General features: G+C 41.9%; 1 protein-coding gene, 1 long non-coding RNA gene and 5 gene segments (V, D, J or C); 3 read left to right on the top strand and 4 right to left on the bottom strand.

The window, feature by feature from the left end:
• Positions 1-14,887, bottom strand: part of LOC119264363 — an 84,775-nt gene extending 69,888 nt beyond the window's left edge. The window contains 2 exon segments of the V gene segment in view: positions 14,395-14,692; positions 14,832-14,887. Coding sequence covers positions 14,395-14,692; positions 14,832-14,880 — 347 coding nt within the window.
• A 17,347-nt stretch (positions 14,888-32,234) lies between these two features.
• LOC119264333 lies at positions 32,235-54,084 on the bottom strand. The segment is given in 5 exon segments: positions 32,235-32,510; positions 49,407-49,637; positions 53,399-53,593; positions 53,702-53,787; positions 54,080-54,084. Coding segments are annotated over 4 exon segments (498 nt in total).
• Positions 38,972-40,645, top strand: LOC119264371. The segment is given in 2 exon segments: positions 38,972-39,095; positions 40,190-40,645. A coding segment is annotated over 1 exon segment (282 nt).
• Positions 54,085-54,265: 181 nt separating the features above from the next.
• On the top strand, positions 54,266-55,580 carry LOC119264332. The segment is given in 3 exon segments: positions 54,266-54,271; positions 54,319-54,427; positions 55,129-55,580. Coding segments are annotated over 3 exon segments (438 nt in total).
• A 3,879-nt stretch (positions 55,581-59,459) lies between these two features.
• Positions 59,460-61,168, bottom strand: LOC119264397. The gene is made up of 2 exons (XR_005131007.1): positions 61,080-61,168; positions 59,460-60,126 (listed from the first exon to the last, which is right to left on the bottom strand). It is a non-coding gene; the product is annotated as an uncharacterized LOC119264397 (long non-coding RNA).
• A 304-nt stretch (positions 61,169-61,472) lies between these two features.
• Positions 61,473-61,963, bottom strand: LOC119264375 (the record flags this gene model as incomplete). The annotated part of the segment is given in 2 exon segments: positions 61,473-61,795; positions 61,909-61,963. Coding segments are annotated over 2 exon segments (372 nt in total), but the record flags the coding sequence as incomplete, so codon positions are not given.
• Positions 61,964-69,338: 7,375 nt separating this feature from the next.
• LOC119264364 (stonustoxin subunit beta-like) lies at positions 69,339-70,482 on the top strand. Its single transcript, XM_037542969.1, has 2 exons — positions 69,339-69,556; positions 69,638-70,482. The coding sequence occupies exons 1-2, from the start codon at positions 69,490-69,492 to the stop codon at positions 70,177-70,179; spliced, it is 609 nt and encodes a 202-aa protein (XP_037398866.1). The 5' UTR covers positions 69,339-69,489; the 3' UTR covers positions 70,180-70,482.
• The last annotated feature ends 1,607 nt before the right edge of the window (positions 70,483-72,089 follow it).

The raw sequence follows: 72,089 nt of genomic DNA, 5'->3' as shown, positions 1-72,089 counted from the left end.
AAAGATGATTGTTACCACATGAAGTAATTATTTGAGGTTAAACAGATGAATTACTGTTTACAGTCTACTGACCTCTGAATATGATCTCCTACTAAAAACTGATGAGTCTGAGTTTGTTGAAGGACTTCTTCAGGGACTCCCTCTTTCTCAGGACTGAGAGAAACATCCATTTCATAATCTGTCCAGATCCTTATAATAAACTTTAGAATAAATGAGACTGGAGCTGAACTCTACAGCTAGTTCCAGACCTGTGGAGATCAGGAAATAAACCCCTAAAATCACAAAGCATTTCCAGTCTAATGAACAGAAGAACAAACTCCATCTAAAGTCCTGATTTCCACAGAGTGTGTTATTGTGTGTGTCCATCCTCCCCCTCAGCACCTGCAGTAGAGTCCAGCTGCAGCAGTGCAGTCTCTGTGCAGCTGGACTGAGGGGGGTTTTTGTACACCTACTAAACACTGTGGGAACAGGTTTGTGCTACTGATATAATGATAACTCTGACAGTAATAATCTCCTGCATCTTCAGTCTGGACATTACTGATGGTCAGAGTGAAGTCAGATCCAGAACCACTGCCACTGAAACGAGCTGGAATTCCTGACTGTAACGTTTTAGCATATCTAATCAGGAGTTTAGGAGCTTCTCCAGGTTTCTGCTGATACCAGAACATATAGTAATCCCCATCGCTATCAAGATACACTGCAGGGCTGGTTCTACAGCTGATGGTCACTGAGGCTCCTGGAGAAACAGTTTTCACTGCTGGAGTCTGAGTCACAGTCACCTGACCACTGGATCCTGAGAAAAATGTTAAGAAATCCATGAAATAAATGAAAACATGAATTCACATTTATATGAAAGACAGAATTATGTAAATTAATACATTTTTTTATTCAACATTGTGTTTTTCACACTGATACTCGGTGCGCAGTCAAATATTTTTTATTTACTGTTCCTTAAAAAAAGAAAAATATGTGTTACCTTGAGTCCAGAGGGTGAGCGTCCAGATGAAGATGGAGACCAAAGTCATGGTTGCTGTGGGTGAAGTTTGTGGGGCAGCAGCTCTCAGTCATGAAGTGTTAAACTCACAGGACTATAAACACTAGCAGAGCACTGAAGCATGGGCTGATCATGCAAAGTGGAGCCTCTATGGAAATCATCTTTCTAACAACACTGAGTAAAGATGATCATATTTATCTGATCTTGTCTGATCAGATGTTTCTGCTCAGGGTGGAATCTGATGTTTAAAGTGCTGCTTTTTATAGAGATGTGGGGAAATGAAATCTCTTCTGATTCCCAACAGAGTTTTCTGAAAGAAGACAGAATGATTTGAGCGTTATACGACATTTCACTCCCCCAGATGATCCTTAAGGCATTAAGTGGACAGGAAAAATAAAGGGGTATCAGAGGTTTGTGGAGGTCAGTAGTGGAGACAATTGCTGGCAGCTACTTCAGCTCAGCCAGGCTTGTCTAATTCTAGAGAGATTAGAAGTGAAATATTCCCTTTAATGTCCAGCAGAGGGCGCTCTCTTATTGTGCAGTTCTAACTGTCTCTGCCATTCATTTGAGGGTCTCTGCAGCTACGACTGCCACCCAGTCTGTCTGGATCAGGGCTGGAGGACTTTCTGGTGGAGGAAACACTGAAAACAGTAAGAACCTTTTCATCTATTACTTTTAGAAGAACTTTTATCTAGAACATTTTCTACCGATTTAAAACTGTATATTTAGTGTTTAGGAAGTTCAGTTTGTCTGCTGTGTAAATTCTAAAGGACCAAGCGAGTCCTCAGTTTAGATATTTCACTGCTTATAAAATAATCCTTGTTGGGAATAAAAGGCAGAACGTGTGCAGATCTACAGTGTGTAGTTTATTCCATTATTAGATGATTGGAGAACCCATTAATATTGTATTATAGGTCAGAAATAGTGCGTGTAGAGGCTGAAGAGAGCGGCGTGTTTAGAGCAGGAGGTTTTTGTACAGCCAGTAAACCAGTTTGTATCACTGTGGTGGACTTTTGGTGGAGGAACCAAACTGTCAGTTGGAAGTAAGTCCACTTTTCCTCCTTATTCAAAAGGAATCTTTTATTAAAATGATTATGGATCAACAGTACAGACGTACTTGATGTTCTTCTAAATCAGTTCTGATCCAAATTTGAATGTATTTCATTAGAACTTGGCTGAAGTGTGGCGAGCGTGGAGCTTTAGGCTTTACCACGAGCTCCTGTTTCTGAACTGGATTTCTTTTCTTTAAAACACTAATATTTCCTAAAGGTTTCCTGTGAAGTGTTCAGTAATGACATTTCTTTAAAAAGATCAGATGTAGAGCTGGATTGTAGTGTCAGTGTTGGGCTCCATTACAGCAGTTCTGTCTCCATCTGGAAGCCACAATGTGGAGGTTATTATAAGCAGCGTTTTCTGCTCTGAAGCTTTGAAGCCATAGTACATGGAGACTGCAGCTCCATTTATTTAGGGATTATTTATTGTTTTGGAGGAAATAAAATCATGTTCCATTTCAAATTTCCCATCGCAGAATGTGCAGAATGTCCGAGTTTTACTGAGTGAAATTCAGTAATATTTTCTAATGTAAATGGAAATGAAGTGCAGCTATGAATGTGATTGGAAATATGGGTTTGTGTGTGAAACGGTTGAGTTTAAGGTTGTAATTAGAGTTTGGTTTTTAATGCATCACTGAACTCAGTTGTGCTCTGTTAGAAATAAGGGAAATGAAACTGTGTGTGTGTCCTAGGTGTGGCCGCGCCCACCCTCACGGTCCTGCCCCCCTCCAGCGTGGAGCTGCAGCAGGGGAAGGCCACACTCGTGTGTTTGGCCAACAAGGGCTTCCCCTCAGACTGGAGGCTGAGCTGGAAGGTAGACGGGAGCAGCTGGAGCTCGGGGGTTAGCCAGAGCCCCGGGCTTCTGCAGAAGGACGACGGCCTCTACAGCTGGAGCAGCACCCTGACCCTCCAGGAGGACCAGTGGCTAAAGAAGACAGTGACCTGTGAGGCCACCAAGGACTCCCAGCGTCCTGTTAGCCAAACCCTGAGGAGAGAGCAATGCACTGGGCAGTGAGCGTCCACGCGTGTGTTGGAGCTGCTAGACCTCATCTTGATCTTCAGTGAGCTCAAACATGGCTCTGCTTAATGCTCTGATCTTCATCTCATCACTTCATCATCACAATAAAGAGTTTCAGTATAAATATCTACAGTCTTTCATTGTTTATTGTGTTATTTTTCCTCAACCAGCAACAATAAACATGTACACTTTTCTTTTTTTGTTCATTTCTCTGTTAATTAATAAAGCTTTTGAAACAGTGTTTAGTCTTTTATGTCATGATTTTTGGAAGTTTTCTTGGGGGGAAACTTATTAATAATTTTTTACTGACATGAGAAATATAACAGTCTGTAAATCTGTCCATTAATAAATAAACACACTGACAAACTTCCATTAAATAAATGAATAAATTACCCCCCCGAAATAAACTAATAAATGTATTTTTCCCTGTCTGGTCATCGTACTGTAACTGTAATATCAGTAAGTCTTTATTCATGTTATTCATATTATTCATAAATGTCATGTTTCTGATTCAGAGACTCTAAAATCTCCAGAATCTAACAGCCACTTTCATTGACCTGAACACACTGATACACCGTTTCACAGGAGGCTTGTTGATTGACACTGAAGGTACATCAGAAAACTGAGTCATTAATCTTCATTAAACTGATTAGTTCAGCTGCTCAGTTACACAGACGCTTCCCTGTGTACTGGAGTTAAAGTCGAGACCCGCAAGGTAAAATATTCCTCCAGTAAAAGTAGAAGCTCCTCCCTTTAGACCTCCACTTGAGTAAAAGTACTAAAGTATTTCCCTTCAAATGTACTTAAGTATAAAGTAAAAGTACTAAAAGAGTAATTCTGGCTCTGATGTCCTGTTATCATTTTTATAACCAGACTGGCTTCATGAACTCATTTCAGGTGAAAGTCCTCCAGCGTCTCTCTTGGTAAACCAGTCTTTTAGTAGAACGTCATTAATTAGTGATGCTGACGTCTATTAAAATGATCAGAAGCACAAAACACTGAAGGTAAACAGTTTCCATCAGGGAGAACCGAGTGGCTCTGAAATCACTTTTTACACACAAGCAAAGTTTCAGTTTCAGATTTATTTACAACTTAGTTCCAAGTTTAAGTTGAATAAAAACTGGCTTTAAACTCAGGATCACAGATGAGCTCCTTTACTATGTTGATCTGTAGGCGTCTGTTCATAAACATAAACCAGCCCAAACTCATTTACTATAAAATGAAATGGTGTTTGTAGAAATTCAGAAAAAAGCCGCGTCAGTCTCGACTGCATATGTGGACATATTTCTATATTGAGCTCTATTTACACAAAGTTAGGTTAGTTCATCATTTATGTTGAACAGACTCTCCCAAAGTTTTACGCTGCTGCGCTGACGTTGAACCGCGTGCTGCACTGGGTCGGTATGACCAACAGGTCAAAACCAGCTCTAAACAAAGTGACCGCTGGGCCCTGATTGGTGCTCTGGCTTTGCGCTTCTTTCGTTTTGACATGTGACGTTTTTATAGACACAGAAACCAAAAGGAACGACAGATTTCTCAAAATGTAGGAGGAAAAAGTCGGATATTAGACTCTGAAATGTAGTGGAGTGAAAGGAAAAAGTCGCCCAGAACGGAGAAACTTCAGTACAGATACACCAAAAATACTAAAGTACAGAAACTAATTACAGTTACTCAGATACTCAGTTACTCAGTTACTCAGATACTCAGTTACTGTCCACCACTGTTGAGCTCTAATAGCTCTGTACTTTACTCCTTTTAAACGCTGTATTGGAGAATAATGTGTCTGGACTCTTCTGAGAGTCGCAGGTTCAGGAGAAACTCTTTTAATGCATATTTAATAAACCTGATATAAATATTCTGTTTTGATATAAATTCCACTTCTACACTTCATAATGAAAGCTGTTCTGATTGTCAGTGAACATCAGAGGCTTCATGCTGTTACACTGGGCTTTCACAGGCCAACTCCAACTCCAGCTTTCTGTGAATCTATTCTGTCTATTAATGACGTTTAAAGGACTCAGCTGTTCCGCTTCCCCAGGTTCTGCTGGTTCTCTCTACTCCTCCTGCCCCTCTCCCCTCCTCTATTCCCCTGCATTCTTCCAAGGTAGGAGAGGAGCAGGAGAAAGAGAGGGGAGGACAGGAGCAGTAGCATAAGTTTCTGGACGCAGTCAGAGTGAAGAGCACAGCAGGGCAGGAACCGTACAGTATGTAAATGTAATGTATGGACTTGTTCTGCATGTATATCTAGTACATAATCCACCCAGACACACACAGCTGCAGCTATTTCAGCTCTAGATGGTAACAAGATCCAGATGTGGAGGAAAAAAGTGGTCACCAGTCCTGTTCTTGGAGAGAGACCTTCCTGGAGAGTTCACCTCCACACAGTCATTTAATTCAACATGTCCATTTAATTAGTCAGATCAGGTGAGCTGGATTTGGGCTGGAGCTGAGTTCTGCAGGAAGGTGGATCTCCAGCAGCAGAGCTGGTGAACGTAGATTTGAGGGACTCTGTATAAATAATGAAATCATTGTTACCTGAGTTTGCTAATGTTAGGTAGATTAACTTTAGGAGGATCAGTCAGTAAAGACAGCAGATTACTGCAGGGTGTTTTGGTGCTGACTGTGCTAAATCTAAATGATGTGGTTGGTTCTAGATTATAGCACAGTCAGGTTCACAGAACTAACAGGAGAACAGATGTAGATCTACAGGACTGCTCCCCTCATGCAAGTCAGACATTATAAAGTAGGAGACACTGGTTGGAAAGTGAATGGGAAAGTTCCTAATGCTCAACGTGGAGTCTATGTGTGGAGAAAGTCCTGCCCTTCAGTGAAAAGCTCTGATCCAGAGCGAGCAGGAAAATCCTTCTGCAATATTTGGGCAGATGCTTTTTAGAAGGTTTATCTCAAACGAATTGTCTGGTAAAATGAATGTAATTAAAACAGTAACTGATCTCTTCTCATTCAAAGAGACAGGATGCTGGTCTTTTATGACCGGAAATTTGTCAAGAGTGGACAGATTTTCTTATAAGGACTTTTATCAGTGGACACTAGTGCTGTGAGTTGATCTTGAGGGAGTTTGGCTGAATTAAGCTGAACATCTGGTGAAAGAGGACGACTCAGGCCTGTTCATGCAGATCTGAGTTCCACCCCACTGCTCTCTCTCTCTCTCTCTCTCTCTCTCTCTCTGTCTCTCTCTCTCTCTCTCTCTCTCACTCTCACTCTCTCTCTCTCTGTGTCTCTCTCCCTCTCTCTCTATCTCTCTCTCTGTCCTTCTCTCTCTCTCTCTCTCTCTCTCTCTCTCTCTCTCTCTCTTTCCCTAACTCTGTCTCTCTCTCTCTCTCTGTCTCTCTGTCTCTCTCTCTCTCTCTCTCTCTCTCTCTCTCTCTCTCTCTCACTCTCTCTCTCTCTGTGTCTCTCTCCCTCTCTCTCTATCTCTCTCTCTGTCCTTCTCTCTCTCTCTCTCTCTCTCTCTCTCTCTCTCTCTCTCTTTCCCTAACTCTGTCTCTCTCTCTCTCTCTGTCTCTCTCTCTCTCTCTCTCTCTCTCTCTGTGTCTGTCTCTCTCTCTCTATCTCTCTCTGTCTCTCTCTCTCTCTCTCTGTCTCTCTCTGTCTGACTGTTTACTGCTTAAAACTGCTTGTTTGTGTTCAGCTGGGTGGGATGTGGGGGGGCTGGTTTCACTTCTTCCTTTAGTGCCTCTGCCTCCAGGATGTGAGTCAGCTATCCTGATCTAACTGTCAGTGTATCAGAGTCACAGTGCTGTGTGGTTTAGTATCCTAAGCTGGTGTAAAAGAGACTCAGTTCAGAGTCTAATGTTTCTGATTAACAGACCTATGGAGTCTGAAATGGATCATGATGTGATGGTCCTGTAGAAGACCATGTAGTGAGGTTCTTCTGAGGGAAGTAATGGGAGTATAAACAGTGTAATAAGTGCAGTGGGGAATGAAGCTCCAGCTGATTCTCCTGGGCTCTTTATCACAGTGTACAGATGTTACGTGTTGGGCCTGAAAAGGGGGGGCTTTTCTGGCTGGTGTTATTTTCTTTCTCTTTTCTAGTCTCTCTCCCTGTCGTGCTTGCTCGCTGGTATGTCCCCTCCCTCGTTTGTTCTCTATCTCTACAGGTTGGCTGCAGTGTCAATCATCGTCAGAGGACCCGTCCCGCACTGCGGCCAATCATCATCCAGAATTCAGGACCTGGAGGAGGGACTTGGAATTTAAAAGAAGACCGGCGAAGCTCGAGGAAGTTGGCGTTACCCCTGGAGTCTAAGCTGGTTCCGTGTTTTCCATTGCTGCTCCGCTGTTTTCACAGAACTGTGTTGTGTGTCGGGTTATTGATGTGGCCTATTGCAAGCTTAAGTTCCTGGCACTGAAAGTCTGTTTTTTTTGTATTATAACTCTCTCTCTCTCTCTCTCTCTCTCTCTCTCTCTCTCTCTCTCTCTCTCTATGTCTCTATGTCTCTCTCTCTCTCTCTGTCTCTCTCTCTCTCTGTCTCTCTCTCTCTCTCTCTCTGTCTCTGTCTCTGTCTCTGTCTCTCTCTCTCTGTCTCTCTCTCTCTCTGTCTCTCTCTCTGTCTCTCTCTCTGTCTCTCTCTCTCTCTCTCTCTCTCTCTGTCTCTCTCTCTCTCTCTCTCTCTCTCTCTCTCTCTCTGTCTCTCTCTCTCTCTCTCTCTCTCTCTCTCTCTCTCTCTCTCTCTCTCTCTCGCTGCTGCTGCTGTGTTTTCTTGGGGTTCTGGACAGGGTAGATGGGCGCGCTCATACATATTACGTCACGTAGCGGCCCTATGTATAGACACCCTAGGTAAGGGGCGGGCGCCAACCCGTGTATTTCGGTTTTGTGTTGGGGAGACTAGTGCAGTCAGTGTTTTGTTTTTCACTAGGTAACGAACTAGGGTAGCTTTATTTTTCGTTGGTTTTGATTATTTCTTTCCTTTGGCGCCGTCCGGGTCCAGAAGTCCATTTAGTGTTTATTTTCAACTATAAATATTGTAAATATTGTAAATATTGGTGGCTGTTGGTTTGAGGGGAGGATTTCACTCACTTGTCCCCGGTGCAGTGTGAAATAAACAGCACGTAAGACGCTGAACGTGTTGTGTCTTGGTCCTTCCCGGTTCGTGTTACAAACATCCCATCAAAACCATATGTTACTGGCCCCTTTTCCCCTAGGCTTAACTATGGGGTCGTAACAACAGAGAGTAATGGTGCAGCAGGAACATGGCCAGTGAGAAAACCCACAGCAGCGTTCCTGCACACCTCCCAGCTCCACACTCCAGGATCAGTAGTGGGAGTTTTATTAATCAGTGTGGGAGGGTGGAGCTCCAGGAGGCTGCTGGGAGGGGCTGAGGTGGGCTGTGGCTCCCCCTGCTGGTCAGTCTGCCTGTCAGACTGCATGGTGGGTCACTCTGTCTAACAGCACACCAACTGCTGCTGACCACTGTGTCCATCAGATCCAGTTAGACTCTTGGGAAGTTCTGCACTGTAGGAACACAGAACAACAGTGTAAGTCGTGTAGTGTGAAAGGTGTTGAGAGAGAAAGAGCAGCTTCAAATCAGACTCCAGTGAAAGTGTTGATACTTCAGTCAAATCATGACTGAAGTAGCAGTAAAAGTACAACTGGAGTAAAAAAGTATCAGATCTAAAATCTACTCAAGCTCTGAGTTTCTCTATAGACCTCAGTCCTGAACTGTGAGTTTCAGAGCTGGACCTCCAGTTCAGGTCATTAATGTCAAAACTCCATCATAAATAAATAAATAACAGGAACATTGATCTGCTGTAGATGTTAAATGTTGAGTGGACGGGATTAATTTGGATTAAATCACATGAAAAAGTCTAGGTTGTGAGATTAGCACCTCTAAGGGGTTTGTAATGTAATGTTAGCGCTAAGCTAACGGAGCTGCACAAGAAGATTTTATAACAGCTCTAATTAAATTAAACCCTGATCTTCAAAGCTTATAACAGACATAGTTTACATGTTTTTACTGTCTGTGTTTCAGTTTTACAGAAACATCAGTAAAGATCTGAACTTAATGGCTAAATCTGAATATTATTGAAGAGCCTGAATTTCATGTGACAAAAAAACAGCTGAACTGAACTTGAAAACAAAAATTAAACTACATTTTCATTTGAAGTCCTTAATTTAGATTAATGAAAACATTTAAGGCATTTAATTACACTGCTCAAAAAAATAAAGGGAACACTTAAACAACACAATATAACTCCAAGTAAATCAAACTTCTGTGAAATCAAACTGTCCACTTAGGAAGCAACACTGACAATCAGTTTCACAGCTGTTGTGCAAATGGAACAGACAACAGGTGGAAATTACTGGCGATTAGCAAGACTCACTCAATAAAGGAGTGGTTCTGCAGGTGGGACCACAGACCACTTCTCAGGACCTTTCTGCTTTCTGGCTGATGTTTTGGTCACTTTTGAATGTTGGTGGTCTTTCACACTCGTGGTAGCAGGAGACGGACTCTACAACCCACACAAGTGGCTCAGGTAGTGCAGCTCATCCAGGATGGCACATCAATGCGAGCTGTGGCAAGAAGGTTTGCTGTGTCTGTCAGCGTAGTGTCCAGAGGCTGGAGGCGCCACCAGGAGACAGGCCAGTACACCAGGAGACGAGGAGGAGACCGTAGGAGGACAACAACCCAGCAGCAGGACCGCTACCTCCGCCTTTGTGCAAGGAGGAACAGGAGGAGCTGCCAGAGCCCTGCAGAATGACCTCCAGCAGGCCACAAATGTGCATGTGTCTGCACAAATGTTTAGAAACCAACTCCATGAGGATGGTATGAGATGGGGGGTCCACAGATGGGGGTTGTGCTCACAGCCCAACACCGTGCAGGATGTTTGGCATTTGCCAGAGAACACCAGGATTGGCAAATTCACCGCTGGCGCCCTGTGATCTTCACAGATGAAAGCAGGTTCACACTGAGCACATGTGACAGACGTGACAGAGTCTGGAGATGCCGTGGAGAGCGATCTGCTGCCTGCAACATCCTTCAGCATGACCGGTTTGGCAGTGGGTCAGTAATGGTGTGGGGTGGCATTTCTTTGGAGGGCCGCACAGCCCTCCATGTGCTCGCCAGAGGTAGCCTGACTGCCATTAGGTACCGAGATGAGATCCTCGGACCCCTTGAGAGACCATATGCTGGTGTGGTTGGCCCTGGGCTCCTCCTAATGCAGGACAATGTTAGATCTCATGTGGCTGGAGTGTGTCAGCAGTTCCTGCAAGATGAAGGCATTGAAGCTATGGACCGGCCCGCCCGTTCCCCAGACCTGAACCCGAGCACATCTGGGACATCATGTCTCGCTCCATCCACCAACGCCACGTTGCACCACAGACTGTCCAGGAGTTGGCGGATGCTTTAGTCCAGGTCTGGGAGGAGATCCCTCAGGAGACCATCCGCCACCTCATCAGGAGCTGCCCAGGCGTTGTTGGGAGGTCATACAGGCAAGTGGAGGCCACACACAACACTGAGCCTCATTTTGACTTGTTTTAAGGACATCACATCAAAGTTGGATCAGCCTGTCGTGTGTTTTTCCACTTTAATTTTGTGTGTGACTCCAAATCCAGGCCTCCATTGGTTAATAAGTTTGATTTCCATTGATGATTTTTGTGTGATTTTCTTGTCAGCACATTCAACTTTTTACAGAACAAAGTCTTCAATGAGAATATTTCATTCATTCAGATCTAGGATGAGTTATTTGCGTGTTCCCTTTATTTTTTTGAGCAGTGTATTTTTAGGCTGAAGTGATAATTGTTATTACAGTCTACTCACCTCTGAATATGATCTCCTACTAAAAGCTGAGGAGTCTGAGTTTGTTGAAGGACTTCTTCAGGGACTCCCTCTTTCTCAGGACTGAGAGAAACATCCATTTCATAATCTGTCCAGATCCTTATAATAAACTTTAGAATAAATGAGACTGGAGCTGAACTCTACAGCTAGTTCCAGACCTGTGGAGATCAGGAAATAAACCCCTAAAATCACAAAGCATTTCCAGTCTAATGAACAGAAGAACAAACTCCATCTAAAGTCCTGATTTCCACAGAGTGTGTTATTGTGTGTGTCCATCCTCCCCCTCAGCACCTGCAGTAGAGTCCAGCTGCAGCAGTGCAGTCTCTGTGCAGCTGGACTGAGGGGGGTTTTTGTACAGCTGCTAAACACTGTGGGAACACGTAGCCACTGATATAATGATAACTCTGACAGTAATAATCTCCTGCATCTTCAGTCTGGACATTACTGATGGTCAGAGAGAAGTCAGATCCAGATCCACTGCCACTGAAACGAGCTGGAATTCCTGACTGTCTACTGGTAGCAGCATAGATCAGGAGTTTAGGAGCTTCTCCAGGTTTCTGCTGATACCAGGCTAAACAAGGACTACCTGAACAAGTTCCTACTGCAGGGCTGGTTCTACAGCTGATGGTAACTGATTCTCCTGGAGAAACAGTTTTCACTGTAGGAGTCTGAGTTACAGTCACCTGACCACTGGATCCTGTAATAAATTATGGATGAACATATGAATGAATATATAGTCAATGTAAACTCACACATATTTAATGGTTCACTGACTGTGAAAATAGAACTTTAATTACATGCGTTAGTCCTCTGTCCCCACACACTTATATAAATGGTTACCTTGAGTCCAGAGGGTGAGCGTCCAGATGAAGACGGAGACCAAAGTCATGGTTGCTGTGGGTGAAGTTTGTGGGGCAGCAGCTCTCAGTCATGAAGTGTTAAACTCACAGGACTATAAACACTAGCAGAGCACTGAAGCGTGGGCTGATCATGCAAAGTGGAGCCTCTATGGAAATGGACTCACCAAACACCTCCATAATAAACACGTCTGATTATTTAGATCTGATTAAAAAGTATCAGCTCAGTTCTGTTCATTCAGTGCTAGACGTTCATTTCTAAAGCTCATCAATAGTTGATGAGTGTAGAAGAGCTCAGGGTGAACAGTGAGGAGTGATGGAGGTTTATGTACAATGACTTCACTGAAATGTAGCACTGTGGTTCTCTTTCAGTGGAGGAACCAAACTCACTGTGAAAAGAGACTTTTATTCTATTTAAACAGGAGATTCATTTAATCCCCTCATTATCAGCTGCAGACCATGATGACCAGCTGGTCTGAGGTCAGTGAGGTTCTCCTGGATGAAGACATTCACAGGTTTTAATGAGAGGTTTGAACTGTTTTTATGACACTTCATCTGATGGTAGTTAGATTAGGAGATAGGAAAGTTCTAGTTGTTCCACTGTGGAAAGAGGAACCAGTGAATGTTCTCCAGTGCTAGAACGCATTAGTGCTGCTGCATAGTTTCCAGTTCTTTTGAGTTCAGTCTCAGTTCTTCACTGTGATGAATGGTGATGGTCAGTGTTGTTAGAGAGGGAGTTCAGCTGGAGATTCAGTGCAGTGCTGTGTGTTGATCTTGAGGGAGTTTGGCTGAATGAAGCTGAACATCTGGTGAAAGTGCTGCTCTATTCTGGGAGAAAGAGGACGACTCAGGCCTGTTCATGCAGATCTGAGTTCCACCCCACTGCTCTCTCTCTCTCTCTCTCTCTCTCTCTCACTCTCTCTCTCTCTCTCGCTCTCTCTCTCTCTCTCTCTCTGACTGTTTACTGCTTAAACTGCTTGTTTGAGTTCAGCTGGGTGGGCTGTGGGGGGCTGGTTTCACTTCTTCATTTTGGTGCTTCTGCAAACCCTTTTAAACTTTGTTTTACAGTTCATCAAATTTTCCTTGAAAACATCCAAACTGAAGAACAAACAGCTGCTGTTAATTATCTTCACTCAGTTCTCATCTTTCTCCAATCTGTCTTTGGTACTGTGAACCACCAGCTACTGTATTTATCCTACCGGTCTGTAACATTGAATCTATAACATTAAAGACTCTTTCTCTACACAAGACTGTGGGCTTTTTCTCCTTTGGTCACTCATTTGTTTTGGTGTCATAAAGCTGTCATAGTCCTGTGATTATCAGCCTGGATTCATGTTTTATTGTTGCTAAGTACAGATCGACTAAGACCACAGTCAGTCCATGATCATCAAACCACACTGTTCTAACGATCATATCTTAGTCTAATGCTGAACCCACTGTTGTGTATGTAAACATAATTAGTGCTGATCTCATTTCATTATCATTGCTATGTAGAAACCCAGCTGTACTTCATCTAATCATCACCTTGGACTGATTCTTCATAACCAGCTCTGATCACATGACATCTGTTATCAGATCCTGAGGATTTCTACGACATGAACCAGAATTTTTTATTTTATTTTATTTATTTATTATTTATTTAACCAGGAAGGCCCTACTGAGATACACTGTCTCTTCTGTCAGGGAGTCCTGATGAAACTGAGCAGCTAAAATGAGATGAAAAGGTTTCATTCCAGAAAAGAGGACTTCATTTACGTCTTAGTCATTTCCAGACTTGATTACTGAAATTTTCAGCTTGCTGACTTTCTTTCCTGCACCTTTTCTCTTCTACAGAGGATGCAGAATGCTTCAACTGATCAAGTTCACGAATTCCCGGCTTCACATGTCCTCTGCACCTGAATTCATAATGACACACTCACACGCTAACTTCAGATCTCCTGATCCCTGCCCTGCCCTTCCCTGAGATCCAAGAAAGGCATGAGGTCATTTCTTAACGCTTCACCATCCACGTCTCTCAGTGGTTACACTTTCTCTGAGCCCCTTCTTCTGTGGGCTGAAGACTTAGTGCTTCACTAAATTCCTCAGACCACTGTTGAATTTATTGTTTACTTATTAAAAATTAAAAAACTTTAAAATATGTCCTTATTTAACAAGATCAAGCTTTGATAGGACTTGATTTTTAGGTTATAGACTTTAGAGACTATCTGGGTACTTTGAATTGCATTGACCTCTACTGTAATGAAAGGGAGTCTGCTAAATAAAAAAAATTTAAATATAATATTGAACTTATTATTATTTTTATTATTATTATTATTATTATTACTATTAAGGTGAGATGATACTTTAACATCAGACACAATCTGTGGGAGATTTTTGTCTCTTCACTACTTTGAAGTAGAACTAATAATATCCATGAGTTTGTAGATATTTGAAGGCAAGCTTCAGAAAAGATATGGTGAGTATGTTTTGTGAGATGTTCCATCTCCTGCTTAAGATCCTGTTCCACAGTGAGTGGAACCCCCCAAAGAGAGAACAGTGCTCACTACTGTAGTGTTTGGGAGTTGATGAGTTCAGCTGAGTGCAGCTTTAGCAGCTGTTCTCAGATCAGTGAGAGTTTCTGAGTCAGAGCAGTTCCTCTACAGCTGAGGGAGGTTTTTGTATTGCGCTCTAACACTGTGTGAGCGGGTAGCTCTGATACTGCTGACAGTAATAATCTCCTGCATCTTCAGACTGAACTCCACTGATCTTTAGAGAATAATCAGATCCAGATCCACTCCCACTGAAACGATCTGGAACACCAGACTGACGGCTAGTAGCACCATAGATCAGGAGTTTAGGAGCTTCTCCAGGTTTCTGCAGATACCAGGCCAGATTGCTGTAAATGCTCTGACTGGCTCTGCAGCTGAGAGTAACAGAGTCTCCTGGTGAAACAGTCTGAGATGCTGGAGTCTGAGTCATAATTATGTCTCCAAATGACCCTAAAGAAAAAAAAAATACAGAGAAAAACAAGTCAACATTTCAGAACATCTTCTTTTACTTTTAATTCAGCTATGATCAAAAAAATAAATGAGTTAATGCGGCTCCTCAGAACTGAAATATAACCCCTGATATTTTTACCTTGAGTCCAGAGGGTGAGCGTCCAGATGAAGATGGAGACCAAAGTCATGGTTGCTGTGGGTGAAGTTTGTGGGGCAGCTGCTCTCAGTCATGAAGTGTTAAACTCACAGGACTATAAACACTAGCAGAGCACTGAAGCATGGGCTGATCATGCAAAGTGGAGCCTCTATTAGAAGTCAAATATTCCCTTTAATGTCCAGCAGAGGGCGCTCTCTTATTGTGCAGTTCTAACTGTCTCTGCCTTTCATTTGAGGGTTTCTGCAGCTACGACTGCCACCCAGTCTGTCTGGATCAGGGCTGGAGGACTTTTTGGTGGAGGAAACACTGAAAACAGTAAGAACCTTTTCATCTATTACTTTTAGAAGAACTTTTATCTAGAACATTTTCTACCAATTTAAAACTGTATATTTAGTGTTTAGGAAGTTCAGTTTGTCTGTTGTGTAAATTCTAAAGGACCAAGCGAGTCCTCAGTTTAGATATTTCACTGCTTATAAAATAATCCTTGTTGGGAATAAAAGGCAGAACGTGTGCAGATCTACAGTGTGTAGTTTATTCCATTATTAGATGATTGTAGAACCCATTAATATTGTATTATAGGTCAGAAATAGTGCGTGTCGAGGCTGAAGAGAACAGCAAGGTGGACGGGAGCAGCTGGAGCTCGGGGGTTAGCCAGAGCCTTCTTCAGAAGGACGACGGTCTCTACAGCTGGAGCAGCACCCTGAGGACCAGTGGCTAAAGAAGACAGTGACCTGTGAGGCCACCAAGGACTCCCAGCCTCCTGTCAGCCAAACCCTGAGGAGAGAGCAATGCACTGGGCAGTGAGCGTCCATGCGTGTGTTGGAGCCGCTAGAGCTCCTCTTGATCTTCAGTGAGCTCAAACATGGCTCTGCTTAATGCTCTGATCTTCATCTCATCACTTCACTATCACAATAAAGATCTTCAGTATTAATATCTACAGTCTTTCATTGTTTGTGTTATTTTAATTTTCCTGAAACAGCAACAATAAACATGTAAACAGCTCTTTGATCTTTAATTTACTGGAATTAATTTGTTTATTTCTCCTCTAAAAATAAAGCTTGTAGATGTGATTAACTGCAGTGTTTCCACTTTTTCCATGATGTTTGAGGCTATATTGTAAAAAGATTAATAATGAGACACAGTTATTTATTGTTCTAGCAGTCATAAGAAACAAGTTTATAGTCCAGAGGAGTTTTCTTTATTAGAAAATCAATAAATGAACCAATACAAACTCACAAAAAAACAAATATAAAAATAAAAACCTGAACAAGTCGTTACATGGATAACAGATCAACTCTGTCCCAATAAAATCAAATCTTTATTCAGTTTTGTATAAATGTAATGTTTCTGATTCAGAGACTCTAAAGAACTCTTGACTCTATCAGCCACTTTCATTAACCTGAAAACACTGATGCATCACACTGTTGTCCACCCAACCAGGCACTATTTGTTTTAATGAAATTGTGTTTTTAATAGTAATAAGCCTCATTTTTATAGCTCCTTCCCCACAAGGTGGAAGGTTTTGATTTGTGTCATAAAGGTCGAGACAAATGTGAGATCATGGAGACTTTGAGGAAGTGAGTTTCAAAGTTCTGGAGCTGTTACAATGAACCACTGTCTGAGGACGATCTGAACTGGGGTGAAGAAAGCAGTACCAGAAGACCTGAGTGTACGAGCTGGCGTGTAGAGATACTCATAAACACACAGTTAGAGAGGGAGGGGGCAAGAGATTAGAGGAGTTGAAGCTGATTTATATCTGTTTCTCATTCACATAACAAAGAAAACTGAGTCCATGCTGATGAATTATATGGCCCTGTGAAAATCTGTAAATTATAAAGAGGAGAGGGCCAAGCACAGAACCCTGGGGAACCCCTTGAGCAACATAAGAGACATTTTCCAGTAGTTTAGCAGCGAAAGGGAGATTCGAATTTCGTCTGAAATTATTTAAACCAGTTGAATCTAAACCAGATTTCTTCATGACCAGCACAACTGCAGCAGGTTTTAGTTGGAACAGGACAATTCCAGACATACAAGATTACTCAGGTGAGAAATGGGAGTAGAGATAACTGGAAGACATTTGTTGGTGTGGCACTGGAAGGATTTAACAGGTATGTTGTGGTCTCCCAGATAAACTCCAGAAAAGGTTATTTGTAGAAGCAGTTTTATTCTGAAGAAACAGTAGAAGTTCCTCAGATAGCTCAGCAGAGCCAGAAACATTAGATGCAGGGGGTGAATGGGTTTGTTAACTGTGGTAAAGAGTGACAGAGGCCTGAAATGAACACTGCTGATTGTAGAAGACATGTGGTGTGAACAGGAAACATTGATGTCAGATCTGCCAACTTCTTCACTGCATGCGATGAGCTGAACATTAAGGCCAGGTTTCTTCTAAAGCTGCTGAAGGTGGCAGCCTACTGCTCTCATGACCTGGAGCTCAGGAGTGGAACAAGGACAGGAGTGAGAAGAGGGTACAAGCCAGGTCTTCAAGGAGGCATGAGCTTCAGAAGCTTTAAAGAGAGAGTAACTGTAACTTGAGAGCATCTCTACTGGATAGCATTAATTAATAGAGTAAAGAGGAAAGGAAGATTGCATGGAGATAGAAAAGGACAGAGGATCAGCCGACTGAAGGCCATGATAGGATATGTATTAATACAATTATTGTTTATGTATTCATATTTATAATAGCTGTTACTAATATAGTACATCATGAGCTATTGATGTTGATAAGAGCAGTTTTTGAAAGAAAATAATTCAAACAACAAACATGGTTCCTCCATGAAACATTAAAATTAGTCTTTGCTTCATAAATGAAATGTTGGTTTTAGTAAATCTGATTATTCAGGAATCCGCTCCACTCATATGTTCTAGAGTGAACTGTGCTGAAGGTAAAGAACCAGCAGTGAATCAGATCATGATGACCAGCTGGTCTGAGGTCAGTGAGATTCTCCTGGATGAAGACATTCACAGGTTTTAATGAGAGGTTTGAACTGTTTCTATGACACTTCATCTGATGGTAATTAGATTAGGAGTTAGGAAAGTTCTAGTTGTTCCACTGTGGGAAGAGGAACCAGTGAATGTTCTCCAGTGCTAGAACGCATTAGTGCTGCTGCATAGTTTCCAGTTCTTTTGAGTTCAATCTGAGTTCTTTACTGTTCAGCTGGAGATTCAATGCAGTGCTGTGTGTTGATCTTGAGGGAGTTTGGCTGATTGAAGCTGAACATCTGGTAAAAGTGCTGCTCTATTCTGGGAGAAAGAGGACGACTCAGGCCTGTTCATGCAGATCTGAGTTCCACCCCACTGCTCTCTCTCTCTCTCTCTCTCTCTCTCTCTCTCTCTCTCTCTGTCCCTCTCTCTCTGTCTGACTGTTTACTGCTTAAAACTGCTTGTTTGAGTTCAGCTGGGTGGGCTGTGGGGGGCTGGTTTCACTACTTCCTTTAGTGCTGCTGATGACCATCAGTGTGTCAGTCAAATAATAACCTGTTTTATTTCTACAGCACCTTTATTAAACTCAAAGCAGGTAACAGTGAAACAGAACGAGTGCAGAAACAAACAGAAAGAGCTCTAACATACAGGAGAAAAGCATCAGCTCCATCTGAATGAACATGTAAAGGGAGGTAAAGCACTGAGTGAACAGGGGGGTTTGAGTTGTGTGTTAAAGACAGAGATAGAGGGGAGTTCCAGAGGTTTGGAGCTGTTCCATTAAATTCTCTCCCACTGACTGAGGACAGTCTGATTCACTCTAATCAGACCAGCTCCAGAAGACCTGAGTGTCCGAGCTGGCGTGTAGAGATGGAGGAGGTGAGTAAGGTATGAAGGTCAAGGCCATGTATGTGTGTGAAGGTCATGAGCAGCAGCCTGTATTGACCACACAAAGGGGCAGATAAGCAGTGCAGGTTATGGAGAGCAGGTGTGATGAGGGCAGAGTGCTTAGTGTGAGTGAGGACTCCAGCTGCTGAGTTCTGAACAGACTGGTATTTAGGGAGGAGTTTAACTGGGAGTCCACTAAGAAGGTCATTACAGTAATGAAGGTGGAACTGATAAAGATCTAATCTACATTTCTGCAGCACTGCTGATAATCATGGGGCGGAGTCTGGAGATATGAGGAAGGTGGTAGAAGACAGTCTGGATCAGTGAGATAATATGTGATTCAGAAGTGAGTGAGGAATCAAATATGACACCATGATCATGAAGAGTTTGGGAGGGTTTTATCTGAACTCAGTATCACAAATTATTTCACAGAGGGATTTGACAAAATAATTAGCAGCAGGTATTAATATATCGATCTTTTCTGTGTTGAATTTAAGGAAATCAGCTCATCCAAATCTTAACATCACAGATGAAGACAGAGAGGGAGGGAGGGGCTGATGGAGAGTGGTCTTTGGTGGCTGATACAGATTTGTGTATCATTATGAATGAAAACTGAGTGAATACTGATATAAGCGTATACATTTAGAAGGGAAAGGGGCCCAGAACAGAACCCTGGGGAACACTGAGGATCAGGAGCAGTGGGAGATTTGTGTTGTTGTGTAGTGAAAAGTAGAGATGAGCAGTAATTAGTTATATTTATTCAATTTCATGCACTGAAGTAAAAAATTGATGCATTTCTTCTCTCCTGAGTATTTTCAGATCTTAATAATACAGTTTTAATGAAGTGTATTAGAACTTTTTACTGATATATTTTTACCATCAACATTTACTTACCAATTCCTTTATTTAATTTAATTCCTTGTTTAATTTGAGATTATTAATTTTATTAGGAGTGTTCAAGTTCAAATCTGTAGATGTTTAACCTGAAAGTTCACTGAACACATTAATAAACATACCATCTCAACATCTTCATCAAGCTGTTATAGACTGACACCATGCTGTACCTGCAGCTTCACTGGATTAAGGTTTGGTGAAGGCTGGAGTTAGGATTAAGGCCAAAGTGAGGGCTCGGATTAGGGCCAGGGTGAGGGTTAATATTAGATTAGTGATTAGGACCAGGCTGAGGGTTAATATTAGGACAGAGATTAGGACCAGGGTGATTATTTAAGATTAGGTTAGAGATTAGGGCCAGGGTGATGGTTAAGATGAGGATAGAGATTAGGGCCAAGGTGAGGGTTAAGATTGGGTTAGAGATTAGGACCAGGGCGATGGTTAAAATGAGGATAGAGATTAGGACCAGAGTGAGGGTTAACATTGGGTTAGAGATTACGACCAGGGCGATGGTTAAGATGAGGATAGAGATTAGGGCCAAGGTGAGGGTTAAGATTAGGTTAGAGATTAGGGCCAGGGTGAGGGTTAATATTAGGATAGAGATTAGGGCCAGGGTGAGGGTTAAGATTTGGTTAGAGATTAGGGCCAGGGTGATGGTTTAAGATGAGGATAGAGATTAGGGCCAGGGTGATGGTTTAAGATTAGGTTAGAGATTAGGGCCAAGGTGAGGGGTTAGATTAGGTTAGATATTAGGGCCAGGGTGAGGGTTAAGATTTGGTTAGAGATTAGGGCCAGGGTGATGGTTTAAGATGAGGATAGAGATTAGGGCCAGGGTGGGGATTAGGTGTTGCTTAAAGTAAGTACCATATAATGAATGCTACACCTACTTGATGTGACTAATGTATCAACAGAACATCTACAAGATATTTACTTCAGAGTATAGTCCTAAGTATAATTTAATATTATACTTAAAATAGCATTAGGTATAAAAATATTTAAGTACTGTACTGTAAAAAGTTGATCTTCTGGCTAAAATATGCTATGCTGTTGCATGCTGGGGAAGCAGGCTGAGGGTGGCAGATGCCAACAGACTCAACAAATTGATCCGCAAGGCCGGTGATGTTGTGGGTGTGGAGCTGGACTCGCTGACGGCCGTGTCGGAGAGGAGGACGCTGTCTAAACTGTGGGCCATTATGAACAATGGCTCCCACCCACTCTACGACACGGTGATGAGACACAAGAGCTCATTCAGCTCAAGACTCATCGCACCAAAATGCACCACAGAGCGCCACAGGAAGTCATTCTTACCTGTGGCCATCAAACTCCATAACTTCTCCCTCAGTGTGTGATTCAAAAACTGTTCATATGTGCAATAACAACAATTGTGTGTGTAGAGTACTTAAATCTGGTGCACATACATACTGTAAATTCTATATATTGTCTTAAATTATTAGTAAAGTGTTTAATTTTTACATGAATGGCTGCAACTGTAACAACTGCAATTTCCCCCTGGGATCAATAAAGGAATCTGAATCTGAATCTGAAAAGCATGTTAAAAAATCTAAAATATCAGTTGGAAAGTTTATAGTTCATGTTTTATAAAACAATAAAAAAGAAAAACGGTTAAAATACTTTTTACTATAGTTTTTGTTCTAAACAGGGTACGTGATCCATGTAAAATACGAGCAGGCTTTACTTCAGGTCAGTCTGTAACTTTTTATTGGTTAGTCTACATGTCTGTTGGGTTTTCTAGCTTCTGATTGGCTGCAGTGCGACGAACGAGAGGAAGAGGGAGAGACGTGGGTCTCTCTCGGAGGAGAGCAGACTATTAGATAGGAACCGGTCTGTGCTGCTACTATGAGGCTGCAGTTAAATTATCCAGTGACAAGAGACTTACGCTTAAAAGAACCGAAATTTATTGGCAGCTGCAGGAATGAAAAAAGAAAATAAATAAATGATTAAAACATTCAAAATACCGGTAGTATAATTTAGGCAGAGTAAATTAACTGTATATTTCAGTACTGTGCTTTTGTGGCTGTACCAGTAACTTTACGCATATTTTGGTATTAAGGAGCATAGTTTTTATCAGACTCCATACAGTAGCAAAAACAAACTTAAACACGAGTATGTCCCTGCTCAGGAACTGGTGTAAATGGGAGGGCTTAGACCCGGAACATGCCATTATGGTCCATGACGTGTCAGAGGATGCAGAAGTGTGCGATATAGAAGAAGCATTGCACACCATTAAAGCTTTGGGGCCAGTGCGAGTACGAGGGCGTATGTTTGACACCAAAACCCAAAGGCTAGTAGCACTCTGTGAATGTAGCGAGAAAGTTAATACCCATGCTATCCCAATGGATGTCCCCTCTACCAAGGGGGGTGAGCTTTAGACCCTAAGTGGTCCATCAAACTGGAACTTCAGACAGAGCCAGTGAGTGCTCCTAATTCATGTCCTTTCAACTCATCCAAAGATCAGTCAGAACAGAAAAACACAGAGCCACAACAGGCTACACCAACTGAAACTCATTAAAGCCATGGGGGAGTTGCTAGTGAAAACCGCGAGACCTTCTAACGAAGCCAATGCTTTCAGGCGTTTACGAGCATTTTCTGGGATAATACCCACCCCAGCTGGGGAGGAAAACTTAGATTATTGGCTAGAACAGGCTCGGTTAATGATAGACGAGTGTGACTGCTCTGACCGTGAGAAGCGGAAAAGAATTGTGGAGAGTCTGAAGAGAGATAGCTCAGGCAGTGAGGTTCAATGAACCTAATGCATCCCCTGAGGATTATATTGAAGCTTTGGAGACTGCTTTTGGGACGTCGGAGTCTGGAGAAGACTTATATTTTGCCTTTCGGGCATTACGACAAGCACCTGGTGAACGACTTTCTGACTTTTTGAGAAGGATGGAGCGCTACTTAACCAAAGCAGTGCAGAAAGGTAGTTTAGAGCATCAGTCTAAAGACTGTGCCAGAGTACAGCAGCTTTTGCGTGGTGCTATTGAGTCAGATTTGATGTTGTTACAGTTGCATTTAAGAGAAAGAACAAAATATCCTCCCTCGTTCTTGCAGTTGCTAAATGAAATACGGGAAGAAGAGGACCAGCAATTAGCCCGTTGTCAGCCACGCTCTGGTAGCAGCAAATCTACTGTTCACCACGTTAGGACCACTGGTGAAGCTGAAGTAAGTTCAGCAGAAAACGTTAAGCTCAGAACAGAAGTAGATGAGCTAAAGCGTAAAGTGTCTGCACTAACTGCTAAAAGTGTTATAGCTCCTACAGACCACACCGAAACCAAGGACAAGGTGAATACAAGGGAAACGGAAATGAGTACTGATAGAGTTGTCCGAACTTTACAACACCAAGTTTCTGACTTACAGCATCAGATGTGTGCCATGGCAGTAAAGCATGTCGATGCCCAGCCTTCCAGGGTGCAAAGTTGGACAAAGGGAAAATATTCAACTCGACCTCAGCTTTCAGTCAGAAGGGATCCCAAGCACCAAGCAAGGAGGATGATTTCTTCTGCTTTCGGTGTGGAAAGGATGGACATGTGGCTACTCATTGTAAAGAGCCTGAGGACTCTGCAAGGGTTATAACTAGGCTGATCCGGTCTTTGAGAAAGAAAAAAGATGAAAATAGGGATCCTATCGCAAGTGCTTTCCGACAAACAGAGAATTGCAGTGTAAAAAAGAGTGCTGTGTACAATGGTGGAGCCCCAAGTGTCCCCGATGGCCTAGTGGGAAAACCATCTTTAAGTCGGGTGGTCATTGAAGGACAGTTATGTACAGCTTTACTAGATAGTGGCTCGACAGTAAGTATCATATTCGAGAACTGGTACCAGCAATATTTGTCCCATGTACCTATTCAGCCTATCTCCAGTCTTGCTATATGGGGATTAAGTGACACTAGTTACCCCTATAAAGTATATGTGGGGGTTAGCTTAGAATTTCCCGAAGATTGTACTGAAGCCATGACTGTCTTGGCCTTAGTTTGTCCTGACCCTCAGGGACCTGATCAAGTGCCAGTCATCATTGGGACAAATGCCAGGGTTTTCAGCCATGAGGCCTATACTAAGACCGTTTTGAGCAGCTCCAACCACGCTCAGACCTGGCGGGTGAGCACAGGACCATTAGAAAGGGGGTGACAAGTATGGTGCCAGTGGTCACTGATGACAGTGTAGGGGCAGTAAAGTGGGAAGGACCAGGGACACTGACTCTTCCTCCAGGAAAGGCCTGTCTTGCTGTTGGCAAGGCAGTGTTGTAGCAAACCAGAAAACTGGGTATTTTAATCATTGAAGCTCCTGACACCCTTCCTGCTGGGGTGGCTTTGTCTCCCTGTGTAATGCTCCCTTCTGACATGGATGTCAATCGTTTGTCAGTCCTATCGAAAAACGAGTCATTGAAAGAAAATGCTATTTCTAAGGGCACTGTTATTGCTAAGATTCAGGAAGCTGATGTGGTCACTGAGGTGAAGAAGTATTCTTCCCCCCAAGCTCAGATTGATCCGGAACTATTCAACTTTGGCGATTCTCCTATCCCGCCAGAATGGAGGAAAAGGCTTTCCCAGAAATTGTCAGAGCGGACTCAAGTGTTCTCAGTAGAGGACTGGGATGTGGGATTAGCCAAAGATGTTGAGCACCATATTCGACTAACCGATCCACGTCCTTTTAGAGAGAGATCTAGAAGGATTGCTCCAGCAGATATTGATGACCTTCGTAGGCATCTCCAAGAACTGCTAGCAGCCGGAATTATCAAAGAGTCTCATAGTCCCTATGCTTCCCCCATTGTCATAGCCAGAAAGAAAAATGGAAAAATCCGGATGTGTATCGACTACCGCACGTTAAATTCAAGAACCATTCCAGATCAATACACAGTGCCACGTATTGATGATGCGTTAGACTGCCTAGCCGGCAGTAAGTGGTTTTCGGTATTAGATTTGCGCAGTGGCTACTATCAGATTGAAATGGCAGCGTCAGATAAGGAGAAGACTGCCTTCATATGCCCCCTTGGGTTCTTCCAATTTGAGCGGATGCCACAAGGGATCAGGGGGGCACCTGCCATATTCCAGCGATTAATGGAGAGAGTGGTGGGGGATATGAATCTGCTGCAGTGCCTTGTATATTTAGATGACCTGGTTGTGTTCAGTTGGACTCTGGAAGAGCACAAGGAACGTTTGCTTAGGGTCTTGGATCGCTTGGAAGAATATGGACTCAAACTCTCTATTGACAAGTGCCAGTTTTGCCAAGCACAAGTGAAGTATGTGGGTCACATTGTGTCAGAGGCTGGCATAGCCACTGACCCAGAAAAGATCAGAGCAGTGTCTCAGTGGAAACAGCCTACAGACCTTAAGTCCCTACAGTCCTTTTTAGGGTTCTGTGGCTATTATAGACGTTTTATAGCTAACTTCCGCTATTGTTCGCCCTTGGACTGACCTTACCAGAGGTTACCTACCTACCCAGAAGGGTAGGGCTGGCAGTAAGGGCAAATCCGATTACTTTCGGAAGTCAGAACCATTTGGAGATCGGTGGACGCCCAGTTGTACTGAAGCTTTTCAAAAAATCCTGCACTGTCTTACAAGTGCCCCTGTCTTAGCTTTTGCAGACTCGACAAAGCCCTACATTCTGCATGTTGACGCAAGCTGGGAAGGATTAGGTGCAGTACTCAAACAAGAATACCCGGAGGGGTTACGTCCAGTAGCTTTTGCCAGCCGCAAGCTCAGCAGCTCAGAACGGAATTATCCAGTACATCAGCTCGAGTTTTTGGCCTTAAAAGGGGCCATAGTTGATAAATTGCATGACTACCTTTATGGGGTACCTTTATGCCCTTTCCACCTATGATTTCGCCATCCAGTACAGACCTGGGTGGGAGAATGTTGATGCAGATCATTTGTCTCGTAATGCCTCAGAAGAAGAGGGGTGGATATCCCCTTCAGCAGTGAAGGCTACGTGCAAGAGGGTTTGTGTAGCAGAGAACATGGGTAGCAGCTATATAGAGCAACTAGGACCCCCCCTAATGCTATTCCGGATTTATATGCCTATCCCACTCGGTTGGGTATCAGCTCCCTTGAGCAGCTGAGTGAGAAAGCTCAGGAGGCAGATGCAGCTATCAGCAGAGTAAAGAGAGCTGTGAAGGCGGGTCATTGGCTCGAGACTACTCAAGGCAACCTGCCAGAGCTGGCACTGTTTCAACATGAGTTTAGGAAACTCATGATCAAGAAGGGACTGTTGTACCGTACAACTCACCGAAAGGAAGGACAAGAGATTTTCCAGTTGGTACTCCCAGGACTATACCGCACTAAGGTACTGCAAGCTCTACATGATGATTTTGGCCATTTGGGAGTAGAGAGGACTCTAGAGTTAGTACGAGATCGGTTCTACTGGCCAAAGATGGCGGCCGACATTGCTAGCTATATAAAAAATTGTGGTAGATGTGCAGCTCAAAAGACTTTGCCCTGCAGAACAGCCCCCTTAGGCCAACTCACCAGTAAAGGGCCCCTTGATTTGGTGTGTATAGATTTCTTATCTATTGAGCCCGATTCACAAGGTATTACCAATGTTCTTATAATAACAGACCATTTCACTCGATATACCCAGACGTATCCTACCAGGGATCAGAAAGCCCCTACCGTAGCCAAAGTACTCCTGGAGAAGTTCTTTGTCCATTATGGACTGCCAGCCCGAATTCATTCGGATCAAGGACGGGATTTTGAAAGCCACCTGATCAAGGAGTTGTTGGATTTGCTAGGTATCAAAAAGTCAAGAACCTCACCATACCATCCTCAGGGTGATCCGCAGCCAGAACGTTTCAATCGCACTTTACTTTCTATGCTTGGAACCCTGAACCCCCGGCACAAGAGACAGTGGAGTCAACATATAGCACTTATGGTGCATGCTTATAATTCCACCAGAAAGGATTCCATAGGGTATTCGCCATATTTTTTGATGTTTGGGCGTGAGGCACGCTTGCCCGTGGATGTATGTTTTAGTATGTCTATCGGAGGTCAGGAAAAGGTGAAGCATCAGAGGTATGTAGAAAATCTCCGAAAAGAGTTAAAACGTGCTTACCAGCTGGCTATTGAATCTTCTGACAAGAGTCATCACAAAAACAAACGAGCATTTGATGCCAAGGTACATAATCTGCCCCTTGACGTGGGAGACTGGAAGCACTGGAAAACAAAAGTTAAGAGACAAATGGAATTCTTTGCCCTACACAGTCGTGGAAAAAATGCCCAACATACCAGTGTACAGGGTTAAGCCTGAAAGAGGGGTGGGAGTACCTAAAACCCTCCACAGAGACCATCTCTTACCTATTGGTTATATGATGCGTTTGCCTGATGTTTCAGAGGAAACTGACCCACCTGCTTGCATTCGTGGTAGATGCTTTCAGGCCTGTCCACCACCGCAGATGGTGGCACAAGAGAGTCAGGCTGAAAGTGAAACAGAGTCAGAGGTGGAAGACGACATGCCTAATTTCAGGCCCAGTGACTTTTTAGAACACTTTCCGCTCCTACCTTCACGTGAGGAGGGGGAAAGCAGTGTTTCACCAGAACTTGAGCCTGTAACCCCAGGAGTGTCGGCTGATATAGATGAAACTATTATTTTCCAGGAACCAAGAGTTTGTCTACTGGGGAGGACCAATTATTGGAATCACCAGCAGATGATGGTTCTGATGTGCAAGAGAGTATGGCCCCTAGTAATCCGCTGTTGGAGGATGCTGTGAGAGAGCAAGACCTGATGTCTAGTGAACCTGCATTGGGTAAAAGAGCTGTTAAGCCTGTCATCCGCCTAAGTTATGACAACCTTGGAGAGTCATCTGACACCCCTATAGTCATCGTCCACAGAGGTTTAAGAGTACAGATCACCCCACCAAAGGAACCGTCAGTGGTCCCGTGTTTCTCAATCCAGTTAGACCCTAGAATAGAACAGTTGTATGGGTAGATAATGTCAGATGAGGACATCAGACGGTTTAGAAAGGGGGGAGTGTAGCCCTAAGTATAATTTAATATTATACTTAAAATAGCATTAGATATAAAGATATTTAAGAAATCAGTACTGTAAAAAGTTGATCTTCTGGCTAAAAGCATGTTAGAAAAATCTAAAATATCAGTTGGAAAGTTTATAGTTCATATTTTATAAAACAATAAAAAAGAAAAACAGTTAAAATACTTTTTACTATAGTTTTTCTTCTAAACAGGGTACGTGATCCATGTAAAATACGAGCAGCTTTACTTCAGGTCAGTCTGTAACTTTTTATTGGTTAGTCTACATGTCTGTTGGGTTTTCTAGCTTCTGATTGGCTGCCGCGTGACGAACGAGAGGAAGAGGGAGAGACGTGGGTCTCTCTCGGAGGAGAGAGGGGAGACGAGAGCATAGCGAACTCCGAGTTTCGGGAGTTTTAAGAGATAAAGTTCTGTCCCAACCCAGTGGTAGGGAAAGTGCTTGTATGTGAGTACATGTACCAGTGTTAGTGTGGATTCAGTAATCCCTTTACTGCCTTATTAGGTGGTGAAACAGTGTGTAACGCAGTGCTTTGCCGTAGTGTTAGCCAAGTTAGCTTAGCAGCTAACCGCTGCGCATTCGGCCATTGGAGACTTGTGAGAGTGAATCCGTTGTAAGAAGACGGTTGCCGCTCAGAGACCCCCACGAACTACCTGGATTACGTCCGTGGGTCCTCTGAGCCCCACGTTGGAGCACCTCTACCCCGGTTAGCCTCTCAGGTTTCCGGACGCACCTGTGGATTCAGCCGGCAGCGGTGGAGTCCGGCGTCGGCCACCTTTCCAGCCAAGTGCAGCTCAGCCTCGCTCGCGTTTAGCCTGCACCCCGGTAGTAGGTCCAAAAAGACTGTGAGTACATTGAGCCAGTTTGGACCAAGACAACAGGCCTGCAACGGGGGTTATTTTGTTTTACATGCCGGCTTTTGTTTCTTGATATGGAGTAAAAAACCATACTGGTGCTAATATTTTGTCTGTTTGTGCTCACCGAAGGTCATTTTAAGTTTAAGTCCTCACACGCTCTGTCAGTGGATTAAGAGAGTTTTAGTTTTTTGTAAGCAGTAAGTGAACTAGGGACACAGGGTTCCCATTTAACTGAATGTTTTAATCATTTATTTATTTTCTTTTTTCATTCCTGCAGCTGCCAATAAATTTCGGTTCTTTTAAGCGTAAGTCTCTTGTCACTGGATAATTTAACTGCAGCCTCATAGTAGCAGCACAGACCGGTTCCTATCTAATAGTCTGCTAATGCTGGGTTCCCTGACTACAGAACGAATTTGGGGCCCTGTCCTTTTGGTACAGGACGTAGAAGGGGTTACAAGTGTATTCAGATATTTCACTACTGCTACTTCACTGATATGCAGTTGATGTGTTTATGATTCTCTGTTAAGAGCTTATTAATCATCTATAAAGACCTCTCAAAATAGTGTTACCACAGCATCTATACAGCTTTGTGATCGGTCCCATCTCTGACTTCGGGGTCAAGACCCCAAGGTGGATCCAGTTAGACTCTTGGGAAGTTCTGCACTGCAGGAACACAGAGCAGCAGTGTGAGTCGTGTAGTGTGGGGTTTGTAATGTAATGTTAGCACCAAGCTACAGTTTGTGGACATGAAGACTTTATAGCAGCTCCAAGTTAAACACAGATATTTTTGTCTTATCACAGATATTCTGCTTATATATTTTACTGTCTGTTTCAGTTTTACAGAGACTTCTTCTGTAAAGATCTGAACTGAAGCTGTGTTCACATTAAAGCCTCATCACTCAAATCTGATTCTTTGCTCTAATCTGATCTCTCTGACGTGATGCTTCAGACTCGTTTAGGTCAGTGACTCTAATCTGTCATTAATGTGATGAACCGTTGGCCTGAAATGACCCTCATGAGCTCCTCCCACTCAGTGATGTCACGTGACTGAATCACTGCATCATCAGCACAAACTAACGAGCAGAACGAGCTTCTCTGAGAAGATCATTAACTCTGATCAGCTCTCAGCTTCATTATTAGAGCCAGACGAAGGAGAAAAGGGTGAGATGAGCTGCTTTTCCACCGTTTACAGGCTTTACAGTCTGTCCGGTGCTGTTGCCATGGTAACGCTGAATGATGGCGCAGAGCGGTGGAAAAAACCACATGAATTCCGATCTGAGCGTCAGATTAAAGTCACATGGCCACAAATCGGATACGTATCCGATCTAGGACCACATATGAAAGTGACTCATGTCGGATTTGGAAAGATCAGATTTGTGTCCACACAGCCCTGAAAACATCAGATCTGAGTCACATCAGGGCAGGAAATCGGATTTGTTCCACTTCAGCCTGGTAATGTGAACGTAGCCTTAATGTCTGTCTCTGAATATTATTGGAGGAGCCTGAATGTCTTCATGTAACAGTTGAACTTCTATTACTGGAATAAATCTTTTAAATTAAGGAAGTCTCTGTTGAACAAAACCAGTTAAACTCTTTAGAACCACAAACTCATTTTTAGGTTGAACAGACAAACTAAACTAAACTGTTTACACTCTACTCACTCTACTTTCTGCTGATACCAGGCCATATAGTCACTGTTATACACTGCAGGGCTGGTTCTACAGCTGATGGTGACTGATTCTCCTGGAGGAACAGTTTTCACTGAAGGAGTCTGAGTTACAGTCAGCTGACCACTGGATCCTGAAAAAATATATAATTTTAAACACTTCAAAATAAAGAATTAGTAGAATATATAAAGAGATATTAATCTACAGAAATTAATTTAAACAAAAGTGATTGAGTGAGTTACCTTGAGTCCAGAGGGTGAGCGTCCAGATGAAGATGGAGACCAAAGTCATGGTTGCTGTGGGTGAAGTTTGTGGGGCAGCAGCTCTCAGTCATGAAGTGTTAAACTCACAGGACTATAAACACTAGCAGAGCACTGAAGCATGGGCTGATCATGCAAAGTGGAGCCTCTATGGAAATGGACTCACCAAACACCTCCATAATAAACACGTCTGATTATTTAGATCTGATTAAAAAGTATCAGCTCAGTTCTGTTCATTCAGTGTTAGACGTTCATTTCTAAAGCTCATCAATAGTTGATGAGTGTAGAAGAGCTCAGGGTGAACAGTGAGGAGTGATGGAGGTTTATGTACAATGACTTCACTGAAATGTAGCACTGTGGTTCTCTTTCAGTGGAGGAACCAAACTCACTGTTAAAAGAGACTTTTATTCTATTTAAACAGGAGATTCATTTAATCCCCTCATTATCAGCTGCAGATCATGATGACCAGCTGGTCTGAGGTCAGTGTGGTTCTCCTGGATGAAGACATTCACAGGTTTTAATGAGAGGTTTGAACTGTTTCTATGACGCTTCATCTGATGGTAGTTAGATTAGGAGTTAGGAAAGTTCTAGTTGTTCCACTGTGGAAAGAGGAACCAGTGAATGTTCTCCAGTGCTAGAACGCATTAGTGCTGCTGCATAGTTTCCAGTTCTTTTGAGTTCAGTCTGAGTTCTTTACTGTGATGAATGGTGATGGTCAGTGTTGTTAGAGAGGGAGTTCAGCTGGAGATTCAGTGCAGTGCTGTGTGTTGATCTTGAGGGAGTTTGGCTGAATGAAGCTGAACATCTGGTGAAAGTGCTGCTCTATTCTGGGAGAAAGAGGACGACTCAGGCCTGTTCATGCAGATCTGAGTTCCACCCCACTGCTCTCTCTCTCTCTCTCTCTCTCTCTCTCTCTCTCTCTCTCTCTGTCTCTCTCTGTCTCTCTCTGTCTCTCTCTCTCTCTCTCTCTCTCTCTCTCTCTCTCTCTCTGTCTCTCTCTCTCTCTCTCTCTCTCTCTCTCTCTCTCTCTCTCTCTCTCTGTCTCTCTCTCTCTCTCTCTCTCTCTCTGTCTCTCTCTCTCTCTCTGTCTCTCTCTCTCTCTCTCTGTCTCTCTCTCTCTCTCTCTGTCTGACTGTTTACTGCTTAAAACTGCTTGTTTGTGTTCAGCTGGGTGGGCTGTGGGGGGGCTGGTTTCACTTCTTCCTTTAGTGCTGCTTCGTAGTCGTAGTGTCTCGTCCCTCATTAAACTCATCAGGTAATTCTAAAGCCCTTCATGTGTTTAGTCCAGTGTGCTGGATTAAGACTACAAAAGTATGAGGACTGTAGAGCGTTCAGGGCTGGAACTGAGAACCAGTGTGAGGAACCTTTGAGAATAAACTACTGAACTGTCAGGCAGGTAAAGGACTGTGAGAGGAGAGACCCACTGATGCTGCTCCAAAGCCTTTATTTCTCCAAGCTGAGAACTTTCCACCACAGCACAGCAGCTCACGGCTCAGAGCTCCACTCATTCATTAGCTTGTGTGGTCTGAAATAAACTAGAGTGGAATAAACAGCACAGCAGTTTAAGTAGTCTAGAGAATTAACTCCTCCCCTTCAAGCAGTAATGAAGTCCACACTACTGTTTAAGACTCATCACAGGCTTTAACTACAAGTCCACCATCTCCAACGTCTCTGTTTAACTTATACAACAGCGCCTCCTTGTGGGGGAAGCGGGTCTCTTATCACTGACGGGACTCCAGTCACTAGAAAGGCTGCCGCTCTGCTTTCACAGTGAACAGACGTGGTACATAAACAGGGCAGCATCACCAAATAAAGAGGAATTCTCTGTGTTAGAGCTGCAGTTGAGAGATAATCCTGTACCTAATAAACATCAGGCTGATCTGTGACCTCATGACCCTGCACTAAATAAAAAGTTACAGTATAAATATTTACATATACTAGAAATAAGGCTTAGCCAGAGATGAAGTGCACAGCATACAGTCCTCTGAGCTGGTGGAGCTCAGTGTGTAGAGGGCTGGGTGGTCAGGCTGGTCAGTAACAGCGCTGCCAGTCACAACATTTATGCTGTTTTTAGATTGGGAACATCTTTGACCTCGGAGTCAGACTCCATAGTGGATCACTTCAACAGCACACCAGCTGCTGCTGACCACTGTGTCCATCAGGTCCAGTTAGACTCTGGGGAAGTTCTGCACTGTAGGAACACAGAACAACAGTGTAAGTCGTGTAGTGTGAAAGGTGTTGAGAGAGAAAGAGCAGCTTCAAATCAGACTCCAGTGAAAGTGTTGATACTTCAGTCAAATCATGACTGAAGTAGCAGTAAAACTATAAATTAAATAGGAGTAAATAAAAAGATCAGATCCAAAATATATCAGAACTCTGAGTTTCTCTACAGAACTCAGTCCTGAACTGGGACTTTTAGAGCTAGACCTTCAGTTCAGGTCATTACTGTAGAAAATCAGTCATAAATAAATAAATAAATCAATAACAGGAACAGTGGATCTGCTGTAGATGTTAAATGTTGAGGGGACAGGATTCATTTGAATCAGTTCATGTGGACGTCTATTTTAGCACATCTAAGTGGTTTGTAATGTAATGTTAGCTCCAAGCTAACGGTGGTGCACATGTAGAGTTTTATAGCAGCTCTGACTTAAACTCAGATGTTCAAAGCTTATAACAGACATTCTGTTTCCATAGTTTAGTGTTTCAGTTTTACAGAGAATTCAGTAAAGATCTGAACTTCATGTCTGTCTCTGAACATTACTGGAGGAGTCTGAAGGTCTTCATGCTGTAAAATTTGAGTGAACAGGTTTTACTGAAATAAACACTCTAAATGTGTTATTTCAACTGAATGAGGCCAGAAAAGATGATTGTTACCACATGAAGTAATTATTTGAGGTTAAACAGATGAATTACTGTTTACAGTCTACTCACCTCTGAATATGATCTCCTACTAAAGCTGATGAGTCTGAGTTTGTTGAAGGACGTCTTCAGGGACTCCCTCTTTCTCAGGACTGAGAGAAACATCCATTTAATAATCTGTCCAGATCCTTATAATAAACTTTAGAATAAAAGAGACTGGAGCTGAACTCTACAGCTAGTTCCAGACCTGTGGAGATCAGGAAATAAACCCCTAAAATCACAAAGCATTTCCAGTCTAATGAACAGAAGAACAAACTCCATCTAAAGTCCTGATTTCCACAGAGTGTGTTATTGTGTGTGTCCATCTTCCCCGTCAGCACCTGCAGTAGAGTCCAGCTGCAGCAGTGCAGTCTCTGTGCAGCTGGACTGAGGGGGGTTTTTGTACACCTACTAAACACTGTGGGAACACCCAGCTACCACTGATACTGTGTTCACTCTGACAGTAATAATCTCCTGCATCTTCAGTCTGGACATTACTGATGGTCAGAGTGAAGTCAGATCCAGATCCACTGCCACTGAAACGATCTGGAATACCTGACTGTCTACTGGTAGCCCTGTAGATCAGGAGTTTAGGAGCTTCTCCAGGTTTCTGCTGATACCAAGAGATACAAGGAGGAGAACAGGCTGGTGCAGTGCTTGTTCTACAGCTGATGGTAACTGAGTCTCCTGGAGAAACAGTTTTCACTGCGGGAGTCTGAGTCACAGTCACCTGACCACTGGATCCTAATAAATAAATAAATAAATAATAGAAATAGTTAATTTCAAAACAAATATAGACATTTAAGGTTCATACTTTACAAAAGTAAATTTTTACTTTTACCTTGAGTCCAGAGGGTGAGCGTCCAGAGGAAGATGGAGACCAAAGTCATGGTTGCTGTGGGTGAAGTTTGTGGGGCAGCAGCTCTCAGTCATGAAGTGTTAAACTCACAGGACTATAAACACTAGCAGAGCACTGAAGCGTGGGCTGATCATGCAAAGTGGAGCCTCTATGGAAATGGACTCACCAAACACCTCCATAATAAACACGTCTGATTATTCAGATCTGATTAAAAAGTATCAGCTCAGTTCTGTTCATTCAGTGCTAGACGTTCATTTCTAAAGCTCATCAATAGTTGATGAGTGTAGAAGAGCTCAGGGTGAACAGTGAGGAGTGATGGAGGTTTATGTACAATGACTTCACTGAAATGTAGCACTGTGGTTCTCTTTCAGTGGAGGAACCAAACTCACTGTGAAAAGAGACTTTTATTCTATTTAAACAGGAGATTAATTTAATCCCCTCATTATCAGCTGCAGATCATGATGACCAGCTGGTCTGAGGTCAGTGAGGTTCTCCTGGATGAAGACATTCACAGGTTTTAATGAGAGGTTTGAACTGTTTCTATGACACTTCATCTGATGGTAGTTAGATTAGGAGTTAGGAAAGTTCTATTTGTTCCACTGTGGAAAGAGGAACCAGTGAATGTTCTCCAGTGCTAGAACGCCTTAGTGCTGCTGCATAGTTTCCAGTTCTTTTGAGTTCAGTCTGAGTTCTTTACTGTGATGAATGGTGATGGTCAGTGTTGTTAGAGAGGGAGTTCAGCTGGAGATTCAGTGCAGTGCTGTGTGTTGATCTTGAGGGAGTTTGGCTGAATGAAGCTGAACATCTGGTGAAAGTGCTGCTCTATTCTGGGAGAAAGAGGACGACTCAGGCCTGTTCATGCAGATCTGAGTTCCACCCCACTGCTCTCTCTCTCTCTCTCTCTCTCTCTCTCTCTCTCTCTCTCTCTCTCTCTCTCTCTCTCTCTGTCTCTGTCTCTCTCTCTCTCTCTCTCTCTCTCTCTCTGTCTCTCTCTCTCTCTCTCTCTCTCTCTGTCTCTCTCTCTCTCTCTCTCTCTCTCTCTCTCTCTCTCTGTCTATATCTCTCTCTCTCTCTCTCTCTGTCTCTCTCTTTCTCTCTCTCTCTGTCTCTCTCTCTCTCTCTCTCTCTCTCTCTCTCTCTCTCTCTGTCTATATCTCTCTCTCTCTGTCTGACTGTTTACTGCTTAAAACTGCTTGTTTGTGTTCAGCTGGGTGGGCTGTGGGGGGCTGGTTTCACTTCTTCCTTTAGTGCTGCTGATGACCATCAGTGTGTCAGTCAAATAATAACCTGTTTTATTTCTACTGCACCTTTATTAAACTCAAAGCAGTTAACAGTGAAACAGAACGAGTGCAGAAACAAACAGAAAGAGCTCTAACATACAGGAGAAAAGCATCAGCTCCATCTGAATGAACATGTAAAGGGAGGTAAAGCACTGAGTGAACAGGGGGGTTTGAGTTGTGTGTTAAAGACAGAGATAGAGGGGAGTTCCAGAGGTTTGGAGCTGTTCCACTAAATTCTCTCCCACTGACTGGGGACAGTCTGATTCACTCTAATCAGACCAGCTCCAGAAGACCTGAGTGTCTGAGCTGTAGTGTAGAGATGGAGGAGGTCAGTAAGGTATGAAGGTCAAGGCCATGTATGTCTGTGAAGGTCATGAACAGGAAAGGGGTGTATATTGACCACACAAAGGGGCAGATAATATTTATTAATAATCAGTATAATATAATATATAATTAATATAATATAATATATCAATAATATATTAATATATCGATCTTTTCTGTGTTGAATTTAAGGAAATCACCTCATGCAAATCTTAATATCACAGATGAAGACAGAGAGGGAGGGATGGGCTGATGGAGAGTGGTCTTTGGTGGCTGATACAGATTTGTGTATCATTATGAATGAAAACTGAGTGAAAACTGATATAAGCGTATAAATTAAGAAAGGAAAGGGGCCCAGAACAGAACCCTGGGGAACACTGAGCATCAGGAGCAGTGGGAGATTTGTGTTGCTGTGTAGTGAAAAGTAGAGATGAGCAGTAATTAGTTATATTTATTCAATTTCATGCACTGAAGTAAAATTTTGATGCATTTCTTCTCTCCTGAGTATTTTCAGATCTTAATAATACAGTTTTAATGAAGTGTATTAGAACTTTTTACCATTAACATTTACTTACTAATTCCTTTATTTAATTTAATTCCTTGTTTACGAGCAACGATGAGACAGCCTATAGGGAGGAGGTAGATCGTCTGGCTGAGTGGTGCGACACAAACAACCTTCTGCTCAACGCTGAGAAAACTAAGGAGCTCATTGTGGACTTCAGAAGGAATCCTGACCCACATCCACCCATCCACATCAAGGGGACGGCAGTGGAGCGTGTGAACAGCTTCAAGTTCCTTGGTGTCCACATCTCCAAGGCTCTCACCTGGATGACCAGCTGCTCCAAGCTGGTAAAGAAGGCTCACCAGCGCCTCTTCTTTCTGAGGAGGCTGAGGATGAACCACCTGTCCTCAGACATCCTGGTGAACTTCTATCGCTGCACCATTGAGAGCATCCTGACCAACTGCATCACAGTATGGTACGGGTGCTGCTCTGCCTCAGTCCGGAAGGCGCTGCAAAGGGTGGTGAAAGCTGCCCAGCGCATCATCGGTGCACCACTTCCTACCATAGAGGACATTTACAGGAAGCGGTGTCTGAAGAGGGCTGGGAAAATCATCAAAGATCCCAGTCACCCAGCACACAGACTCTTCACCCACCTGCCCTCTGGGAGGCGCTACAGGATCCTCCGGACTAAGACCACCAGATACCGGAACAGCTTCTTTCCAACTGCTGTCACACTCCTGAACTCTGCCTCCTGATACCTAAACAAATAACAATGGACTGTACCCTAACACACACCAATAACACACAGACTTACACACCACTCAACACCACTTACCGGCACTCACATCTGCTGTATATACTGCCCATTATTGTATATACTGTGTAAATACTCTACCTGTTCATAAGTACATACTTATCCCCCTTCATATTTATAACCTGTTCATAGTACTTTATACCCCCTCATATTTATAACGTGTTCATAGTACTTTATACCCCTTCATATTTATAACCTGTTCATAGTACTTTATACCCCTTCATATTTATAATCTGTTCATAGTACTTTATACCCCTTCATATTTATAACCTGTTCATAGTACTTTATACCCCTTCATATTTATAACCTGTTCATAGTACTTTATACCCCTTCATATTTATAACGTGTTCATAGTACTTTATACCCCTTCATATTTATAACCTGTTCATAGTACTTTATACCCCTTCATATTTATAACGTGTTCATAGTACTTTATACCCCTTCATATTTATAACCTGTTCATAGTACTTTATACCCCTTCATATTTATAACCTGTTCATAGTACTTTATACCCCTTCCTATTTATAACCTGTTCATAGTACTTTATAGCACTTCATATTTATAACCTGTTCATAGTACTTTATACCCCCTCATATTTATAACCTGTTCATAGTACTTTATACCCCTTCATATTTATAACGTGTTCATAGTACTTTATACCCCTTCATATTTATAACCTGTTCATAGTACTTTATACCCCTTCATATTTATAACCTGTTCATAGTACTTTATACCCCTTCCTATTTATAACCTGTTCATAGTACTTTATAGCACTTCATATTTATAACCTGTACATAGTACTTTATACCCCCTCATATTTATAACGTGTTCATAGTACTTTATACCCCTTCATATTTATAACCTGTTCATAGTACTTTATAGCACTTCATATTTATAACCTGTTCATAGTACTTTATACCCCTTCATATTTATAACCTGTTCATAGTACTTTATACCCCTTCATATTTATAACGTGTTCATAGTACTTTATACCCCTTCATATTTATAACCTGTTCATAGTACTTTATACCCCTTCATATTTATAACGTGTTCATAGTACTTTATACCCCTTCATATTTATAACCTGTTCATAGTACTTTATACGCCTTCATATTTATAACCTGTTCATAGTACTTTATACCCCTTCATATTTATAACCTGTTCATAGTACTTTATACCCCTTCATATTTATAACCTGTTCATAGTACTTTATACCCCTTCATATTTATAACCTGTACATTCTTGTTTATAACCTGTATAACCCCCTTCATGTCCATACCCCCTCATATTTTTTTAACCTGTATATACTATACTTACTCTACACTTGTAACATACATATTTATATTGCTGCTAAGCACTTCTGGATGGATGCAAACTGCATTTCATCTTTGTACTTGCGACATACGCAATGACAATAAAGGTGAATTCTATTCTATTCTAATTTGAGATTATTAATTTTATTAGGAGTGTTCAAGTTCAAATCTGTAGATGTTTAACCTGAAAGGTCACTGAACACATTAATAAACACATCATCTCAACATCTTCATCAAGCTGTTATAGACTGACTGGTGAAACAGTCTGAGATCCTGGAGTCTGAGTCATAATTATGTCTCCAAATGACCCTAAAGAAAAAAAAATAGAGAGAAAACAAGTCAACATTTCAGAACATCTTCATTTAATTTTAATTCAGCTATGATCAAAAAGAAAAGAGAGTTAATGCGGCCCCTCAGAACTGAAATATAACCCCTGATATTTTTACCATATAGAGGGTCCAGAGGGTGAGAGTCCAGATGAAGATGGAGACCAAAGTCATGGTTGCTGTGGGTGAAGTTTGTGGGGCAGCAGCTCTCAGTCATGAAGTGTTAAACTCACAGGACTATAAACACTAGCAGAGCACTGAAGCATGGGCTGATCATGCAAAGTGGAGCCTCTATTAGAAGTGAAATATATTCCCTTTAATGTCCAGCAGAGGGCGCTCTCTTATTGTGCAGTTCTAACTGTCTCTGCCTTTCATTTGAGGGTCTCTGCAGCTACGACTGCCACACAGTCTGTCTGGATCAGGGCTGGAGGACTTTCTGGTGGAGGAAACAATGAAAACAGTAAGAACCTTTTCATCTATTACTTTTAGAAGAACTTTTATCTAGAACATTTTCTACCAATTTAAAACTGTATATTTAGTCTTTAGGAAGTTCAGTTTGTCTGCTGTGTAAATTCTAAAGGACCAAGCGAGTCCTCAGTTTAGATATTTCACTGCTTATAAAATAATCCTTGTTGGGAATAAAAGGCAGAACGTGTGCAGATCTACAGTGTGTAGTTTATTCCATTATTAGATGATTGTAGAACCCATTAATATTGTATTATAGGTCAGAAATAGTGCGTGTAGAGGCTGAAGAGAGCGGCGTGTTTAGAGCAGGAGGTTTTTGTACAGCCAGTAAACCAGTTTGTATCACTGTGGTACACTTTTGGTGGAGGAACCAAACTGTCAGTTGGAAGTAAGTCCACTTTTTCTCCTTATTCAAAAGGAATGTTTTATTAAAATGATTATGGATCAACAGTACAGACGTACTTGATGTTCTTCTAAATCAGTTCTGATCCAAATTTGAATGTATTTCATTAGAACTTGGCTGAAGTGTGGCGAGCGTGGAGCTTTAGGCTTTACCACGAGCTCCTGTTTCTGAACTGGATTTCTTTTCTTTAAAACACTAATATTTCCTAAAGGTTTCCTGTGAAGTGTTCAGTAATGACATTTCTTTAAAAAGATCAGATGTAGAGCTGGATTGTAGTGTCAGTGTTGGGCTCCATTACAGCAGTTCTGTCTCCATCTGGAAGCCACAATGTGGAGGTTATTATGAGCGGCGTTTTCTGCTCTAAAGCTTTGAAGCCATAGTACATGGAGACTGCAGCTCCATTTATTTAGGGATTATTTATTGTTTTGGATGAAATAAAATCATGTTCCATTTCAAATTTCCCATCACAGGATGTGCAGAATGTCCGAGTTTCACTGAGTGAAATTCAGTAATATTTTCTAATGAAAATGGAAATGAAGTGCAGCTATGAATGTGATTGGAAATATGAGTTTGTGTGTGAAACGGTTGAGTTTAAGGTTGTAATTAGAGTTTGGTTTTTAATGCATCACTGAACTCAGTTGTGCTCTGTTAGAAATAAGGGAAATGAAACTGTGTGTGTGTCCTAGGTGTGGCCGCGCCCACCCTCACGGTCCTGCCCCCCTCCAGCATGGAGCTGCAGCAGGGGAAGGCCACACTCGTGTGTTTGGCCAACAAGGGCTTCCCCTCAGACTGGAGGCTGAGCTGGAAGGTGGACGGGAGCAGCTGGAGCTCGGGGGTTAGCCAGACCCCCGGGCTTCTGCAGAAGGACGACGGCCTCTACAGCTGGAGCAGCACCCTGACCCTCCAGGAGGACCAGTGGCTACAGAAGACAGTGACCTGTGAAGCCACCAAGGACTCCCAGACTCCTGTCAGCCAAACCCTGAGGAGAGAGCAATGCACTGGGCAGTGAGCGTCCACGCGTGTGTTGGAGCTGCTAGAGCTCCTCTTGATCTTCAGTGAGCTCAAACATGGCTCTGCTTAATGCTCTGATCTTCATCTCATCAATTCATCATCACAATAAAGAGCTTCAGTATTAATATCTACAGTCTTTCATTGTTTATTGTGTTATTTTCTTCATACTAAACCAGCAACAATAAACATGTAAATATTTCTTTGATCTGGAATTTACTGGAAACATGTTCGTTCATTTCTTCAATAAATAAAGCATTTGGTTTAGCAGAACTGCAGCGTTTCATCTTTAATGTCTTGATTTTGGAGGATCTATCAGAGTAAAAATTATGGAGACACAGTGATTAAGGTCATAAATTTATTCGTAGTTAATTGTTTTCCAGTGTCAGAGATTCAAAAATGATCAAACAAACAAAAAAATAATAAAATAAGACAATATTTTTATATTGGGTAAAATAAGATCTCTAGATTCAGACATTATCGGTTTTTAATCAATCACAATAAATATTAACAGTTCACAAAACTTTTTACATTCATTTTTGTCTGAATGTAATTTTTCTGATTCAGAGACTCTAAAGACCTGCAGAATCTACCAGCAGAGTAGCAGCGGAAATGAAGGAAAATGCTCTAGCCTTAATGACTATGATAATAAATATGAAATTAAAATATTAGCTACATTCTGTTTCTTCAAGCATGAACATTTTTAAAATCTAAAGATTTTTGTTGGGTTTTTATGGTCGCACTCGTCAGGTCAGAGTTTCACTCACGTTTACAGACCCTAATTTAAAACACATGTTCAGAAGGATGAATTAGGGCTCTCTAAACAGGAAAAGGAAGAAAGACGAACAGTAAAATGTGAATATGCAACAGTGAAGGATAATAAATCATAAAGAAATTAGGAGTTTGTGCAAATGAATAAATGTATGAGAAGAATCTCTATAACGGAATAAACTCGGTTTATATTACAATCTAAGAGGAAATTCCAAGAGACTGACATTCCAAACCGAGTTCAGATCTGTCTGGAAAGTTCAAATGAAGTCCGTACACACTGACGGAGGTTCAGTAAGGATACAGATTTGAGCTACTGGAAAAGGTGACGTCTAAATCAAACTCCTCTTCCAGATCTCCAAGCCCTCTAGACCTGTGGCCCACGGTCTCACTGGATTCATCACACAGCCTGACATAAATCAGTGAAACTGAACTTGAATATAAGGAAAGGGGTCTGATACTGAAGCCCATACTTCTCTAGGACTTCCAAAACTACTTCTCAGTGACTCCATGTTGTTAGAGAGGGAGTTCAGCTGGAGATTCAGTGCAGTGCTGTGTGTTGATCTTGAGGGACTTTGGCTGAATGAAGCTGAACATCTGGTGAAAGTGCTGCTCTATTCTGGGAGAAAGAGGACGACTCAGGCCTGTTCATGCAGATCTGAGTTCCACCCCACTGCTCTCTCTCTCTCTCTCTCTCTCTCTCTCTCTCTCTCTCTCTCTCTGTCTCTTTCTGTCTCTCTATCTCTCTCTCTCTCCCTCTCTCTCGCTCTCTCTCTGTCTCTCTCTCTGTCTCTCTCTCTCTCTGTCTCTCTCTCTCTCTCTCTGTCTCTCTCTCTCTCTCTCTCTCTCTCTCTGACTGTTTACTGCTTAAAACTGCTGGTTTGAGTTCAGCTGGGTGGGCTGTGGGGGGCTGGTTTCACTTCTTCCTTTAGTGCTGATAACTGTGGGTGTGTTAGAGTAAGAATACTGCAACATGTAGCTTGTTCAGTCTCCAAGACTGGGACATTAAATATAGTTTTTTGGGGGAAAAGTATGTAAACGGCTAGACTTTTCAGTTTAGTGTGGGTGGTTATTAGTGTGAAGAGGTTCTGTCAGTTGGATGACAGTCAGATTGGAGTATAACTGACCATACCGTATTTAAAAATGTCAACCTGAGTCTTCACTAAGAAAGTCTGGCCTTTACCTCACTCTTTTATTAGTGCATGCCGTGTCTCCTAAGACAATAAGATCTCTGAGGAAATCAGAGCATTATTTGTCAATGCTCAATAGACTGGAGGAAGTTCTAAAACTATTACTGATGAGTTTGGGCTTCACTGATCCACTGTCACTCAATACAGTACAAGTAAAGTAAATTCAACACCACTGTTACTCTTTCCTTAAGCAGTCATCCAACAAAACTGACTCCACAACTAACATGTATAACATTCTGGAAGATAACAAAGAACCCCAGGGTAATGTTTAAGGATCTGTTGCCTGTCCCACACTCACTAATATCAATGTATATTAGTCCACCATCAGGCAAGTAATGAGGTAAAATGGTCCATAGAGAAGTCTAGCACAGAGAAAGCCATTACTCTCCAGGAGGAACATTCCTGCCTGTTTAAAGTTGTTAAAATCACCTGGATGAGCCAGAACAATACTGGAATAATGACATGAGGATGGATCAGACCAAAATGTATCTTTATGCTCTAAATGAGAGATGTTGTTTAGCACAACTGAACAATGCATTCCAGCATAAGAACCTCATGCCAACTGTAAAACATGGTGGTGGCAGTATCATGATTTAGTGCTGTTTTTCTGCTACTGGACCAATTCAAAACACTTTCAAGCAGCACTGCCTGTCAAATGAAAATGTGCAGAGGCTGAAGACGACAGCATGGCTCAGGAAAACCAGAGAAAATGCAGCACAGTCAGAAGGCTGGGTATAAAAAGGAAACAAAGACCAGAAACTTTGAGTCAGGGCAGCAGGTGCTGCTGCTGCTACTGACAGAAGATCTACAGAGTAAATCAGAAAATCTGGAAACAAATGTGACCCAGTCAATTGAAAAAGAGGCTGGTGTCTGAAACAACAACGATCCAAAACACACTTTAATCTGGACTATGAACTACTTCATGACATGGCATGGGATGGTCCTGTAGAAGACCATGTAGTGAGGTTCTTCTGAGGGAAGTAATGGGAGTATAAACAGTGTAATAAGTGCAGTGGGGAATGAAGCTCCAGCTGATTCTCCTGGGCTCTTTATTACAGTGTACAGAGAGTAATGGTGCAGCAGGAACACAGCCAGTGAGAAAACCCACAGCAGCGTTCCTGCACGCCTCCCAGCTCCACACTCCAGGATCAGTAGTGGGAGTTTTATTGATCAGTGAGGGAGGGTGGAGCTCCAGGAGGCTGCTGGGCGGGGCTGAGGTGGGCTGTGGCTCCCCCTGCTGGTCAGTCTGCCTGTCAGACTCCATGGTGGGTCACTCTGTCTAACAGCACACCAGCTGCTGCTGACCACTGTGTCCATCAGGTCCAGTTAGACTCTTGGGAAGTTCTGCACTGTAGGAACACAGAACAACAGTGTAAGTCGTGTAGTGTGAAAGGTGTTGAGAGAGAAAGAGCAGCTTCAAATCAGACTCCAGTGAAAGTGTTGATACTTCAGTGAAATCATGACTGAAGTAGCAGTAAAAGTACAACTGGAGTAAAAAAGTATCAGATCTAAAATCTACTCAAGCTCTGAGTTTCTCTATAGAACTCAGTCCTGAACTGTGAGTTTCAGAGCTGGACCTCCAGTTCAGGTCATTAATGTCAAAACTCCATCATAAATAAATAAATAACAGGAACATTGATCTGCTGTAGATGTTAAATGTTGAGTGGACGGGATTAATTTGGATTAAATCACATGAAAAAGTCTAGATTGTGAGATCAGCACCTCTAAGGGGTTTGTAATGTAATGTTAGCGCTAAGCTAACGGTGGTGCACATGAAGATTTTATAGCAGCTCTAATTAAATTAAACCCTGATCTTCAAAGCTTATAACAGACATAGTTTACATGTTTTACTGTCTGTGTTTCAGTTTTACAGAAACATCAGTAAAGATCTGAACTTAATGGCTAAATCTTATTATTATTGGAGGAGCCTGAATTTCTGCTGAACTGAACTGGCTTTACTCAATAAATAATTTGAATGAATAAATGCATCATATAAACTATTGATTATAGAAAATAAACTATGTTTTACAGTGAACTCACCTCTGAATATGATCTCCTACTAAAAACTGATGAGTGTGAGAGTGCAGTCTCTGTGCAGCTGGACTGAGGGGGGTTTTTGTACACCTACTAAACACTGTGGGATCACCCAGCTACCACTGATCTCATGTTCACTCTGACAGTAATAATCTCCTGCATCTTCAGTCTGGACATTACTGATGGTCAGAGTGAAGTCAGATCCAGATCCACTGCCACTGAAACGAGCTGGAATTCCTGAGGCTCTGTCATCAATTGAGTAAATCAGCAGTTTAGGAGCTTCTCCAGGTTTCTGCTGATACCAGGCTAATCCCTCATTCCCATCACTCCAGCGGTAAACTGCAGGGCTGGTTTTACAGCTGATTTGAACTGTTTCTTTTGGAAGTGAAGAAATGACAGGAGGCTGAGTCACAGTCACCTGACCACTGGAACCTGGAAACCAAAAAAAAATAAATACATGTAGATTAAAACTTTAGTTTTATACATTTATTTATAAATATTAAAAACATGTAAAAACTCATTATATATATAATGTTTTAACAATATATTTTAAAGATTATACGTCCCTTGTCCCGTTGTACAAAGAGGCAAATGAGCGAGTTACCTTGAGTCCAGAGGGTGAGCATCCAGATGAAGATGGAGACCAAAGTCATGGTTGCTGTGGGTGAAGTTTGTGGGGCAGCAGCTCTCAGTCATGAAGTGTTAAACTCACAGGACTATAAACACTAGCAGAGCACTGAAGCATGGGCTGATCATGCAAAGTGGAGCCTCTATGGAAATGGACTCACCAAACACCTCCATAATAAACACGTCTGATTATTTAGATCTGATCAAAAAGTATCAGCTCAGTTCTGTTCATTCAGTGTTAGACGTTCATCTCTAAAGCTCATCAATAGTTGATGAGTGTAGAAGAGCTCAGGGTGAACAGTGAGGAGTGATGGAGGTTTATGTACAATGACTTCACTGAAATGTAGCACTGTGGTTCTCTTTCAGTGGAGGAACCAAACTCACTGTGAAAAGAGACTTTTATTCTATTTAAACAGGAGATTCATTTAATCCCCTCATTATCAGCTGCAGATCATGATGACCAGCTGGTCTGAGGTCAGTGAGGTTTTCCTGGATGAAGACATTCACAGGTTTTAATGAGAGGTTTGAACTGTTTCTATGACACTTCATCTGATGGTAGTTAGATTAGGAGTTAGGAAAGTTCTAGTTGTTCCACTGTGGAAAGAGGAACCAGTGAATGTTCTCCAGTGCTAGAACGTATTAGTGCTGCTGCATAGTTTCCAGTTCTTTTGAGTTCAGTCTGAGTTCTTTACTGTGATGAATGGTGATGGTCAGTGTTGTTAGAGAGGGAGTTCAGCTGGAGATTCGGTGCAGTGCTGTGTGTTGATCTTGAGGGAGTTTGGCTGAATGAAGCTGAACATCTGGTGAAAGTGCTGCTCTATTCTGGGAGAAAGAGGACGACTCAGGCCTGTTCATGCAGATCTGAGTTCCACCCCACTGCTCTCTCTCTCTCTCTCTCTCTCTCTCTCTCTCTCTCTCTCTGTCTCTCTCTCTCTCTCTCTCTCTCTCTCTCTCTGTCTCTCTCTCTCTCTGTCTCTCTCTGTCTCTCTCTCTCTCTCTCTCTCTCTCTCTCTCTGTCTCTCTCTGTCTGACTTTTTACTGTTTAAAACTGCTTGTTTCAGTTCAGCTGGGTGGGCTGTGGGGGGCTGGTTTCACTTCTTCCTTTAGTGCTGATAACTTTGGTGTGTCTTGGTCTTAGTGTATCAAACCTCCTTCAACTCATCAGGGGATCATTAAGCTCTGCATCAGTTGAGTCAGTCGGGTGTGTTAGAGTGAGAATACAGTAATATGTTGAGTGTTCAGACTCCAAGACTGGAACTGACCAGCACTGTTGGTGAATCCTTGAATATAATCTATGAGAACAAAATCCAAAAAATCTTGAAAAAAAACAGTCAACACCAAGTTCACCGAAGTAGCAGAAATATTTGGTAGGACTTCAAAAAATGGATGGAGAAAATCGCATCAGTCCACGTACAGACATATTTTAGTAACGCTATGCTGCACTAATCAGAAGAATTCTTAGAACTGAGGCTGTGGATTTTGCTAATTCTTCAAATCTGCTTAATCCAGGTTCTTTAACTTAAAGGGAACAAAGCTAGACATATTATTCCAAGCAAAGATCTGGTTCGAAAGGCCTTGACCTTAAACTTTAGTCTCACCCTCAAGGTCATCCTCTTAGTTGATCTCAATGGGCCTCATTCACCAAACGTTCTTAGGTAGAAATTTCTTCTTAAACCCACTTACACAGTTTTAATGAAGATTCTGTCACCCACCAGTGTTTTATTTGGGATTTGCTCTTTGGTAAGAACAGAATCTGCACACACTCAAGAGCACAGACGTGAGAACAGATCTGGGCTTTAAGATCATGTCATGAATCTGAGACTTTCTCTTAGAACCTTCATCAAGAACAAACTTCAGAAAAAACTCATGGGTGAATGAGGCCCATAAACTGTAGCTAGGATACCTGTGATTCATCTACAAAGAGATGGCCAAATCATGGACATGGTGATTTACTCAAATCACCCTTTAAAATGCTCTATGAATGTCAGGTCAGGATTTTGTTGGATATGGTCAGGAGGTTCAATCAATTGAACAATCAGGTTTGAGTGTGAATGTCTCTACTCTATTTAAAAGAACAGTGTATGCCATGTCTCAGCCAAAAGAGATTTCTGAGGATCTCAGAAAAACATGTCAGTGTTGATTAGACAGGAAGAAGTTCAAAACATTTTCTGATGAGTTTGTGTTCACAGATCCACTGTCAGACCAATTCAACACCACTGTTATCCTTCACTGGAGTGGTGATCCAACAGAAAATGACTCCATGACTAAGATACATAATATTCTGGTAGATCACGAAGAATCTCAGGATATGTCTGAGAACCTGCAGGCCCTCTTACACTGGGTAATGTCAGAGTTCATGAGTCCATCATCAAGCAAACACTGAAGAGGAAGAGTATGTATGGAATGATAGGATGGAGAAAGCCATTACTCTCCAAGAAGAACATTTCTGCCTGTATAAAGATTCCTGAAGACAACCTGGATGAGCCAGAAGATGACTGAAATAATGACATGTGGATGGAAAATGGATCTTTGTGGCTCAAACAAGAAATAATATTTAATAAAACCGAACACTTCCAGCATAAGAACCACGACTGAACTTAGAAAGATGGTGGTGGGAGTATCACAGTTTGGGGCAGTTTGCTGGTATTAGACCAGGACAGCTTGCCATCATTTAATGGAGCTATGAATTCCGGAATGTATCAGTAAGTTTTATAGGAGAATGTTAGGACATTAATCCATGAACTGAACCTCAACAGAAGGTGGTCCTGCAGAAAGACAATGACCCTAAAAACACCAGTTAGTCTATAAAGAACGACTGATGCAGAAGAAATGTTGGAATGACTTGGTCAAAGTCCAGACCTTAATCCAATGGAAATGTTGAGGCAGAACCTGATATGTGGCAGTCATACCAACAAAGTACAGTTGAAACAGTTCTGGAGGAACAGGCCAAGATCCCTCCAAGTCAATGTGTTGTGCTGATCAACACTTACAGAAACTATTTGTTTGAAATAATCTGATCATATTTTTTTGGTCACATGTATGAAGAAATGAAGGGGATCAAAAATGTTCAACACAGGCAGAAGCAAGACAGACAGAAGGTCAGGAATGGAAAGAAGGCAAGGACTAGAAGCTTTGAGTCAGGGCAGGTGTCAAGCCTTCTGGTGAAGACGCCTCCCCCACCTGTTCCTTTTTACTCAGATCACTTGAGTCCTTGAACGGCCCAGAGGACTCCAACTCCCATGAATCAGTGGGAGACCAAGTGACTCCTACTCTACAGCCATCAACCAGTGAACATTCACTTCAGCATTCAGCCTCACTGGAATTCTAAACCATCACCCCTGTTTTTATTACAGCTCGTTAGTCAGTATATAAATCCGGGCTTTAGCGTAGAACTTTGTGAAGTACTGCCAACCTTTTTCTTTGTCCACTGAGAGTTCTCTGTTTGTCAGTTATTTCGTGTATGACCTGTTTTTTGTATGTCTGACCTGCCCTTGCTGGTTTGTTCGCTGGATCCTGTGTGAGATGTTGGTTTTTGAAGACTGATTTTTGGCTACTCTCTGGATGTCCTGTTTGTTTTGGTTTTCTTGCTCAGTGGTTCTGACCTTCGCCTGTTCTGACTATGCCCTCTGTACATCCATCAAAACCTCAAGTAAACTTCAACCTTGCTCTTTTATCTGTGAGCGTCTGATCTGTGTTGACATCGTAACAGCAGGAGGTGCTACTGTTGCTCCAGACAGAAGTTCTACAGGGTAAATATCAATAAAGCCTGGAAACAAATGTGAACTCTTTAGTAAAGAAACTAGAAAGAATATTAATATTAAAGAATATTAATGTCAAAACTCCATCATAAATAAATAAATAACAGGAACAGTGATCTGCTGTAGATGTTAAATGTTGAGTGGACGGGATTCATTTGGATTAAATCACATGAAAAAGTCTAGATTGTGAGATTAGCACCTCTAAGGGGTTTGTAATGTAATGTTAGCGCTAAGCTAACGGTGGTGCACATGAAGATTTTATAGCAGCTCTAATTAAATTAAACCCTGATCCTTAAAGCTTATAACAGACAGAGTTTACATGTTTTTACTGTCTGTGTTTCAGTTTTACAGAAACATCAGTAAAGATCTGAACTTACTGTCTCAATCTGAATATTATTGGAGGAGCCTGAATTTCTGCTGAACTGAACTGGCTTTACTCAATAAATAACTTGATTGAATAAATGCATCATATAAAGTATTGATTATAGTAAAGAAACTATGTTTTACAGTGAACTCACCTCTGAATATGATCTCCTACTAAAAACTGATGAGTGTGAGAGTGAAGTCTCTGTGCAGCTGGACTGAGGGGGGTTTTTGTACACCTACTAAACACTGTGGGAACAGGTTTGTGCTACTGATATAATGATAACTCTGACAGTAATAATCTCCTGCATCTTCAGTCTGGACATTACTGATGGTCAGAGTGAAGTCAGATCCAGATCCACTTCCACTGAAACGAGCTGGAATACCTGACTGTCTACTGGTAGCGTAGTAGATCAGGAGTTTAGGAGCTTCTCCAGGTTTCTGCTGATACCAGGATAGACGGTTATTGTTATACACTGCAGGGCTGGTTCTACAGCTGATGGTAACTGAGTCTCCTGGAGAAACAGTTTTCACTGCTGGAGTCTGAGTCACAGTCACCTGACCACTGGATCCTGAGAAAGTAAAAGAAAAAAAGAATGAAAACATTAAAAGAAATATTATATAAAACATAAAATACAACAAAATGTACATCAAACAGGACAGAAATTAATTTACACAAAGATAAATGAGTGAGTGACCTTGAGTCCAGAGGGTGAGCGTCCAGATGAAGATGGAGACCAAAGTCATGGTTGCTGTGGGTGAAGTTTGTGGGGCAGCAGCTCTCAGTCATGAAGTGTTAAACTCACAGGACTATAAACACTAGCAGAGCACTGAAGCGTGGGCTGATCATGCAAAGTGGAGCCTCTATGGAAATGGACTCACCAAACACCTCCATAATAAACACGTCTGATTATTTAGATCTGATTAAAAAGGATCAGCTCAGTTCTGTTCATTCAGTGTTAGACGTTCATCTCTAAAGCTCATCAATAGTTGATGAGTGTAGAAGAGCTCAGGGTGAACAGTGAGGAGTGATGGAGGTTTATGTACAATGACTTCACTGAAATGTAGCACTGTGGTTCTCTTTCAGTGGAGGAACCAAACTCACTGTGAAAAGAGACTTTTATTCTATTTAAACAGGAGATTCATTTAATCCCCTCATTATCAGCTGCAGATCATGATGACCAGCTGGTCTGAGGTCAGTGAGATTCTCCTGGATGAAGACATTCCCAGGTTTTAATGAGAGGTTTGAACTGTTTCTATGACACTTCATCTGATGGTAGTTAGATTAGGAGTTAGGAAAGTTCTAGTTGTTCCACTGTGGAAAGAGGAACCAGTGAATGTTCTCCAGTGCTAGAACGCATTAGTGCTGCTGCATAGTTTCCAGTTCTTTTGAGTTCAGTCTGAGTTCTTTACTGTGATGAATGGTGATGGTCAGTGTTGTTAGAGAGGGAGTTCAGCTGGAGATTCAGTGCAGTGCTGTGTGTTGATCTTGAGGGAGTTTGGCTGAATGAAGCTGAACATCTGGTGAAAGTGCTGCTCTATTCTGGGAGAAAGAGGACGACTCAGGCCTGTTCATGCAAATCTGAGTTCCACCCCACTGCTCTCTCTCTCTCTCTCTCTCTCTCTCTCGCTCTCTCTCTCTCTGTCTCTCTCTCTCTCTCTCTCTCTCTCTCTCTCTCTCTCTGTCTGTCTGACTGTTTACTGCTTTAAACTGCTTGTTTGAGTTCAGCTGGGTGGGCTGTGGGGGGCTGGTATCACTTCTTCCTTTAGTGCTGATAACTGTGGGTGTGTCTTGGTCTTAGTGTATCAAACCTCCTTCAACTCATCAGGGGATCATTAAGCTCTGCATCAGGTCAGTCAGGTGTGTTAGAGTGAGAATACAGTAATATGTAGAGTGTTCAGTCTCTTAGACTGGAACTGACCACCACTGTGGGTCAGTCTTTGAGAATAAAACATAGAAAGGAATAAGCCAAAAAGGTCTAAATCAAGTTTAGCACAGCTCCAGCTAAATGTGGTGAGGCTTTACAGTGTGGGCACTGAAGATAGGAGTAGTAATAGTAGAAGAAACTGCATAGAGAGACATTTTAGGTAAGTGTTTCACTTCATGTCAGCCTAGAGGCTTCACATGTGGTAAATACTGTGATTGCAGCTATTTGCTCAAGCAGGATTAGTTATAAAAGTGTTACCAGAACAAGTTTCTTTCCCTGTTATACCAAACAGTGGCCTAGTTTAAGAAGGTCCACTTCAAGAAGAACAGAACAGTTATAGACCAGAACAAAATACACACGGCATCTGACTTCAGCAAGTAAACCCACTTTATCACCGCAGGACATTTACCAGTTTATAGTGGTGCCTTTTAGCCAGTGGCTGATTGATGATCACAGCGCTGTGTGGTTTAGTATCCTAAGCTGGTGTAAAAGAGACTCAGTTCAGAGTCTAATGTTGCTGATTAACAGACCTATGGAGTCTGAAATGGATCATGATGTGATGGTCCTGTAGAAGACCATGTAGTGAGGTTCTTCTGAGGGAAGTAATGGGAGTATAAACAGTGTAATAAGTGCAGTGGGGAATGAAGCTCCAGCTGATTCTCCTGGGCTCTTTATCACAGTGTACAGAGAGTAATGGTGCAGCAGGAACATGGCCAGTGAGAAACCCCACAGCAGCGTTCCTGCACGCCTCCCAGCTCCACACTCCAGGATCAGTAGTGGGAGTTTTATTGATCAGTGTGGGAGGGTGGAGCTCCAGGAGGCTGCTGGGAGGGGCTGAGTTGGGCTGTGGCTCCCCCTGCTGGTCAGTCTGCCTGTCAGACTGCATGGTGGGTCACTCTGTCTAACAGCACACCAACTGCTGCTGACCACTGTGTCCATCAGGTCCAGTTAGACTCTTGGGAAGTTCTGCACTGTAGGAACACAGAACAACAGTGTAAGTCGTGTAGTGTGAAAGGTGTTGAGAGAGAAAGAGCAGCTTCAAATCAGACTCCAGTGAAAGTGTTGATACTTCAGTGAAATCATGACTGAAGTAGCAGTAAAAGTACAACTGGAGTAAAAAAGTATCAGATCTAAAATCTACTCAAGCTCTGAGTTTCTCTATAGAACTCAGTCCTGAACTGTGAGTTTCAGAGCTGGACCTCCAGTTCAGGTCATTAATGTCAAAACTCCATCATAAATAAATAAATAACAGGAACAGTGATCTGCTGTAGATGTTAAATGTTGAGTGGACGGGATTAATTTGGATTAAATCACATGAAAAAGTCTAGGTTGTGAGATTAGCACCTCTAAGGGGTTTGTAATGTAATGTTAGCGCTAAGCTAACGGTGCTGCACATGAAGATTTTATAACAGCTCTAATTAAATTAAACCCTGATCTTCAAAGCTTATAACAGACACAATTTACATGTTTTTACTGTCTGTGTTTCAGTTTTACAGAGACTTCAGTAAAGATCTGAACTTAATGTCTCAATCTGAATATTATTGAAGAGCCTGAATGTCATGTGACAAAAAAACAGCTGATCTGAACTTGAAAATAACAATTAAACTAAAATTTCATTTGAAGTCCTTAATTTAGAGGAATTGAAACATTTAAGCTGTTTAATTATTTTAGGCTGAAGTGACAATTGTTATTACAGTCTACTCACCTCTGAATATGATCTCCTACTAAAAGCTGATGAGTCTGAGTTTGTTGAAGGACTTCTTCAGGGACTCCCTCTTTCTCAGGACTGAGAGAAACATCCATTTCATAATCTGTCCAGATCCTTATAATAAACTTTAGAATAAATGAGACTGGAGCTGAACTCTACAGCTAGTTCCAGACCTGTGGAGATCAGGAAATAAACCCCTAAAATCACAAAGCATTTCCAGTCTAATGAACAGAAGAACAAACTCCATCTAAAGTCCTGATTTCCACAGAGTGTGTTATTGTGTGTGTCCATCCTCCCCCTCAGCACCTGCAGTAGAGTCCAGCTGCAGCAGTGCAGTCTCTGTGCAGCTGGACTGAGGGGGGTTTTTGTACACCTACTAAACACTGTGGAAACACATCACCACTGTGATAACTCTGACAGTAATAATCTCCTCCATCTTCAGTCTGGACATTACTGATGGTCAGAGTGAAGTCAGATCCAGATCCACTGCCACTGAAACGAGCTGGAATACCTGACTGTCTACTGGTAGCGTAGTAGATCAGGAGTTTAGGAGCTTCTCCAGGTTTCTGCTGATACCAGGCTAAACAAGGACCACCTGAACAAGTTGGTACACTGATGCTGGTTCTACAGCTGATGGTAACTGAGTCTCCTGGAGAAACAGTTTTCACTGCAGGAGTCTGAGTCACAGTCACCTGACCACAGGATCCTGACAAAAAAATCATTTTAAACACTTCAAAATAAAGAATTAATAGAATATATAAAGAGATATTAATCTACAGAAATTAATTTACACAAAGATAAATGAGTGAGTGACCTTGAGTCAAGAAGGTGAGCGTCCAGATGAAGATGGAGACCAAAGTCATGGTTGCTGTGGGTGAAGTTTGTGGGGCAGCAGCTCTCAGTCATGAAGTGTTAAACTCACAGGACTATAAACACCAGCAGAGCACTGAAGCATGGGCTGATCATGCAAAGTGGAGCCTCTATTAGAAGTGAAATATTCCCTTTAATGTCCAGCAGAGGGCGCTCTCTTATTGTGCAGTTCTAACTGTCTCTGCCTTTCATTTGAGGGTCTCTGCAGCTACGACTGCCACCCAGTCTGTCTGGATCAGGGCTGGAGGACTATTTGGTGGAGGAAACAATGAAAACAGTGAGAAGCTTTTCATCTATTACTTTTAGAAGAACTTTTATCTACAACATTTTCTACCAATTTAAAACTGTATATTTAGTCTTTAGGAAGTTCAGTTTGTCTGTTGTGTAAATTCTAAAGAACCAAGCGAGTCCTCAGTTTAGATATTTCACTGCTTATAAAATAATCCTTGTTGGGAATAAACGGCAGAACGTGTGCAGATCTACAGTGTGTAGTTTATTCCATTATTAGATGATTGTAGAACCCATTAATATTGTATTATAGGTCAGAAATAGTGCGTGTAGAGGCTGAAGAGAGCGGCGTGTTTAGAGCAGGAGGTTTTTGTACAGCCAGTAAACCAGTTTGTATCACTGTGGTTGACTTTTGGTGGAGGAACCAAACTGTCAGTTGGAAGTAAGTCCACTTTTCCTCCTTATTCAAAAGGAATCTTTTATTAAAATGATTATGGATCAACAGTACAGACGTACTTGATGTTCTTCTAAATCAGTTCTGATCCAAATTTGAATGTATTTCATTAGAACTTGGCTGAAGTGTGGCGAGCGTGGAGCTTTAGGCTTTACCACGAGCTCCTGTTTCTGAACTGGATTTCTTTTCTTTAAAACACTAATATTTCCTAAAGGTTTCCTGTGAAGTGTTCAGTAATGACATTTCTTTAAAAAGATCAGATGTAGAGCTGGATTGTAGTGTCAGTGTTGGGCTCCATTACAGCAGTTCTGTCTCCATCTGGAAGCCACAATGTGGAGGTTATTATGAGCGGCGTTTTCTGCTCTAAAGCTTTGAAGCCATAGTACATGGAGACTGCAGCTCCATTTATTTAGGGATTATTTATTGTTTTGGAGGAAATAAAATCATGTTCCATTTCAAATTTCCCATCACAGGATGTGCAGAATGTCCGAGTTTTACTGAGTGATATTCAGTAATATTTTCTAATGAAAATGGAAATGAAGTGCAGCTATGAATGTGATTGGAAATATGAGTTTGTGTGTGAAACGGTTGAGTTTAAGGTTGTAATTAGAGTTTGGTTTTTAATGCATCACTGAACTCAGTTGTGCTCTGTTAGAAATAAGGGAAATGAAACTGTGTGTGTGTCCTAGGTGTGGCCGCGCCCACCCTCACGGTCCTGCCCCCCTCCAGCGTGGAGCTGCAGCAGGGGAAGGCCACACTCGTGTGTTTGGCCAACAAGGGCTTCCCCTCAGACTGGAGGCTGAGCTGGAAGGTGGACGGGAGCAGCTGGAGCTCGGGGGTTAGCCAGAGCCCCGGGCTTCTGCTGAAGGACGACGGCCTCTACAGCTGGAGCAGCACCCTGACCCTCCAGGAGGACCAGTGGCTAAAGAAGACAGTGACCTGTGAGGCCACCAAGGACTCCCAGCCTCCTGTCAGCCAAACCCTGAGGAGAGAGCAATGTACTGGGCAGTGAGCGTCCACGCGTGTGTTGGAGCTGCTAGAGCTCCTCTTGATCTTCAGTGAGCTCAATCATGGCTCTGCTTAATGCTCTGATCTTCATCTCATCACTTCCTCATCACAATAAAGAGTTTCAGTATTAATATCTACAGTCTTTCATTGTTTATTATGTTATTTTCCTGTTTTTTCGGGCAAAGAATAAACATTTAAACAGCTCTTTGATCTGTAATTCACTGGAATCAAGTTTGTTTATTTCTCTTCTAATAATAAAGCTTGTAGATTTGATTAACTGCAGTGTTTCCACTTTTGTGTCATGATTTTTTGAGGTTTTATTGTAAAAATTTTAATGATGACACAATTATTTATTTTTCAAAAAGTCATACCAAAGAAGATTATAGTCCATAAAACTTTCCATTATTAGAAAATAAATGAACCAATACAAACTCAGAAAAATAACAAATATACAAATAAAACCATAAACAAGTCGTTACATGGATAACAGTTCAACTCTGTCCCAAAAAAATCAAATCTTTATTCAGTTTTGTATAAATGTAATGTTTCTGATTCAGAGACTCTAAAGAACTCTTGACTCTATCAGCCACTTTCATTAACCTGAAAACACTGATGCATCACACTGTTGTCCACCCAACCAGGCACTATTTGTTTTAAGGAAATTGTGTTTTTAATAGTAATAAGTTTCCTTTTTATAGCGCCTTCCTCACAAGGTTGGTTTAAATATAAACATTATTGAAATTTAGAGAAAAGCAAATCACTGAGAAACAGGCAGGTTATGATTTGTGTCTTAAAGACCGAGACAAATGTGAGATCATGGAGACTTTGAGGAAGTGAGTTTCAAAGTTCTGGACCTGTTACAATGAACCACTGTCTGAGGACGATCTGAACTGGGGTAAAGAAAGCAGTACCAGAAGACCTGAGTGTACGAGCTGGTGTGTAGAGATACTCATAAATACACTAATCAGCATTTCTGAATCACTGCTACTGAGCATGAGACGGACCCTGGAAATGTTATAGAGGAGACTGAAGGTGGTTTAATCAGTGAGCTGATATGATAATCAATAGAAAGTGACAAATTAAATATGTCACCTAGATCAGAAACAGGTTCTGAGGGTTTTACATGTTAAAGCTCATATCAGAGTGAGTGCAAGTAAATATTTTGGGGGTAATTAGGAAATCAGTCTCATCAGAGTTAAGCATAAGGAAATTACAGCTCTTCCAACTTGTAATATCCCAACAGACAGTTAGAGAGGGAGAGGGCAAGAGATTAGAGGAGTTGAAGCTGAGTTATATCTGTTTCTCATTCACATAACAAAGAAAACTGAGTCCATGCTGATGAATTATACGGCCCTGTGAAAGTCTGTAAATTATAAAGAGGAGAGGGCCAAGGACAGAACCCTGGGGAACCCCTTGAGCAACATAAGACACATTTTCCAGTAGTTTATCAGTGAAAGGGAGATTCGAGTTTGGTCTGAAATTATTTAAACCAGTTGAATCTAAACCAGATTTCTTCATGACCGGCACAACTGCAGCAGGTTTTAGTTGGAACAGGACAATTCCAGACATACAAGATTACTCAGGTGAGAAATGGGAGTAGAGATAACTGGAAGACTTTTGTTGGTATGGCACTGGAAGGATTTAACTGGTATGTTGTGGTCTCCCAGATAAACTCCTGAAAAGTTTATATGTAGAAGCAATTTTATTATGAAGAAACAGGAGAAGTTACTCAGATCGCTCAGCAGAGCCAGAAACATTAGATGCAGGGGGTGAATGGGTTTGTTAACTGTGGTAAAGAGTGACAGAGGCCTGAAATGAACACTGCTGATCGTAGAAGACATGTGGTGTGAAGGTTTCTTCTAAAGCTGCTGAAGGTGGCAGCCTACTGCTCTCTTGACCTGGAGCTCAGGAGTGGAACAAGGACAGGAGTGAGAAGAGAGTAAAAGCCAGGTCTTCAAGGAGGCATGAGCTTCAGAAGCTTTAAAGAGAGAGTAACTGTAATTTGAGAGCATCTCCACTGGATAGCATTCATTAATAGAGTAAAGAGGAAAGGAAGATTGCATGGAGATAGAAAAGGACAGAGGATCAACCGACTGTAGGTCATGATAGGATATTGTGTTTTCTGTCTTAGATTAAGTGGAGAAAACCTAAAACTGAATTCAAGCAAATGATCAGAGACACCACACTTGGAACCAGGAACACTAACATCATTCAGACCAGAGGAAGAAACTAAATCAAGTATGTGATCATGAGAGTAATGAGATCTAAATCCTGAGTTAAATTAAAGCATTCAAACATGTTAAAGTGAGTAAATGTGAAGAAAAGCTAGATCTGCAGCATCCTCACCTGCTCTCTTCTCCAGGGTCTCCACCTCTATTGAAGAGAAGAATCGCATCATCTGCAAATGTCTTTTCTCATGACTGCACTGAATGGAGTGTTTGGGGATGCATCTCCTCACAGTACTGAGTTCATAAAGGCACAACTCTTTTAGTGGTAACACTTTAAATCATTAGTCTGTGCTTTATAAATGAAATATTTGGTTTTAGTAAATGTGATTATTCAGTAATCAGCTCCACTCATATGTTCAACAGTGGACTGTGCTGAAAGTTAAAGAACCAACACTGATTTAGATCATGATGACCAGCTGGTCTGAGGTCAGTGAGATTCTCCTGGATGAAGACATTCACAGGTTTTAATGAGATGTTTCAACTGTTTCTATGACAGTTCATCTGATGGTAGTTAGATTAGGAGTTAGGAAAGTTCTAGTTGTTCCACTGTGGAAAGAGGAACCAGTGAATGTTCTCCAGTGCTAGAACACATCAGTGCTGCTGCATAGTTTCCAGTTCTTTTGAGTTCAGTCTGAGTTCTTTACTGTGATGAATGGTGATGGTCAGTGTTGTTAGAGAGGGAGTTCAGCTGGAGATTCAGTGCAGTGCTGTGTGTTGATCTTGAGGGAGTTTGGCTGAATGAAGCTGAACATCTGGTGAAAGTGCTGCTCTATTCTGGGAGAACGAGGACGACTCAGGCCTGTTCATGCAGATCTGAGTTCCACCCCACTGCTCTCTCTCTCTCTCTCTCTCTCTCTCTCTCTCTCTGTCTCTCTCTCTCTCTCTCTGTCTCTCTCTCTCTCTCTCTCTCTGTCTCTCTCTCTCTCTCTCTCTCTCTCTCTCTCGCTCTCTGTCTTACTGTTTACTGGTTAAACTGCTTGTTTGTGTTCAGCTGGGTGGGCTGTGGGGGGGCTGGTTTCACTTCTTCCTTTAGTGCTGCTGATGACCATCAGTGTGTCAGTCCAATAATAACCTGTTTTATTTCTACAGCACCTTTATTAAACTCAAAGCAGGGAACAGTGAAACAGAACGAGTGCAGAAACAAACAGAAAGAGCTCTAACATACAGGAGAAGAGCATCAGCTCCATCTGAATGAACATGTAAAGGGAGGTAAAGCACTGAGTGAACAGGGGGGTTTGAGTTGTGTGTTAAAGACAGAGATAGAGGGGAGTTCCAGAGGTTTGGAGCTGTTCCACTAAATTCTCTCCCACTGACTGAGGACAGTCTGATTCACTCTAATCAGACCAGCTCCAGAAGACCTGAGTGTCCCAGCTGGCGTGTAGAGATGGAGGAGGTCAGTAAGTTATGAAGCTCAAGGCCATGTATGTCTGTGAAGGTCATGAGCAGCAGCCTGTATTGACCACACAAAGGGGCAGATAAGCAGTGCAGGTTATGGAGAGCAGGTGTGATGAGGGCAGAGTGCTTAGTGTGAGTGAGGACTCCAGCTGCTGAGTTCTGAACAGACTGGTATTTAGGGAGGAGTTTAACTGGGAGTCCACTAAGAAGGTCATTACAGTAATGAAGGTGGAACTGATAAAGATCTAATCTACATTTCTGCAGCACTGCTGATAATCATGGGGCGGAATCTGGAGATATGAGGAAGGTGGTAGAAGACAGTCTGGATCATTGAGATAATATGGGATTCAGAAGTGAGTGAGGAATCAAATATGACACCATGATTATGATCAGATTGTGAGGGTTTTATCTAAACTCATCAATATCAACATACTTTCAGAGGGGGAGGTGATACAAGTATTAGGGTAATAATTAGAACATCAGTTTTATTTGTGTTGAATTTAAGTAAATTAGAGCTTAACCAAATCTTAACATCACTGATACAGGTACTTAGAAAGGGAGTTAATATAGATTTGGATATCAGAAATGTAACAATGAACACATAATCCATGAATTTGACTATTGGACAGCATATAAACTATGAAAACAGGGGGGCCCATAACAGAACCCTGGGGAACACCCGGAGTATCAGGAGCAGTGGGGGATTTGTGTTGCTGTATAGTGAAGAGCAGAGATGAATATTAACTAGTTATATTTCCTCAACAGTTCCATGTATTAAAATACAGGTGATTTGTTTTCTCCTGACTGTTTTCAAATTATAATACTTTCATTTCCACTCAGGTAGAGTAATCTACTTTTTACTGAGTTATTCATATTTACTTCATGATTTATGTGTTAAATTCCATTTTATCTCATTGGTCATATCTGTACTGCTTTGTGATCGGTCACATCTCCTTGAAGTCAGACTCCATGGTGGGTCACTCTGTCTAACAGCTCATCACCTGCTACTGACCACTGTTTCCTTCAGATCCAGTTAGACTCTTGGGAAGTTCTGCACTGTAGGAACACAGAACAACAGTGTAAGTCGTGTAGTGTGAAAGGTGTTGGGAGTGAAAGAGCAGCTTCAAATCAGACTCCAGTGAAAGTGTTGATACTTCAGGGAAATCATGACTAAAGTACTATGAAAAGTACAATTTTAGAGATTATTTTCTCCAAAAGATCCCAGAAAGGTGTTAATAAATAACCTTCCTATGCATTTTGTGGTAAAATAAATTGCTAATGCCCCAAAATGAGAGGTGTGAGCAGCAGCAGACCAGCCCAATAATGATTAATGCAGAAACCCTCTACATCACTCTGTGAGAGGCTTTAGTTTATCTTATCAACAGCTGTGGCGATGCTAGTGCCCATAAGGGCTTTGTAATGTTATGTTAGCACCAAGCTAACAGTGGTACATGTTAATATTATATGGAACATCTTCCTTAAACAGACCTTCCAAGCTTATAACAGACATTCTGTCTACATATTTTAACTGTGTTTCTGTTTTACAGGGACTTCTTCAGTTAAGATCTGACCTGAACCTGTATCTCTGTAATGTTATTGGAGGAGCCTGTTATCACTTCTGTTCAGTTTCAGTGATGTAGTTTCATGTTCCAGACCTACAGTGATGGTATTTTTATCATTCCTATAACTAACTTTGATTATTTGATTAAAAAAGGAATTTGTAGTTTTAAATGAATTCTATATTTTGAATAAAATAAATATAAATAGTTCATTATTTTGCTATTTTGGAAAGGCTTTTGATGGCATTTGACCTACACAAGCAGAGAATAAATGAATTAATGTAACTGATGTTTACAGTGACAGTTTATGTGTATAAAAATTAAAATCTTTTAAACCGGAATGTTTTTTAAAAGAATGCAGTCTTTTAACTGGACCTTGGCTGACCAGCTGGACAGATAATAATTCCATTATGAATTCATCCGATTTAAGTGTAACTGCTTAGTACTCACCCTGTAAAGATCATCTCCTAATAAAAGCTGATGAGTCTGAGTTTGTTGAAGGACTTCTTCAGGGACTCCCTCTTTCTCAGGACTGAGAGAAACATCCATTTAATAATCTGTCCAGATCCTTATAATAAACTTTAGAATAAAGGAGACTGGAGCTGAACTCTACAGCTAGTTCCAGACCTGTGGAGATCAGGAAATAAACCCCTAAAATCACAAAGCATTTCCAGTCTAATGAACAGAAGAACAAACTCCATCTAAAGTCCTGATTTCCACAGAGTGTGTTATTGTGTGTGTCCATCCTCCCCCTCAGCACCTGCAGTAGAGTCCAGCTGCAGCAGTGCAGTCTCTGTGCAGCTGGACTGAGGGGGGTTTTTGTACACCTACTAAACACTGTGGGAACACGTAGCCACTGTGATAACTCTGACAGTAATAATCTCCTGAATCTTCAGTCTGGACATTACTGATGGTCAGAGTAAAGTCAGATCCGGATCCACTGCCACTGAAACGAGCTGGAACACCTGACTGTCTACTGGTAGCGTAGTAGATCAGGAGTTTAGGAGCTTCTCCAGGATTCTGCTGATACCAGGCTAAACAGTCATTTGACCCACCACAGTAGGGATAAACATTGCTGCTGAACTTACAGCTGATGGTAACTGAGTCTCCTGGAGAAACAGTTTTCACTGCAGGCGTCTGAGTCACTGTGACCTGACCACTGGATCCTGAAAAATGAGTGAATTAAATAAAAAATGTTTAAAAAATCACATGAAAAACAGAAAATAACAGGCTGCTCTCAGAGTAAGAATATTCCACACAAAATAAATGAGCGAGTCACCTTGAGTCCAGAGGGTGAGTGTCCAGATGAAGATGGAGACCAAAGTCATGGTTGCTGTGGGTGAAGTTTGTGGGGCAGCAGCTCTCAGTCATGAAGTGTTAAACTCACAGGACTATAAACACTAGCAGAGCACTGAAGCGTGGGCTGATCATGCAAAGTGGAGCCTCTATGGAAATGAAGGAAAATATTTCCTCTCAAAAAATTTGTAATAAGAAGGAAAAAGTTTGAATGTTTTATTAGAGAATTTGAAGTTTTAAGGACAGTTTTTAAGAAGAAAAGGCTGAGACAGAATTCATCAGCAGTGTGAGACGGAGGGCTTTTTGTGAGTTTGCCGTCACTGTAGTGTATCAGAGGTTTTTGTATGATGACTTCATTGAAACGCATCACCTTTGGTGGAGGAACCAAACTCATTGTGAAAAGTAGATTTTCTTCTTCAAAACCTCAAAATATTTAAATAATTATTCACAACGAGTCCAATTAAGATGAAGAGGACTATGTTTAATATAAGTTGAAGCTAAATAAATGACCTGTAAATAACCTCATGATTACAAATAATGATAGTTTTATTCGTTCTCAGAACTGAGTTTGTGTGTCTGAGCAAATATACAATTACCCTGCTCTCCACGACTGAGAAGAAGCAACAGAGACGTTATTTAAACGTATGATGGTCTTTTTGACAGAACAGAACTGGTTGCTGCATTACACCAACCGATTACTCACCCCGATAGTCACAAAGTGCTTTGAAAGACTGGTTATGACCCACATCAAAGCCAACACTGACGTCGCTGGGGATCCACACCAGTACACATGCCGGAAAAACCGATCCACAGAGGATGCCATCTCCTCTGTGGTCCACACTGCCCTCACCCACCTGGAGAGAAAGGACTCTTACGTCCGGATGCTCTTTGTGGATTTCACATCTGCCTTTAACACCATGATTCCCCAGACCCTGGCTTACAAACTCCATACACTTGGACTGAGCACCTCTCTCTGTAATTGGGTCCTGGACTTCCTGACTAACAGTGAGGATCCACAACATCTCCTCCTCCTCCTCCACCATCATCCTCAGCACCGGCTCCCCTCAGGGCTGTGTGCTGAGCCCCCTCCTGTTTACACCGATCACATATGACTGCTAAGCCATCCATCCAGGCTGTCAGACTGTTGGAGTCAGCCTTCCCACCACCGTGGACATTTACACCTCCAGATGCAGGAAAAGGGCCACTGGCATCATGAAGGACCACCACCCATCCAGCACACACACTCTTCGTCCCGCTCCCCTCAGGTAGGAGGCTGCGGAGCATTACGAGCAAAACTACCAGACTGAGGAACGGATTCTTCCCTGAAGCCGTGAGACTCTTAAATTCCAATTAGACGTCACTGCAACGGCACTTCACGTCCACTGATTCATCTCTGCTGCTGGACTGAGTCAGTGCCCCCACTATATCACCCCTCCACTATATCACCCCTCCACTATATCACCCCTCCACTATACCAACCCTCCACTGTATCACCCCTCCACTGTATCACCCCTCCACTATATCAGCCCTCCACTGCATCACCCCTACACTATATCACCCCTCCACTACATCACCCCTCCACTATATCACCCCTCCACTATATCACCCCTCCACTATATCAGCCCTCCACTGCATCACCCCTCCATTATATCATCCCTCCACTATATCACCCCTACACTATATCACCCCTCCACTACATCACCCCTCCACTATATCACCCCTACACTATATCACCCCTCCACTATATCACCCCTACACTATATCACCCCTCCACTATATCACCCCTCCACTATATCAGCCCTCCACTGCATCACCCCTCCACTATATCACCCCTCCACTATATCACCCCTCCACTTTATCACCCCTCCACTATATCAGCCCTCCACTGCATCACCCCTCCACTATATCACTCCTCCACTATATCAGCCCTCCACTATATCACCCCTCCACTATATCACCCCTCCACTATATCACCCCTACACTATATCACCCCTCCACTATATCACCCCTCCACTATATCAGCCCTCCACTGCATCACCCCTCCACTATATCACCCCTCCACTATATCACCCCTCCACTTTATCACCCCTCCACTATATCAGCCCTCCACTGCATCACCCCTCCACTATATCACTCCTCCACTATATCAAATCAAATCAAATCAAATTTATTTGTATAGCGCTTTTTTACAACGGATGTTGTCACAAAGCAGCTTTACAGAGTTTCAAAAAAGAAAAAGTTTCAAGAGAACTCTAAGAATGTACAGAAACCCCCCGGTGGGCAAGCCAGAGGCAACAGTGGCAAGGAAAAACTCCCTCAGAACTGAGGAAGAAACCTTGGGAGGAACCAGGCTCACCAGGGGGGACCCATCCTCCTCTGGTCAAACTACCTACAAGTGATTTTATTACTAATATTAACAGCAGTAATATTGGTATTATGAATAACTAGGAGTCTATGAAAACATCAGCATAGGGTGGGCAGCTCATCCGAGGTAGGTGGTTGGGGCATGGGCAGCTGGTCTGAAGTAGGTAGCAGGAGGGCTTGGCAGTCGGTCGTCCTTCAGTGTCCAGCCGGTCATATGGGTGATTGTGTACTCGGAAAGAAAGTAGGTAAATGGAATTAGTTTTGTTCTATCCATTTGTACATAAACAGGGAATGTAAACATTTCCAGAGTGTGGCTAACGACTCCGGCAGATCTGACTATGACAGCTTAACTGAAAGGAGAGAACCAGAAGGACACACAGACACGGCAGCACTCTGAGACAGTCTGGCGTCCCTCGGCTCCACCGTCCACAGACCTGAGTGACCGCGTGCGAGCAGCGGGACGACAGCACCAGCGCCTCAGTTTACTATAATTCCCTGTGTCCATGGACCCCTGGATCTGCTACCTTTATCTAAGGGGGGACATTAGCTACCAAAAGCTATCAGCCCTCCACTATATCACCCCTCCACTATATCACCCCTCCACTATATCACCCCTACACTATATCACCCCTACACTATATCATCCCTCCACTATATCACCCCTACACTATATCGCCCCTCCACTATATCACCCCTACACTATATCACCCCTCCACTACATCACCCCTCCACTATATCACCCCTCCACTATATCACCCCTACACTATATCACCCCTCCACTATATCACCCCTACACGTCACTTTATACATTACCAGTATTAAGATGTACACCTTCTACCTCGTACTCATGCTGCTGTGTTTCATGCTGCTGTTATTTGCACCTCCTATTTATTGTTTATTGTTACTTTTGGGAGTTAACTGTACCAGTTTGTTCCACCTCATGTACCACATGTGATGCGAATGACAATAAAGCCTTATCTTATCTTATCTTATCTTATCTTATCTTATCTTATCTTATCTTATCCTATCTTATCCTATCTTATCTTATCTTATCTTGTCTTATCTTATCTTATCTTATCTTATCCTATCTTATCTTATCCTATCTTATCTTATCTTATCTTATCTTATCCTATCTTATCCTATCTTATCTTATCTTATCTTATCTTGTCTTATCTTATCTTATCTCATCCTATCTTATCTTATCTTATCTTATCTTATCTTGTCTTATCTTATCTTATCTCATCCTATCTTATCTTATCTTATCTTATCCTATCTTATCTTATCTTATCTTATCTTATCCTATCCTATCCTATCCTATCCTATCTTATCTTATCTTATCTTATCTTATCTTATCCTATCCTATCCTATCCTATCTTATCTTATCTTATCTTATCTTATCCTATCCTATCCTATCTTATCTTATCTTATCCTATCCTATCCTATCTTATCTTATCCTATCTTATCTTATCTTATCTTATCTTATCTTATCCTATCTTATCCTATCTTATCTTATCTTATCTTATCTTGTCTTATCTTATCTTATCTCATCCTATCTTATCTTATCTTATCTTATCCTATCTTATCTTATCTTATCTTATCCTATCCTATCCTATCTTATCTTATCTTATCTTATCTTATCCTATCCTATCCTATCCTATCCTATCTTATCTTATCTTATCTTATCTTATCCTATCCTATCCTATCTTATCTTATCTTATCTTATCCTATCCTATCCTATCTTATCTTATCTTATCTTATCTTATCTTATCTTATCCTATCCTATCTTATCTTATCTTATCTTATCTTATCTTATCTTATCTTATCCTATCCTATCTTATCTTATCTTATCTTATCTTATCTTATCCTATCTTATCTTATCTTGTCTTATCTTACTTCATCTTATCTTATTTGTCTCACAACACCCTGTATGTATCTGTTTACTATGAATGGAGTGATAAGGCATTTTAGAGGCATCAAACTCCTAGTCTGGTTCCTTTCACCACCACTGTGATCAATTCTGACTTGGTAAGTTTATCTAGAACAGTGTTTCACACCAAACCACTCTGAATGACTCTGTTTACATGTCAAAGATGTTTAGTCATGCCTGTAAAGGAATATGTAAAACTTTACAGTGCTGTGGGTCTGCAGGAGCAAGACTAAAACAGGGACAGTTGACTTTTAAGTGTTAATACTGCCTCTTGTTTTATTCAGTTGATCTATCTGTCATCAGTAGGCTTAAGAGTAGCTACGTGAAGTTCATTAAAGCCAGTTCACACAGACAGAGAGATCATGTGATTTACAACCCCATTTTCAAAAAAAGTTGGGATGCTGTACAGAATGTAAATAAAAATAGGATGCAATGATATCCAAATCAGGTAAACTACATTTTTGAAGGACAATATAACAGAACACCTGGACTCTTTTACCCAGAGCAGTGCTGCTGTAATACATGCAGAATGTGGTTTGACATCGTCCTTCTGAAATAATCAAGGCCTTCCCTGAAAAAGACGTCGTCTGGACGGCAGCAGATGTTGATAAAACATGTTTATATCATTCAGCTTTAATGGCGCCTTCACAGATGAGCATGTCACCCACGCCATGTGCACTAATGCCCCCTAAACCATCATGAATACTGGCTTTAGAACTGCACTGATAACAGGCTGAGTGGTCTTCAGCCCGGAGGACACAGTGTCCAGGATTTCCTAAAGAATTTCAGATGTTGATCCGTCGGACCGCCGGACACTTTTCCACTTCCCCTCAGTCCATTTTAAATGAGCTCGGGCCCAGAGAAGGTGGCAGCGTTTCTGGATCCTGTTTATATTTGGGTTCTTCTTTGTGTTTTAGAGTTTAACAGCGTTTGTGGATGCAGTGATGAACTGTGTTCACAGTCAGTGGTTTTCAGAAGTGTTTCTGAGCCCATGCAGTGATTTCCACTACAGGATCATGTCTGTTTTTAATGCAGTGCTGCCTGAGGGCCCAAAGATCACGGCCAGCAGATACTGGTGTTCAGCCTCGTCCCTCACAGACAGAGATTTCTCCAGATTCTCTGAGTCTTTAATGATATTCTGCACCGTAGACGATGAAAAGCAGAAGCTCTTTGCTGTTTTACGTTGAGGAACGTTCTTCTTGAGTTGTTGCTCTATTTGCTTAAGTAGTCTTTCACAGAGTGGTGACCCCTCCTCACCTTTACTTTCAACATATGTTGTCTTCATATCATTTTCAATTAAATATAGGGCTTACATGACTTGCACATCATAGCATTGTTTTGTTTTTATTTACATTTACATAACAATGTAATGTCAGAGGTGAGGCATTTTTAAATCAGTGTGAAAATCGAATGATAGTGGGTGCCAATGTGGGCCTTGCATATACACAAAGAAATGGTTAGCTGTACTCGACTAAAAAATGTATACAAAATTGAAATACAATTGCTACATTTATCCTGGGCAAGATATCATTTGAATATAATTGATGCATTGTTATTAAATTTATTTCAGAATCAGAATATGTGGTACTAAAAGTGTGACCAGGTGTGAATCATGTATCAGAGCTCTTGGTATGAATTTGATGAGATGCTGGTTAGGATCTCCACCCATTCCTTCAGCTGCTCAGTGAAAGAACCAGTTATCTTCATGACTGAGCCCTCATGAAGTAAATGAAGGGTTAGAGTTGTGTACAGCAGTGTGTGAGTGTGAGAGAGTGACAGAGATTAAAGGTCCTACATGAAGGGAGAGTCATGAATGTGCTGTTAAGATACAACAAGAAACAAGAGATAACAAGTCTTAACAGAGCCCTGAGACGCCTGTAGCACAGGTTTTTCAAGACACTGTAGTTCAAACATGCTTCAAATGTGGGAATTGCGTTATACAAAGGAAACTCAATGTATGTTGTCTTTCCAGTTTCTGACTGAACTAAAGACATTTCAGACGCAGAGAGAGCAGAAGATAACTGGACTGTACACAGAGAGCTGTTTCAGACAAAGACTTTCAGGAGATGTCATTAAGGAGACTTGACAGTGTGTGTGTGTGTGTGTGTGTGTGTGTGTGTGTGTGTGTGTGTGTGTGTGTGTGTGAGATTACAGGATTAGGGAAATGATTGGTTTTTAAGGAAATGTTGTGTCTTGCAGACATTATTCAAGTAAAGAGAAGGAAAAGTACTGAGTAGCTAAATATTAATGTGATTACATGAAATAATTATAAAAAATAATAATCAAGTCAGTTAATGATGCAGCGTATATGAGCTAAACGCTGAATATCTGCTCAAACTTTCTGAATGCATCTACACTGACCATTCAAAGGATTCTGTTAATGACATTATTATATTTCCCTCCAGAGTCCAGAAAGAGACACCTGGAAGAAATATGAAGTCCTTAGCCAAGGTATGTCTGTGTGTGTGAATGTGTGTGTGTGTTCACGCTAAGATATATATATATATATATAAAACTAAGTTCATGCTGTTTTCCAGATCTTTTAATACTTTTTTTAGATTTTAGTACTGTAAATATTACGAAGGGAAACACACTGGTTGATTTTTATCTTTAAGACACTCTCCGGTCATTCGCCTGAATACATCACTTCACTGATGAACACAAATAACAGTAATTATCAGACTCGCTCTAGTAATTGGCAAGATTAGCACTACCTTGGCCTACCTGTGTAAAATGAAAGTATTAAGTCTCTCTGGATAAGAGTGTCTGCCAAATGCCATACATGTAAATGTAGGACAGGCATGCTACAGAGCTGTTCTGCCTCCAGTTGTTTAAACCTTATCCATGACAATGGAGCTCTAATTGGTCAGACTCGTTTTCAATGCTTCAATGTGGAAAAAGGCATATATGTATGTATATGTGTGATAATGAACAAATAGTGTAAATAAAGAGTGAACAGGCCTTTATTGTCTCTCTGCACACACACACACACACACACACACACAGGAGAAACTACAGTTAGCTGCACTGTTTTACCATTGATGTGTTTGTATTTATGGCATGGTGGTTAATATTAGAAAGCCTATTTATATAATATAAATATTATTATTAGTATTATTCATATTTAATTGTAAATTGTTGATGTATTTGCCTTTATGTTCAGGTGGTTATTAGGAAGTCTTGTTATTACAGTGCTCTAAAATTTTACTGTGATATGTTTCTAATGTTATGTAGAGTGAGATGATGAATTGTTTCCTTTTCAATTGGTAATGCATGCTTGCATGTTTTCTTAGGATGGAGCATGGAGGGGAGATCAGGATGAAACCAGGACTGAAGAAATGTAAGACACACACACACACACACACACACACACACACACACACAGTCTCACTCTGTTTGCGTGGTCTCCTGTAAATTACAGATGCCTGTGATCTCACCCTGGATCCCAACACAGTACACACACGTCTCCATCTGTCTGAGGGGAACCGGAAGGTGCAGTGTTTGAAACAGGATCAACATTACGCCGATCATCCAGACAGATTTGAGTACTGGCCGCAGGTGCTGAGTGTTCAGAGTCTGACTGGACGCTGTTACTGGGAGGCTAAGTGGAGTGGGGAGAAGGATGCTGAAATATCAGTGTCATACAGAGGAATCAAGAGGAAAGGAAAAAGTGATGACTGTGTGTTTGGACGCAATAATCAGTCCTGGAGACTGAACTGTTCTAAAAACAGTTATTTTGTCTGGCACAATAATCGGACTACTGAGATACGGCTCCCCACCTCCTGCTCCCACAGAATAGGAGTCTATCTAGACTGGGAGTCCGGCACTTTGTCTTTCTACAGAGTCTCACCTGGCACGCACACACTGACCCACCTACACACACTCGCCACCACGTTCAGTGAACCGCTGTATGCGGGATTTAGGGTTTTGGATAATCAGTCCTCAGTGTCTGTGTGTGTGTGAGAGACAAAACCTTTACAGAGGGTTTGGGCTTTGGGTTGGATAAGATCTGTTGAAAAAACATCATTGCAGGTAACTAGTTTCTGGGCGTGTATCTGACATGTCTAACAGAGAAAAGTGTTAGGCTAGTAGAACAATGTAAGACTAGTATAAACAATCAGATCCTATTGCCTACTTTCAAGTGGACTAACAGTGCTTATCTGAGCTATAATGCAAGCCAGAATGTATAAGGTGCATCTTAAGCAACGATGTTTTTGCAGAAGGTTTCTATCTGTCAATTTAAATTAAAACAAAATGTACTGGGAACTGCAGCACCTTCGATCTGTGTACTGACCAATGCTACCATTAAGACTTCTATTTAATTAATGGTAGCACTTTATTTTGCAGTACAGTAAGTAAATAATTAAATATTTTTAGTGGAAAATTCTTAAACAGAACTGTGAAGGCTAGAAGCTCCAAGACATAACTTTCCACTGGGCTGCTTTCACATGGTCATGGCTCTGACACGCACTCTGGCTCCGTCGCCCAGAATCCCCTGGGTTTGCTTGACTACTGTTTATGACCATTTTGCTTGTTTTTCCCACTCTGTCTTTTTGCCTGACCCTTTTTGGTATGTTTGCCTATTGTTATGCTTGTGTTTTTGCTCTGGCTGTGATATCGGGATTTGACCCATGCTTGTTTTGTGACCGTGAACCTGGATTGCGATTCCAACAGCAAAGACTCTTTTGTTCTTTTTCACCCTGATCTTCTGACTCTTTCTGGCTTGTTACACTAATGCAGCTACAGCAGAGTTTAACCTCTACACAGTGCTGGTGTTTCTGCCTGTGCTCTGTTCAGCGTCCTGCTGCTGTAGCTGTGCTGCTGCTGAGCTGAAATAAAGCTTCATTCTGGACGTTGTGAGTTCTTTACTGTGATGAATGGTGATGGTCAGTGTTGTTAGAGAGGGAGTTCAGCTGGAGATTCAGTGCAGTGCTGTGTGTTGATCTTGAGGGAGTTTGGCTGAATGAAGCTGAACATCTGGTGAAAGTGCTGCTCTATTCTGGGAGAAAGAGGACGACTCAGGCCTGTTCATGCAGATCTGAGTTCCACCCCACTGCTCTCTCTCTCTCTCTCTCTCTCTCTCTCTCTCTCTCTCTGTCTCTCTCTCTCTCTGTCTCTCTCTCTCTCTCTCTGTCTCTCTCTCTCTGTCTCTCTGTCTCTCTCTCCTTCTCTCTCTCTCTCTGTCTCTCTGTCTCTCTGTCTCTCTCTCGCTCTCTCTCTCTCTCTCTCTCTCTCTCTCTCTCTCTGTCTGACTGTTTACTGCTTAAACTGCTTGATTGAGTTCAGCTGGGTGGGCTGTGGGGGGGCTGGTTTCACTTCTTCCTTTTGGTGCTTCTGCAAACCCTTTTAAACTTTGTTTTACAGTTCATCAAATTTTCCTTGAAAACATCCAAACTGAAGAACAAACAGCTGCTGTTAATTATCTTCACTCAGTTCTCATCTTTCTCCAATCTGTCTTTGGTACTGTGAACCACCAGCTACTGTATTTATCCTACCGGTCTGTAACATTGAATCTATAACATTAAAGACTCTTTCTCTACACAAGACTGTGGGCTTTTTCTCCTTTGGTCACTCATTTGTTTTGGTGTCATAAAGCTGTCATAGTCCTGTGATTATCAGCCTGGATTCATGTTTTATTGTTGCTAAGTACAGATCGACTAAGACCACAGTCAGTCCATGATCATCAAACCACACTGTTCTAACGATCATATCTTAGTCTAATGCTGAACCCACTGTTGTGTATGTAAACATAATTAGTGCTGATCTCATTTCATTATCATTGCTATGTAGAAACCCAGCTGTACTTCATCTAATCATCACCTTGGACTGATTCTTCATAACCAGCTCTGATCACATGACATCTGTTATCAGAT

The sequence above is a fragment of the Pygocentrus nattereri genome, chromosome 11 (assembly GCF_015220715.1).
Source record: "Pygocentrus nattereri isolate fPygNat1 chromosome 11, fPygNat1.pri, whole genome shotgun sequence".
Classification (NCBI taxonomy): domain Eukaryota; kingdom Metazoa; phylum Chordata; class Actinopteri; order Characiformes; family Serrasalmidae; genus Pygocentrus; species Pygocentrus nattereri.
Note: the sequence above shows the minus strand (reverse complement) of the source record. Positions and strands in the feature narration are given on the sequence as shown.

Excerpts from the sequence above, each read along its gene's own strand:
- LOC119264364 (XM_037542969.1), top strand. The coding sequence starts at position 69,490 with ATGCTTGCATGTTTTCTTAGGATGGAGCATGGAGGGGAGATCAGGATG. Across the intron at positions 69,557-69,637 it reads GAAACCAGGACTGAAGAAAT|ATGCCTGTGATCTCACCCTG; the intron begins GTAAGACACACA and ends TGTAAATTACAG.